The sequence below is a fragment of the Mauremys reevesii genome, linkage group 8 (assembly GCF_016161935.1).
Source record: "Mauremys reevesii isolate NIE-2019 linkage group 8, ASM1616193v1, whole genome shotgun sequence".
Classification (NCBI taxonomy): domain Eukaryota; kingdom Metazoa; phylum Chordata; order Testudines; family Geoemydidae; genus Mauremys; species Mauremys reevesii.
The window spans coordinates 15,503,916-15,576,004 of NC_052630.1; the positions used below are offsets into that span (position 1 = coordinate 15,503,916).

Consider the following 72,089-nt stretch of genomic DNA (forward strand, 5'->3'; position numbering starts at 1 on the left):
TCATTGCTTGGTTGGCCTGATACATTTTGAGGGAGGGATGTGAGCTTGTTTTGACACATCAAATATTGGCTGCTTGCATAGGAAGGAGAATAGAGTTGATGGACTAATGATCTGATCTGTTGTGGCAACTGCTGTGCTTTCCTCTATGTTAAGAAAGTCTGTCAACGCTGAAGATTCTGCAAATTACATGAATTGTATAAGTAGTTATGAAGTAGGGGGAGGTAGCTCTTTAGTTGACCACACTTTCTCAAACTTATCAGTTTAGTTCAGGGGTAGGCAACCTATGGCACGGGTGCCAAAGGCGGCACACGAGCTGATTTTCAGTGGCACTCACACTGCCTGCGTCCTGGCCACCGGTCTGGGGGGACTCTGCATTTTAATTTAATTTTAAATGACGCTTCTTAAACATTTAAAAAACCTTATTTACTTTACATACAACAATAGTTTAATTATATATTATAGACATAGAAAGAGGCCTTCTAAAAACGTTAAAATGTATTACTGGCAAGTGAAACCTTAAATTAGAGTGAATGAATGAAGACTCGGCACTCCACTTCTGAAAGGTTGCCGACCCTTGGTTTAGTTCATCTTGATCTGACCATATAGAACTTCACATTTGATGTTTCTTCCCATTCTTTTTTTCTTTTTCTGCTTGTGGAAAAATTCTTTTGTCCTGCAGCACCTGGAGAATGAAATGTGAACTGAAATTGTATATGGAATGTCTTGCTTAGGGATATATCCTTGACCGGTTAATTCTTGTTCTGCATTGCGCTCAAAGAAGAAGGGAAGAGGGAAAGTATGAGCAATTCTAGCTGTCTGACAGGCTATGTGAAAACCGAAAAGTTAAAAATATGTAAATCAACTATTTCAAAGATGGAGGAAGGACGAGTATCATGTGAGACGAGAGTAAAAAGCCTGGAAATCAGAAAGACTCATGTACAGATGAAGTATATAAAAATGTGGGCCAGATTCACAACTAGCTCCATGCAATTAAACGGAGCCACAACAGTTTCGACTAGCTGAAAATTTGGCCCTTATTTTTATTGGAACACTAAGACATTAGTGACTCAGATTAACACATTTTGTACTAAGCCCCTGCATAAATACAGGGAGAAATACAGAGTAAAGGTTTATGCTGACAAGTGGAAATGAAGGGGGAAAATGAAAATCTAGAATATGACGGGTAGTAGGTACAAACGGGGTGACCAGTTATTCAGGACATCAGTGCCCACCGGTCTTTCTTCTTACACTTTAAAGATGCCTCTATTTGCTTCCGTCAAATACTATTGCACATATTAGCTTTAATGGGACACAATGTCCTAACTCTGTTCCTGCCCAGAAATTGTCAGTTACCTGCACTTAACAGCACTATTCAAACACAGTCTTCAGTGTGCTTCATGGAAACAACAAAACCCACAAAAGAGTCAGGTTTGCTCGCTCATCCGTGAGTGTGGAAGGAAAATGATAAACTCAGCAGTCACCAGAGCTGCACGGAACCGAGTCTCTCTCTCCAGAGAGCATTTGGAGTCTGCTGGAGACCGTGCTTGAATAACGTGGTTACTATGTCTCATTCCCAAAGGCACACTTGAATGAGTGTCGTGTGCGGAGGCCTGAGTTCAGATACGCCCAGTGAGCATTTGTCCTCCACGTCATGGGACACTACCAAGCTGGCTGGCTCCTTTCAGGAAAGGCCTGGGTTTTTTTAATTGTCATGGGGCAGTTGTCTACATATGGACAGATCTGCATGTGGGAAGCTTGCGGAGTATTGTAAAGACTATGAATTGAGCAGGAGGGAGGGTGTCAAGTACATGCCTCAGGGTGCTCCTGGGAGCCCAGGCAAAGTGAGGAAGGAGGAAAAAGGTGTTACAATTTGCTACATTACAAACTTCTGCTGGCATAGCTATGTTGGTTAGGGGTGTGCTGACGTACAATCTCAGACCAACGCGGATATGCCAACAAAAGGCCCTAGTGTAGTCAGTGAGACCAGAAAAGCTGGGCTTTTGCAGCTATAGTTTATTTTGCTTGGGGGAATTGATCAAGCTATGATTTCAAAAGTACAATTTTGCTAGTATAAGCTGCATTTACACTAGGAGCAATTCAATGGAATTACTCATGGTAGTAAGCACTACATGGGGTAGCAAGTTTCTTATGCCCCACTCTTGCATTTGGATCTGCGTGGGCGGCTCCTTCCGGCTGCAGAGTCCCACTGACATCAGGGAGGCTCCAAGTATGGGGTCCACCCAGGGGCGGCTCTAGGGATTTTGCTGCCCCAAGCACGGCAGAGCGCTTGGCGTGCTGGGGCCTGGAGCTGCCCCTGGGTCCACCCATAAGGATCCCTCTATGAGATCTGCCTTTAGTTCTGTGGGTTTTCTGCAGCACTGCACGCGCGCATACACACAATTGGCCTTTAACTTGTCGTGGATATTAAAGTCTACCCAGATTTATTTTTAATCAGTTTTTAAGAATAACGGTAGCTATTGAAAGACATTAATGAAATGAAAAAGTTTTAATACTTAGCTCTCATATAGAACTGTACTTCCAAAGAGTTTTACAATTTGATCTACTCCAAACACCTGCTGGAGGGTGGTCGATACAAAAGGAAATGGAAGCAGAGAAGTCAAGAGACTTGCCAAAGATCATACAGGGAGTCAGTTTCAGAGCTGGAATTATCTAGCACTGATTGGGGTGGGGGGCGAAGAAGAGGAAGGAGCAAAATGCCAAAGGCCTGATTCTCCATTACCTTGCACCTGGTGTTGTCATTCCACTTGCAGAACTTTATCAGCACAGAATTATAGTTCTTTCACACTCTTTGTCCAGGCTTAAATGGTGGCAACAGGCACTGGAGAATAGGATGTCACTTTTCCTGCTGCCCCCAAACCTATGCTTACCTGCTGATCTATCAGTGAACTGCTGTTTCTGACAACACTGCAGCTGAGGAGTTGCTAGAAGTGCTGCTCAGTCTGGTAGGGACCAGGAATTTGCTTTGCACTAGCAATTAGTTGGATGAAGAGCAAAAGAAAAAAAACAATCACCCTCCCTGCAGCTGGGCAATATCCGTCATATTTGGAGGCTCATGGATCTTCATACGCTTGTTAAGGAACCTGGAAAAAAAAATCCTGCACTAAAACTGAAGTCTTTTTCTTCTCAGTATTTTTAGCTGCTGGGTGAACCCTAGTCAGTAACAAGGTCCCTGCAATTATTACGACCTGTCATCTGTCATTTAGCCATCTGCCTCAGAGCTCTGGGCTGTGCTTCCTGCATTGATAGCTGTTCCATGCATGGAAAGCGAGTGAGATGTTATTGGTGTTGAAAGTTGCTGCTGAAGCGTGTCCTTTCGTTAGTGCAAACATAAAATTATCTCACTTCTGGTTGACATTTCAGGTTTTTCAACTCCCTTGTTTCCACCAAAATATGTAATTTTTGGGGTAGCCCTTTTTTGGTATTGTCATTATTATAGCATTTTTTGTTTCCAGCACTTGTGGCATGAAAACCAAGAAACCTGGAGGAAGCAGGAAAACTATTTTCTGAACTGACAGAATGAGTCATGCTAGATGAATGGGAATGTTAAACAGAGGTGCGTTGTTGAACAGAGCCAGTATTGATTGCCCCTGAATCACACTATCTCCTTCAGATTGAAAAAGCAGCACATCCTGTGGGGTTTTAATGGAAAGACAGGCAATCCATAGAAGTTACCTAACTGGCCAATGGATGTTGGCGTTTTCCCAGAAAAATTCAGCTGGGGAGTCTGACAGTGGAAAGAGAAGATGAGGTACTTTGGCAGTAGCACAAGGATATGTTGCTTAAGTATAAGGACTCAGTTTATACTGCCAGTTTTGATCATTGTGCTCAGATACTACATACAGCGATGAGAGCCATATAAGTCCCTGGACAGATTGATAGTTGCACAGAATGAATCAGGCCTTGGCTACACTGGCGCTTTACACCGCTGCAACTTTCTCGCTCAGGGGTGTGAAAAAACACCCCCCTGAGCGCAGCAAGTTACAGCGCTGCAAAGCGCCAGTGTAAACGGTGCCCCAGCGCTGGGAGTGCAGCTCCCAGCGCTGTAAGCTAATCCCCACGGGGAGGTGGAGTACGTGCAGCGCTGGGAGAGCTCTCTCCCAGCGCTGGCGCCACAACCACACTCGCACTTCAAAGTGCTGTACACTTGCAAGTGTAGCCATACCCTAAGTGTGCTTAAGTAGGTGCTTGTGTCCTGCTACCTTTTGCATCCTCATTTAGGTTTTGTGCACTTCTGCTACCTGTAGAAAATGTTCTACTCCTGAGGGCATTCTGTGCCAAAAAATTAAAATTCTGTGCACAATATTTTAAAATTCTGCAAATGTTATTTGTCAAATAAATGTGGAGGCTCCAGCCTGGGATTGGGGAGCACAGGCCACGGGCTGCACAGAGGTGGGAGATCACTATACAGGCCCCCCACCTCCCGGGACACAGACTCAGCAGTGAGACCGCACCCAATCCTGACACAGCGCAAGGACCATGTCTGTCTCAGAAACACACCAGGGCCCCGGCCTTCATGCCAGGTGCACCAGGTGTGGGGCAGGCAGGCTCAGCAAGAGAGGATCCAAGTGTGGAGGGGGTCAGTGTGAGGGATCCAGGTGTTGGTTGAGAGGCTTCTGTGTGGGGCAATCTGGGTGCAGGCAACTCAGTGGGGGATCTGGGTGTGGGGGGGGATCTGGCTTCACAGGGGCTTGTTGGGAGGTTCTGGGTGCAACGGTAATGGGACTCTGCGGGGGGGTCCAGGTGAAGGTGGTTTGGGCTCAGTGGGGGGTCTGGGTGTGGGGGAGATAGAACTTGGTGGAGGTTCTGGGTGTGTGGGAGTCAGTTGGGGTCCCGATGCTGAGGGAGTGGGGCTCAGTAGGTGGGGACCAAGGTGCAGCTGGTTGGGGTTCAATGGGGTGGGGATCTGAGTGCGGGTAGTTTGTCAGAGTGGTCCAGGTGCAGAAGGAGGGGGACTTATGAGGGGTGGTGAGGCTTGGTGAGGTATGAGGGGGTCGGGATGCACGGGAGTTGGGTGGATGGGGGAGTAGCTCCATGTACAGGGATCCCTCCCCCTGCAGCTGAGGAGTGATTGGTGCAGGAAGAGAATGTGTGTGGGGGAGTTTGCAGAACTTTCTGCAGCTGGGGGAGAAATCTGGGGATGGGTCTGACCCAGCCCCGGATGCCGTGCAGAGGAAGAGGAAGTCCCGTCCTCCCCATCCAGGCTGGGACTAGCAGCCGATCCCAGCACAGAAGCTTCCCCAGTCCTGCCCCTGGCCCTACAGTGATTTACTTCTCTGCCAGCTACCCTTGCCACCTGAAACATACCGCTGTGAGAAGTCACATGACTGCTCTTGTGGCTTCCCTTTGCTTCCCATTCAGAAAGTCATTTTTCTGCAGGAAAGCAAAGAAATCTGCGGGTGACATAAATTCTGCGCATGCACAGTCATGCAGAATTCACCCAGGATTAATGTTCATATTTGGATGCTTACCCAAACTACAAATCTTTTGTGCCTTGCCTGCCACTAAGTCCTATGGCATCTTTCTTTCCAACTCCCTTGGAAAATGTGGAAATATTGAGGTGTAGGATTAAAAAGGGAAGAACCCAGCACAAATTAGACTTTTGAAAACTAGAAAAGCTAACAGCAGACACAAATACAAAGAACATGCAAGAAAACACTGTAAGTAAAAAGAGGAACAGTGGTGGAAAGAGTTACAACTCTGAAAACAACACATGCCAATAAACACATCTCTTCTTACTACTCTTTGTTCTTGGGTTCATAGGGATTATGGGTCTGATCCTGAGATGCTGACTAGCTGCAATTAATATTGTAGTCTCATCAGATTTGAGGATGCTCAGCACTTCACTGCATCAGGTCCTATATTTATTCCAAGGAGGTATAGTCCTGTTTGATGGGATGCTGATAATAGCTAGTATTAGAAAACTAACTCTGTTAGAGAAGAAATCAAGCTGCCAAAGTCACACTCAGATCTTGAAACCATCCTCTAACCTCAAGAATGTTAGATTCTGGGGTTTTAAATTCACCCCACTAAACATGAGGGTGAGCTTTGAAATTTGGATCCAGGTGAAATTCACGTTTCATTTAATCTCTCTCAAATTTTTCCATAGTGCTCATTACTGTAGTATGAGTCCTGAACCCCTCTCCAACAAGCCTGGGTATTTGGTTCCATTATTTTATTTTTAGCATGTAGTCTAACCAGGGGCAGCTCCAGGCACCAGCGCAGCAAGTGCGTGCCTGGGTCAGCAAGCTGCAGGGGGCGGCCGGTAGGCGGCTTTCGGTGGCACGCCTGTGAGAGGTCTGCCAGTCCCGCGGCTTCAGCGGCAATTCGGCAGCGGGGACGCCGATGGCGTGGCACCGGCGGACCTCCGGCAGGCATGCTGCCGAATCTGCATGACCAGCGGACCACCCACAGGCAAGCCACCGAAAGCCGCCTGCCTGCCATGCTTGGGGTGGCAAAAAACATAGAGCCGCCACTCAGTCTAACTTTTAGTTATAACTTTATCTGTGCACATTATTGGTATGGAAAGCCCTAACTATAAAAACATACTTGTTTTGGGGTTTTAGGAGAAACTCAGACCAAACTCTCAAAACTGGGCCTGGCTTTGAGCTTACTGGGGTGATGTATGACGTTTCCCTTGAAACCACCTGAAATTCTGTCTTGTGAAGCTTTGCCATGAAAGTGGGTGAACGTTACTGGTTTTTCCCTAGTTCCACTTTGTGTATTTGAATTTGTTCAGAGACAAACTGAAAACTCCCAGCAAAATGTATCTGGGAAGGAAGCGGTTGGGAATCCACAGGGATCAAAGCTAAAGAAATTATTTGCACAAGACTCATAGAAACAAACCATTCAGTACTGTCTCAGCTCTACAATCACACACGGGTTCTCAGACAGTACTCATCGTGATAGTATTGTAGAGGTTCTGAACACCTCGCCAAAAGCCTTGGGGGGCGAAATCCTGGTACTAGAAGTCGGTGGATAAATTCCAATTGACTTCAGTGGGGCCAGGATTTCACCCTGGGTGTCTGGATCCAGGGGTCAGCTTCCCAACATTCTGGTGATAGGCATGACATAAGAACCTGAATAGAACAGAACAATCTTATTGTGATCTGTTGTTAATTCTAGTTTGGTGTTTTGGGGATAAAATATCCAATAATGAAACAAAATCTTTATCAATGGTGCGGGGGGGAAAGAGGGAGCAGAGGAGGAATCATTTGTTTATAATAAGGAATTTATGTCCCAAGCTCTAAGGTTTCCTGGCATTTCATATCCATTCTGTTGTTAAGTCCTTTGTCGCTGGAAAAGAGCGCCAGGCCAGAATAGTTAATGATTCCATCAAGATGGCTTGTGCAGTTGCCTTTGTTTACATGCCTTGAAGCATTTGCTCTTCCGATTTGGTTTGACACACAAAAAAAAAAAAACTTTAATTTTTGCAAAGGGCTCTGTCCCCCACCCCTCACCCCAGTCGCTTGGTATGTGAGGAAAATAGCGCCTCAGTTGTTTAAGGGGAGGACATACCACTGCAGATTCCCACAATTTATAAGACAAGGCAGGAAGGTCTTGGTGACTCATAAACACTAACAGATTCTGTGAATGTGTTCCTCTTTGTTGTTTGTTATCCTTATTTTCATGGTTTTCCTTCTTTTGAGCATGTTTGTGTATTTTAGACCATGCCATCGTTTTGTGAGGACAACTTTGTGTGTGGTTCCCACAGAAGAGAAATGTTGTTGACTGCCTTATGGCTCTCCCTTGTGCACTCAGAAATACAAAAAAGCAGCAGATGTAGGTTTCCGAATTGCATCACTTTTGGGACACGCTGATTATGGGATAATGAACAGGAACAAGAGAAATGCTTTCAGGTTACAGGACAGTAGTTATATTACTTGCACCTATGGGACCGGCTCCTCAGCTGGTGTCAACCTGAGTAGCTCCATTGAAATCAGTGGTATTATTCTGACTTATCTGACTCCACATCTGGCCCACAATCCTTTCCATCCAAGGATTTCAGAGTGATTCACAAGTATCAACAAATTTAGCTTTGGGACCCCCTGTGAGTTAGTTATCCCCATTTTAGAGATGGGGTAACCAAGGACTGAAAGAGTGTGACCTAACCACGGTCACACAGGATATCAAAGTATCTAGATTTCCTATTTCTTGCTTCAGGCTTTTCCACGACTCCATTCTTCCTCCTGAATGCTCTTCTATATCACAGTTGTTTCCCAGTGCCCAAGCTGTGAAAGACTTGGGATATGTCTACAATACAGCGCTTTTCTGTTGGTGTAGGAATACCACCTCCCCAAACAAAGTTTGCTATCTTGACAGAAGCCCTCTTCAGCTGACATGGATGTATCTACACTAGGGGTTTTGTTGGCATAAACTACATCAGCCAGTGGTGTGTTTTTTTTTTCACAAACCTGACTGATACCAGCATAGCTACATAACTTTTCAGTGTAGACCAAGATTTGGATGGTGTTTCTACCTGATGACGAAGTCTTCTCTATTAACTGTTCTCCCCATGAGAATGGAGGAGAGTGTTCCTTTAAAAGATATATAATTCCAGGCCACTTGTGGGTAGATGGGATAAGAGAGACTGTAAGCAAGGAGATCCTGTTGTTTCTGTATGGACATCAAAGACACGATGACGTTTTCTGCAAGCCTATGAATTCTTCAATTGTACCTCCGGCCAAAAATTATCCTAAAGAACTTTGCACCAGCTGACACCTACCCTCTACCCCAAAGATGACTACACTTTAATTGTGCTGGAAGTATAGTGTATAGAAAGCACTTTACATCCAGAAAGGTCGCAAAATGCATTATACAGGTAAAACATTGTTCCACTAAATAACCCCATGCCAACCATGTGGACTGTCGACCTGTAGGTGGCAAAATACTTGCATGTCAGGAGTTGTCAGTTGTCCAAGAACATACTTGCTTTACAGAATTACATATTGAAAGACCTTTTGTTCCCCGTCGGTAGACACAGGGACAACATATAGCAGCTGTTTCAAACAAGACGCATTAGCATTTGTCTGTCTCTCGCTGTAACCACATGAATCTTAAAACTTTCCCAAAGGTTGTTGAGCAATTCTGTTTGCTTTAGAATTTTAGTCCCCAATTACCTAAGAAGGATATTACTTCTTTAAACAGAGTTCAAAAACCCCAAGAATTTTTATAAATAGCTCACATCCTCTTGATAACAACTAGGCTGCTATTTATTGCCCACTTCCCCTCAGACAGACAGGTTGGAGTGGTTAAAACTGTACTTCCCATGGAATCCACAGGAACTTGGTTTTGTCAGGTTCCTGCAATTGTTTGTGACTCTGGGCTTCCTTCTGCAGTTTACAACATCCAGCCAAGCTAATTCTGAAAAGGAGGTGGCCAGGGGATTGTTAAAGTACATTCCTGCCTTGCTGGAATCTTACCCAGCATTTTGTGCTCACTTCATTGGGACATGAAGCAAAATTCCATCATTTGCCAGCTCCATTTCCTAGGGGCATTTCTTTCTTTTTTTTTCCTCTTGGGGGATGAGGGGTAAGAAGCTGAGATCCTTCTTTATCCTTGTTTTACTCCCTCCAACTTTTTCATTCAAAGGTCACATGTCAATGAACCTTCCCCCTAACTTTGGGTGGGTTGGATACTGTTTTTTAGGGACGTTCTTGTATTGGTCAGAGGGTAAAATACTAGTAAAAGTTGAAGTTCAATTTATCAAGAGAGCATGGCTGTGCGGTAATAACTCTAGCCTATCAAAACAGTAGCTGTGGGTGGAGACAGTGTTTTGCTGGCATTTGGGGATTCAAAACTCACAAGACTTCAGTGCTAGTTCCATATCCTTAAACCAAGCCATCCCTACAGTCCATATATTTAAAAATCTTCCTGGTGCAACAACTGAACCTACAACCCTTTGACAGGGCAGCTCTATGAGTTAAGCCATAATCAATGTAACATGGAAGAGGCATGGGCAAGTGCTTGTCTGACTGAAGAGTTTGCATATTGGCTACTGACTGGGGGAAGCCTCTTTTGCTATAGGTGTCAAATACTATTCTTTACCAAACTACTCTGTATAAGCACAGGCTAGATTTAGGTAAAATAGGCACCTAAATAAAAGTACCCTGATTAATGGGAGCTGTGGGAAGTCAGGAGCTCTAGCTATTGAGCACCAAAGTTTGGAAATTTTGTCTGTTACACATTTATGGTTTTGACTCATTCAGGGTTTTATCACTGCTCCTCTATCTTCTAGTAATTCTAAAACCTACTGGTTTATCTACAGTTAAAGACCTCTGTAGACCTCTTTATAACAGACTGCAAAGGTGCATCCTCACCTGTAAGGCCACCACACCTGGACACAGCACTGCCGGAGACTTCACATTTTATACCACTAAGTCCTGCACCCAAGTGGCCACTTCCTTGGCCATGATGACCAGTCCTAGCTGATGTCTTCTTCTGACACCCTCTTTGGGTTTTCTGTGGCTTGGCCCTCCAGCCAGGTCACATAACAGTTCACTCCCCTTCCGGGGTACTCTGAGTCTCAGCTGAACTCCTTTGTCCCTCCTGGGCTTCTCTGTTTTTCCTCATTCTTGGTAGAGTGCTGACTGCCCAGAGTTTTCCCTGCTGGGAGTCCACATACCACACACAAATGGATCTTCTGCCCCTCCTGGGCTTCCCTTCTATTCCCTTATCCTCCTAGGCCTTGATCAGGGCTCCCACGCAGGAACCTACTCTGCTTCCTTTGGGTCTCGTTCTCCTGTTACAGACCCTAACTCAGGGCTCCCTCCGGAACCCTACCCAGCTCCCTGTGGGTGCCTCACCCTGACTCCCTCAGGCTCTTCCTGAGGAGAATGCCCCTTGTTCCTCCCTCCAGGGTCTTCATTCTTTAATCAGCTCCCAGCTATATTTCAGTAGTGCCCTCCCTGCTTCACTACCACAGCTGGGGTCCGTCTTCCTAAGGAAGCCCCATTACACCCAACTAGGATCACAGATTAACCCTAATGTTGCCAACTCCTCATTGAGGTTGAGGGAGAACTGCTAAGTCATGGGCAAGCCTGAGTCCAGCTTGCCTCAAAGGGCCAGCCCGCTAGCCCATGATATGGACGCTCTTCCAAGAAGCATCAGGACAGATTGGAAAGATTCATGACAAATTGCCACTGTAGGATGGTGCTTAGCTACACCCACCCCCCCCAAAAAAGAGGTAAAACAGAACCATAGTTGCTCTTACTCAAACCTGGAAACCTCTATCAGATTTCATAGAAGCATATCCTATGAATTCTCCATCTCCTAGCACAGCTTCTCCTTCTCAGGAACAATATGATGTAGGGTGGAATTTTCAAAAGCAATTACTATTGACCTAACTATGGATCTTTTGGAGTTAATGGGTTTTATCATTCACTTTAACGGGAGCAAAGTTAGGTCACCGCTAGGCACATTTAAAATTCCCACTCATAAGCCTGATCCAGAGCTCAACCAAGTCAATTAAATGGCTTCTGTTGGCTTTGGATCAGGCTCCTGTAACCTGAAGTGTAAGATCAGTGGTAATATTATTGCAACCTCTTTAAGGAAAAAAAAATACAACAACAAAAATAGTGGATTTTTGTAGGCACCTATCTGAAGAAGAGGGCTCTCTTGTAAAGATTAAATTAACCATGTGCTTTATAGCACTGAGTAGGTCCAAGTGTACCTTGGACTAGACTAGAGGACTTGAGAATATTGTTTTTCTAAACATAATCATCCACTCAAGTGGGACGATTAAAATGGAGGGCTGTGGTGCAGAACGTCTGAGTTTCATGCTCCAAGAAGAATAGATGTTTCTGATTAGGAAAAAGCAGTTATATAATGGTATAACATAATCACAAACATACCTAGAGCTGAGTGGAACTTGGTTTTATGGTTTATTTGGTGTTTCGTCACACACAAATTTCTGTTCATTCTCTGTAAGAAAGAAACAAGTCAGTGAAAACTGCAATATTTAAGAACAATCAAAGCCAAAGAAATATTAACTTTGCCACGTCTCTAATACAATGTGAATAATGTGTGTGTGTTTTCAGAAGAGATCATACACTGTGTGAGCTCATTTGAGTATTCTAGGCCAGTGGTTCTCAACCAGTTTTCAGTTGCTTATAACTTTGTCAAACTCAAACCATTTGGGCTGAAATATTCTCCACTGGTGTCTGCCTTGGGCTGAATTTTTTTAGAAACTTTCAGCTAAAATGGAGGATAGAGAGACTTGCCCTGATGTCAAGGATGTGCCTTTTCCCACTCCCTTGAAAAAATTACCAAAATTCGGCCAAGTTACAATGCTCTGAAAAAATGTGTTTGCAAATGCTCAGAGGATTATACTGTGGGTTTTAAGATCACAGCCCTGATCATGACCAATTGGGAAGGTGGGTTGTCAATGTGGTTTTACATTGGGCAACCTAAATTCCAGCATTTCCTAATGCTGCAGTGGCTGACTTTGGAATCTTACTGTTTTTTCAACATAGGTTTTTTGTGTGTAATAATCTTATGTGCAAAGTGGGCATCATTAACACAATATTAAATATGCCACAGAATTTGATTTTTGTACTGCAATATTTGTTGTATTTCCTATTCTTAGACTAGGATATTGCAAACCCTGGTATTGTGTTTTTTTTTTTAATTCCACCCAGTGTATTAAGTTAGGTGATCATCAAACTAGAATTCGTACTTACTGAAAATGGGCCATATCCTCAGCAGGTGTAAATTGACATAGCTTCAATGAAGGCAATGGAGATATACCAGTTGAGGATCTGGCTCAATACTTCTAGTTATTGTAATCATATTTAATGGAAGAACTGTTGTCCTGTGGTTAGAGCCGGGGCTGAGAATCAGGATTTTTGTGCTCTACTTGTTTTTTACACTGTCCATGTGCAACCCTGGGTAGGTTGCTTAAGCTTCTGTCTACAGTTTCCCCATCTGTAGAACTGGGATAAAGAGGAATGCTGTGAGACTGAGCTTATGAATATTTCTAACGTGCTTTCCAATGGAAGAACCTCTGGAGGTGCTAGGGGAAGGCAGAGTGAAGGATCAGCTGTGAGTGAGTGAGAACAGTTGTTCCATGAGATTGCTCAGCTAATGATTAAACTGAGTGTTCTCCAGGGGTGGAGAAGAACTTGGTGCATGCACATGTGCACGGCCAGAATCTTTTTGGCTTGTGGACAATGCCGAGCCCAGCATTGCTTTGAACCCAGCGAGTATTCAGGGCTTCTTCTCCAGCTAGGACCTCCTGAATAAGAGAAACTTCCAAAAACTTTCCGCCGCCTCTGTTGGGGGCGGCATTTTGGGGGCGGGACCTTCCACCGCCTAGGGCGGCAAAAAAGCTGGTGGCGCTCCTGCCGTGCAGTGGCACAGGGCCCCCAATGACAAGGGGGCCCCAAAATGCAGGACAAATATCTGACAACCTGTCCCTGAGTCCCGGCCAGTGGCGCAACAGGGCTCAGGCAGGCAGGCTGCCTGCATGCTGAGGCTGGTGGCCCCACGCCAGTCCCAGAAGCGGCCGGCTCCTGGGATGTCTCTGCGTGACCCTGGCGGGGGGGAGGCAGCTCTGTGTGGTGCCCCTGCCCTGAGCACAGACTCTGCAGCTCCCATTGGCTGGGAACTGTGGCCAATGGGAGCTGTGGGGGAGGTGCCTGTGGGCAGTGGCACATGGAGGCCCCCTGTGCTCCCCCAGAAGCCGCTGCCGGAGCGGTGCGTGTGTGCTGGTTGCTTTGGGAGCTGCGCCACCTGAGGTAAGTGCTGCCCCCCTGCCTCACTCCTGCCCCCCTGACCCAGCCCAGAGCCCTCACCCAGCACCCAAACTTCCTCCCAGAGCCCACCTCCCCCACCTTGGACCCTAACCCCCTGCCCCAGTCAAGGTACCTCACTTTATTTTCATTTGCTTCCCATTACTTATTGGAGGAGGATGAAGGAAAAACAGAATGAAAAGGGGGTGGGGTGGGGAGAGTTAAGATAAAATGTTCTTTTTCTTGGCTGGGTCCTGAGAGTGGCCCCCAAAAAATAAAGCTGCGCACAGGGCCCCACTAACTCTAAATCCGCCACTGGTACCAGGCAATCATTGCCCTCTGCCAGAAATTCTGCTGCCTTGGTGCATCACACCCCAGGAAGTGGCCCTTTAAGAGGAGAAGAGCAGGAGTTTCGGGCCTTCCAGATTGCCTAGAAAGGCCTCCCTGATGGAACAAGACTTGGTCCTCCAGAGCTAGAAGTGTTGGGAGCAGCCAATCAGGGCCCAGCAGGCCAAATAAAAAGGGCTGGTTGCTTTTATTAAATGGCAGTTCTTGGGTGAAACTAGAATGTGGGTGGGTGGAAGGACGGATCGACTGACTGACTAGTTAGTCTCTCCTCTCCCCCCACAAGAAGCCAGGCCTGGTCAGGACCTATTGCTGGCCACACTTTGTGTTTAGGTCACTGAGGGAGATTTTTAATTTACTTTGTACAGCCTGTGTACAGCCCAGGTGGGACAACTTGATTTAGACATTGGTGGGATTATTGAGCTCACTTGACAAGAGCACCCTTATTCAGTCAACCCAGCACCTTTCACCAGCCCAAATTCACACACACAATCCTGTGAAAATGCTTTGTTAAAAAAAAAATCAATCAGTATTGTAGTGAACATCTTCCCTCCCCACATTTTTTTGGAACATTTAATACTTTTCAATTTTCTGATATCTGAAATCTAAGATATTAAAGCCAAAATCTTTCAAAAGTGGCTGCCAGCTTTGGATGCCTCAACTCAAGTGCACCCCATGGGAGACCCTGAAGGCTTGATTTTTTTCAGAAGTGTGGAGCACACACACCTCTAGTTGAATTTAGTAAAAGCAGCAGCTGCTCAGCAGCTTTCACAAATCAGGCCCAAGCTATTTTTTATTGGACACCCAGAAAGTGAGGCAATCAAAAATCAATGTCCAGTTTTGGAAAAGTTGGGCCCTAAAATCTATTCAGAATATTTTCTTTAGCAAAATAAAATGTATATATTTGAATCCTGCTTTCTGCTCTGATGCCATTTTGACGTGTTCATGGTACTATCCCCGGGGTAATTTTGCTCTTCTATTCAAATGAGATGCACTAAGCGACAGAGTATTTAACTTTCCCAGGATCACTTTTCCCCAGACCTTGCATGGAAATAGTAGCTACAGAAAACAAATCTTTAAAACTGAGTTTCCACTTTTGAAATACTTTGCCTTGACCTTTTAATTTATTTTCTGAATAGGAAGCATTTGCTCTGTCTGCAGACATAGGTGCCCCCTGAACGGTAGCTGTTGCTCTCAACTCTTTGATGGAGATCTTTAAAGTTTTATTGCTCTCAAGGGAAGAGCCTAGTGATTCACTGTGTCACACAGGAGTTATCATGAAGTAAAACAAAATGCAAAGGCAATTTATCTTTATCTAAACCATTTGTCTGACTCTCACAAAAAGCCAGGCTTTTTATATGTGTGATGTATATTGGCCTTCAAATTATCTGAGTGTAGCCAAACTCTCATCATTACATGGGATTTCCCCCTCTCGTTACCCCAGATTTAACTCCATCCCACACCACTTTGGCATTTGCTGGCTCCATTAGGAATTATTTACAAGGGAAAGGCTGACTCAGGAAACTAAAGTTATAGAAACTGGTATGTCTGTTATGGAACTAAAGCCAAACTAATTTAAAGTTTCCTGTGCCGCAGTTCTGTTCGTGGTCCTCTTTCGAGTATTTGGGACCTGGCAACTTGAGAGGTGAATGAGCGAAAGTTCTCAGTATCAGCACTACATTATGAATGTCAATTTGCAGCCTGTAAAAATAACTTTCCCAAGGCACAGGAGGACCAGGCCTTGAATTTCTTATCAGGTTTCAATATAAACAGAGTAGAAACTGTTCACTAAGTGGACTAGCAGCAAGTTATGCCTCCTTACACAAAATTAATGTGTGTGCCTAATTACATATGTATAACGTAATGTGTATGTGTCTATATATGGCGGGGTGGAGAATATTTGTATCCTATTTACAAAGAGCAATAGATTAACCGTATGCTGGAACGAGCTAAATTTGAAAGGGCTGGTTTTGCTAGAGCCAATAAAATTAGGATTGCCAACTTTGGTTGGATGTATTCCTGGAGGTTTCATCAGATGACATAATCTTTTATTAAAGAGTAATCTTTAATTCCTGGAGACTCCAGGAAAATCCAGAGGGTTGGCAACGCTAAATAAAATCCATGTTTGTAGGACCAGATCTGGCAACATTTGTAAGCCTGAGAGCTATGCTGAATCTGAGCCTATAAAGTACTCAACACCTATTGCGAATGCTCAGCATTTTGCAGAATTGGGCCAAATGTGACGCTAGATTTTAATAGGGCCTGCTGAATTATATCTTTGACTTTGTGCTGGGCATATTGTACCCAGCCTGGATGATCATATCTGATCATGAATTATGCTTATACCTTTATTTTTGTTCTTGTTCTTTACCTTGACAATTCCATTCTTTCTTTCCGGGCACTAGCCTCTCATTTTCAACTGTAAATATTCGCATCACTTCCTATTAAATAAAAATCCCACATTTTTTTTCCCAAGCCATAGCAGTTTTCTAATATAAAGTTATAGCATTGTAATGTATATGTCCCCTTGTTTTATAATCACCCTGCACTGATGGTTTGGGGGGGCACAGAGGGGGTTGCTCAGTTATTGAAAATGTAATAAAAATGTTTTAAAAACAGATACTAATTTGGAGTGAAACATTATCACCCTAACATCTCCCGCATAAAATCAGCAAGATTCCTTTGGCCAACTTCCAGCCGGGGAAATATAAATGTTCAATTAACATTTCAAAAGCCCTATGAACAAGACATCAATATGCCAAACTCTACCAGGGTTCAGATTTATATGTTCTGGCCGGGCTGGTAACTTTCAAGAAAAGTTTGGTGTGTTTTCTTCTCAGCATTACTTGTATTTGCAAAGTGTTCTCATATCCTCGACCAACGAATCCACTCTAGTTTTGGTCCAGTTTCATATGATTTAAAGGTCAAGTCCTTCACCCTCTACAAGTGCTGCGAAAACTTGAATTAAAGAAAGTAAATTTATACAGCTCATGTCCCAACTCTTGGCATAATCTCTTTAACCATTATACATTACTGTCACTGTCTTATGTTCTCATTGGTCTATATTCTTACATGTGATTGGACTCGTGAGCGATTGAGGTTTCACTGGCCAATGCCTGTGGAACACTCCCCACACCATTCAACTAAGTAGTAAGCCAGAAGGTGGATCGGGATTGACTGTGTTGCCATTCTGGGTGCTTCCCGCCTTTGGGGAGTGGCTTATCCCCACTACTGAGCTAACTGGCACCCCAAGGTCAGTGAGAGGTAGATGCTGCTTCCAAAAACGAGGCACTGATGGGAGCAGGGCTGCAGCTGCAGCTAATAGATCAGTAGCAATGGAAAGAGGTTTTCCACTGATTTATTCCCCTTCTCCATATGACCATAATCACCTGTATGACTGGGCTGGATCTGTTGCAGATCTGGATGGGGTTTGTTACACAGAGAACAGCTGCAGCGAGCCTGGTTGTCTCTCAGGTGGTTAAACAATAATATAGCAACCCTTAGCACGTCTCATCTGGTTTCATAGTACATTACAAACACCGTACCCCTGACAGGGAAATCCGTTTTTGTTCCTGTTTTATAACTGGGGATCCTCAGGTGCAAAAAGTTTAAGTGATAGAGGCAAGACTGGACTCTAGGATTCCTTGTGTAACACCGACAGACTCTGGTCGGCGGCAGGCAGGCTTGAACCTGGGGCCTCTGGAGCTTAGTACATGAGCCTCTGCTGCATGAACTAAAACCCAACGGGCTCATAGCTAAGGCTGTGGATGCTGCAGACTTATTTAACTCCCTATAGGTGGTCTCGGTGCCACTAGATGGGACAGAACACCACACCCAGGAGGTGTGTGGGTTACACTTGCTCCCACTCATCTCCATGCTCCAGCTTCTAGAGACTCTACTCCCTCCTCTGATATTTATAGTGCAGCTGGTTAGTCATTTTCTACCACTAAACTGTCATTAGAGGAAACCCTGTTGTGAAGACCTGGTTATTTCACCTAGCAGTTCTTGCACTTAGCAGAGGAATTTGTGCTCCTTTACATTTTTTTCTTTGAAAACAATTAATAAATAAAATCATAGGAAACAATGCACCACTTTTTGGAGACAGTGGTATAAACTAGTAACACTGCTTCTGTGATCAACAACATGTTATGTTTGGCAAGTTGCTGGTTCACAATATGTTCCTTTTAGGCTACTGCATTCTGACCTATGGTGTATTTCAAGTGGCACTGTAAGGTCTTTACAGCTCTTTTTGAAAGAGTACCATAGTACCCCCTGGGGGTTTCTAAATGCCCAGGAAGGTTCAACATGCAGGATCTTCTTGGGCTCAGGGACCCAGTGACTGACTGAGCTATTTCACCTATGAACAGGGCTGGCTCCAAGCGGCAAAGAAAAAACAAAGCCGCGATCGGCAGCACTTCGGCGGCAGCTCTACTGTGCCGCTTTATTCTTCGGCAATTTGGTGGCAGGTCCTTTCCTCCGAGAGGGACTGAGGGACCCACTGCCAAAGACCCAGACATGCCACCCCTTGGCCATCCCAAGCACCTGCTTCCTGCACTAGTGCCTGGAGCCGGCCCTACCTATGAAGATCTGGGTTTGAATCCTGGTTCAGTTGGTAACAGTTTGGTGAATTATTCTTAATCCAAACTGACCTTTGTCCACAGCACAAAATCCATAACATGAGAGGAAACCTTTACTTGTGTGGCCGAATGAGTGTCACAGCATTAACCTTGATGCCGATGCCATTGCCATATCAATGTGTGGGAAGCTTGCATAGTATCTGCCATATTTGTGCCCCGTTAACCTGGTGCTATTACACTAATGCAATAATAATAATTTAAAGCTCAGCTTTTCCCCCAGAGAACTGATTCTCACTGTCCTTTGTTCATGGTGCAGAGATCTCCCCTAACGCTTGGAGTCTAGACAAATTAGATTCAAAGGCCAAATCTGCAACCTACTAGAGACTGGGACAAACTGGCTGCAAAATAGGTCAGGGGGCTGTGCGTCTTCTGCAGATCTCTGCAGACACCCAGCCACTTCAGTGCCAACTGCCTCTGACCAGTACTTTTGCCTGGCTGGCTATGTGCCAGACAGGCCAGGTTCCTTACAGGTCCCTGGTCCCATGGGTTGTGTGCCTATGTGTGTTAAAAGAGCAAGGGACGGCCATTCTTCTGTCTCTGCAGCCAGTGCCTTGCTGCAACAAGTGTACATGTATCCACATGAAAGGCATCTGTGCAGAGAGGGAGGGGAAAGTATAAAAAGGGAAGCGTTTTAAGGGGGTGGGGTGGGAAGGGGAGTTTATTTCAAGCCTGTAGCTGTTGAGTGTTAATATACATGTCAATACAGGAAGTGTCTGCTAATGACATGGGGAAATGGGGAGAGTTTTTCAATCATCTCCTGCTTAACACTTACAGATGTATTCATAATTATCCTGTGCCTGAGGGTGGCAGGCACAGGTGGGTTCCGAAAGGACTTGTGTTCCTGCCAGACAGCGCAGCCTGAAAGAATAACACGCAGACAATTGGAATGCCATTTATCGTGCAAAACACAATAAAACCTGGAGCTTTCTTCCTGTCTCAGAGACCCATAAATTATGAAAATTACACCTGCCTCAGGCCACGGCCATATTGTTGTATTAAAGTTTGGCTGAATAAACTTTAAAACTGGTGGGGGAGGGGTAGTCCTGCTGGCTTTTCCTCCGGCCTCCATCCTTCTGTCACACAGTTGTCTGCTTATGTTAATCCAGTTAGTCATGACTGTACATTTAAAGTCAACTTACTTTGCAATTGTTTGGTGCAAAAACACTCTGTGAAATGAAAACAGCACACCGGAGCGGGGAGGAGGAGGACTGGATGTTAAGAGGAGCCCTTGTGTCTCAGCAAAGTTTCTCTGCAGCTGAGGTGATTTAAGCCTGCATTCAGCCTCGTTATACTAAAGACCAAGCTGTAGCTTTTTTAACATGGCTTGATTTGTATTTGTCCCTAACCTTTTTAAAGAAGAAAATGAATCCTTCCTGTCCAAAAGCCTTTTCCTACTGACAGCGCAGGACACACCCCAGCACCTATGAATTTGCTGTCTCTTCACTGTAATATCCTAAATCAACCAAATTTTTAAATGCGCACAGGAGCGGGAATTAACTAAACTTCATCTGGTTGCACCACAACATGTGTCCCCCAAATGCCTCTTTTGATGTGCTCAGCGTATCTGTAACTTCACTGAAATAAAAATCAGAGGTTAAAATGCATCAATGCTGCTGGAGGCTTCCTGTGTCTCATGGGGGTAGTGCTATGCAACTGGACTGTTCTTGCTGTCTGTCCCCAGAGAGCAGAGCTCTTGGGGATGGACAGCAGGGTCTAATCACTGGAGGATCCCTGTGGTCAGGGCCGGCTCCAGGCACCAGCAAAGGAAGCAGAGTCCTGGGGCGGCCAATAGAAAGGGGCGGCACTCCGTCCCTTGTCGGAGCAGCATGTCCGGGTCTGCGGCAGCACTTCGGCGGTGGGTCCTTCAGTGCCTCGCTGCATCTTTGGTGGCCGCTCAATCGGGTTTTCCTTTTTTTTTCTTCTTCTTCTTCTTTGCCACTTGGGGCGGCAAAAAAGATGGAGCCGGCCCAGCCTGTGGTATTTTATTCCTCTCATGGCATCCCATTCCATGTGCCACATGTTGTCAGTGGTTGCCTTTCCATTAACAGGAGTTAGGGTACATGGTCTGCCAAAGCCACAGTGGGGTAGTGTTGAAGATGGGATATGGTTTGACATCTAATGATGGGTATGGGTAACAGAGGAAACGTGGAGCAGGATTCCTATTTGCCCTTGAATTGGTGCTTAGGAGTTAGCAACCAGAGAGCCCAGGCTGAGGCCTGCAGGTGAGCCAGAAAGCAGAGTATGCTTCAACTTCCATCTGGCGAATGGACCCGTAGCCACGGTGGAAAGGTTTGCCATTCGTGCATTGGGCTCTTTTCCCCTACTGTTGCTAAGCACCACTGAGGGACTGACCTTGTCCATCTTGACCTTTCCTCTGTCAAGGTGTTAGATGGTCACGTAACGTATCATTGTAATAAGAACAGCCATAGTGGGTCAGACAAAGGTCCATCTAGCCCAGTATCCTGTCTACCAACAGTGGCCAATGCCAGGTGCTCCAGAGGGAATGAACAGAACAGGTAATCAAGTGCCTATCGCCCATTCCCTGCTTCTTGCAAACAGAGGCTAGGGACACCATCCCTGCCCATCCTGGCTAATAGCCATTGATGGACCTATCCTCCATGAATTCATCTAGTTATTTTTTGAACCCTGTTATAGTCTTGACCATCACAACATCCTTTGGCAAGGAGTTCCACAGGTTGACTGTGCATTGTGTGAAGAAATACTTTCTTTTGTTTGTTTTAAACATGCTGCTTATTAATTTCAGTGGGTGACTCCTTGTTCTTATGTTATGTGAAGGAGTAAATAACACATTTACTTTTTCCACACACGTCATGATTTTATAGACCTCTATCATATTCCCCCTTAATCATCTTTTTTCCAAGTTGAAACGTCCCAATCTTATTAATCTCTCCTCATATGGCAGCTATTCCATACCCCTAATACTTTTTTGTTGCCCTTTTCTGAACCTTTTCCAATATATCTTTTTTGAGATGGGGTGACCACATCTGCACGCAGTATTCAAGAGGTGGGCATATCATGGATTTATATAGAAGCAATATGATATTTTCTGTCTTATTATCTATCCCTTTCTTAATCATTCCCGACGTTGTTTGCTTTTTTTGACTGCCGCTGCACATTGAGTGGATGTTTTCAGAGAACTATCCACAATGACTCAAAGATCTCTTTCTTGCCTAGTAACAGCTAATTTAGACCCCATCATTTTATGTGTGTAGTTGGGATTGTTTTCCGATGTGCATTACTTTGCATTTATCAAGACTGAATTTCATCTGCCATTGTGTTGCCCAGTCACCCAGTTTTGAGAGATCCTTTTGTAGCTCTTCACAGTCTGCCTGGGTCTTAACTCTCAAAGTTTTAGAAGGATGATGAGGCATAAATTGAACACAACTTATTCACTTGTCTTCTCAACTTAGACATAGCAATGTCAATACTAAAAAGTAGTCTGCCAGAGGATTGTCTTATCATTGTAGAACATTGCCTCAGCTTCATTTGTGTGTAAAAATGAGGCAGGGTTGAACAAAGCCATCAGCTAAGCTAAATAAACAAAAAGGGGAGACCAGAGGAAGTCGAATACAAAAAAGTTTGGATTGTCCACTCGCTGTCACTCATAACTGTTTTAAGCCTTCAGAATTCTCTTCTGAGATCTTTGTGGTGACATAGTGATCAAATATAGAAGCGTGTTGTGTGTTCATTCATGTGGCTGGGTTTGTTTGGGGTTTTTTGGGGGCTAGAGTGGGGGGGGGGGAAAAGGCTTGGCGGCTTTAACTTTATTTCAGCCTCTGGTTACTTTTGGATCAGGATTCTACTTGAGCTTTGCACCGTCACAGTTTCAGGCTCCCAGCCAGAAAGCAAGATCATTAACTGTAGTAGATTCTGATCTAAATATTCAGTCTGCTGCTTACCTCCTAAAGACTTTGCTGAGTCTATGAACTGGTGCCCATGAGGGAGATGTGAGCTGTCATGATTGATGCAATTCAGGTTCTAGAAGTACTTTGACATTCCAGTCCTACATGGTATCAAACTGCTGGGCTTAACCCATCCGTGCTCATATTTCTAGAGTAAATGCTAAAAAAAAAACCCCAAATGCTTTTTAAAGAAACCACAAACAGTCACTTGTATATTTAACAATATATATTTTTATATATATATTTCTAAATCAGTACATTCAGTTTTAACTTGTTTTTCTTCACAAACAGAAGAACTCTTACAATAGTAGACTTTCTAAAATAAATACTATTAAAATAGAGCTTCAAAATAAATATTCTATACAAAGGAAACCTTCTGTAGTAACTTTCGGGGTGGGTGTGGGTGTGTGTGTGTGTCTATGGAGGTGATTGGTTGGTAGGGGAGGGAATCCTTGAACAGTTTTTCATACCATGAAAGAAAAAAAATTCCCAGTGCTGCAAGAGACAGAAACTGAGGAAATAAACTAGAGATTTTAGTTTACTAAAAGCAATGAGAAAGCGCTTCCAAAACACAGTAAAACTTAAGTGTTGTGCCAAATCCTGTCCCCTCCCTCCTTTTAGAGCACTGTTCTGTTCACACCATAGTGTGCCTCTGAGGGAAAACCTTTGCTTCCCCTGCAGTGGGTACATAGTTTTTAATTTGCCTCTTCTAGGATGCACAAAATGGGCAAGTCCTCTCAGCAGGTGCCTTACTCCCACTTGTGTTCATGAGGATAGGAACCAGCTCCCTCTGGCACTGTGCCAACATGGCCAGCGAGTAGCCCGAGGGATTGTTAAATAGAGTTCATACTTATATGGCCTAGGCAGCAGTCATTCTCCTGGTCTATACTTCGGTTGATATAGCGATGGTGCTCAAGGGTGTGTAGAACAGCCATGCCTGAGTGCTGTAACTATGCTGACCTAATCCCCCTATGCAGACAGGGGAGGTAGAAGAATGCTTCTCTCAACCTAGCTACCATCACTTGGAGAGGTGATGTTCCTAAACCAATGGGGAAAAAATCCCTTCCCTCACTATAGGCTGCATCTACACTAGGGGGTTATGCTGGCATAGCAGTGGTGCTATAGCTATGCTGCTGGAGTCCCTGTAGCATAGACATGGCCTAAGAGAGAGGGGTAGCTTACAGGGACGACAGACCATGTTGCATGTCAGGATCGGTTGTCTCTGCGTGAGAGGAAGGCAGCTTATTTTATGCAAACTAGGTGTGGCTCTAGCCTAGACCAAATTTAGATGGTGTATTAGAATGTCCCTGGATGCTTTATGTCTCTGGAGTGGCATGAGATCAAAGTGGGAGTATGTCCCTTAAAAGTGAAGGTGGGGGGGGAATTGGAGGAAAAAGGGGAAACTTAGTTGTTGGCTGGAAAAATACCCTCCTTCAGCACAGCAACCAAAGGCATCTAAAAGGAATAGTGTCATATTGTCAAGGCTCCTCTCGCCTGGTCTAACCCAGAATCTTTTGAATGCTATGCAAGAAGCTCAACAACTTTGTTGCTATGCCTCAGGCAAAGAGCTGGTGAAACATGCCGACTGATTGCTACACCAAAGGGACTCGAAGAATACAAGGAGCTTCATTCTGCTACATTTACCACTGCACTAACACATCCACTAATGCTTTAGAGTCTTCCAGCATGGGATCGGCTTACATTATAGCTGAATTTATATATTAAAAGAAACCAACAAAGAAATAGGTTACAACTATGTACAATGAAAGTAAAAGTTGCCGGAGGTCCTCTTCATTAGAGGAGGATGTAAGAATATGGAATCGCTGTGTGTGTGTGTGTGTGTGTGTGTGTGTGTGTTTACATGTGCACACAAGTGTGGAGTGGCACAGTGGAGACCATTCAAATGTTATGTTTGCTTGCAGTAACATACAGCCAGCCAACAGAATTTCTATTGCAAATTTGCACTAGGATACCCTGCTGCACTAAGCTCGGGCCTGGGGTAAACAGAAAATGTATATATGGTGGCCATTTGGACGCTGCATATGTTCAAGGTGGAAGATATCTGATATAGATCTCTGTGCTTGTTGCTGCGTCTTTTAGCCCGTTTATACTTTAAATGATATATCATTCCATTAAATAGCAATGCCTTATACATTCAACCAGCAGTTCAACCAGTTTGGGGTTCTTTTCTTTTTTCTCTGCAAGGTTCCCTCTGATTTGTGCAAGATTAAACATACAAACCGCTTCACTGCACACACAGTATCTTCCTGGGGAGGGTAAGCTACAGGAATCAGTATCTGGTAACATAGATGCAGTATCCCTTTTCTATGATTTACCATAAACAAGCCAGCTAATGCTATAAATATAAAAAGGAAGTTTTTTTTTTTTTAAAAATCCCCCACTTAATAAATATCTACAATTAAACTTAACAAAAAAAGTCACCCGCTCGTAAATAAATTCTTAAGTAAAAAATAAAAAAAAGCTCCAATCAGTACATTTTGAAAAAACAAAACAGCAATTGTATCACAACTAAGCAAATGTAATTTCTGGAAAATGCTACATAAGCTTTGCCTATTGCTTATCTAATTAAAGATGGCATTTCTCTGTCATTGCTGTGCATTTACGGAGTACATTTTCTCTAATTAAAAAAAATACACACACAGATTAGATCAGCTTTCAGCATGCAACAAGTACCTATCTATTTGATTTGTTGCATGTTAGGACAACGGTTTTTTGTTTAGCACCTTGCAGTTGTCAAGTGAAAGGGGTTACTGCAGCATAAGGAAGTGCAGACTTGGCTCTTGTACGAGTGCACAGACAAAGCCTATGATCATCAGCTACTGAAAACCAAGGGCAAGGTTCCATAAATATGCACCCTTGACTTCCCCCCAGTACTCATTAACACTAAAATAAACACTTTTTAATTTCTCTATTTACACTTTACAAAAAGACACACTATTATACAGAAAAGGCAAAAGATGAGCAGCAGCAATAGAAATGAAGGGGAAAAAAAATACTTCAAGCAAATGTCATTCTGCCAAAAAAAGTGTCCTTAATATTATCAGCAAAGTAGATCCGAAGAGCCTTGTTCCATGAGAACAGGTATTGGATTGATATTCATTAAAAAAAATATGTACATGTGTATTGTGCTCAGTTTTTCTTGACCTTGCTACTACAGTTTGAGAAGGGAGGGGGGATTAAATTTCTCAGCTTAGTGGGACTTCTACATCAGCATTTGCTGAGCAAGAAATAACACTACAGAAGTCACATTCATTCAAAGCCCCTTGGAAAAAGTTTTACTATTGATGTAATAATACATTTTTAAAATCTACTAAATGTGACATCTGAGGCTACAGACTTAGGCTCACTAGCAAAGTGACAAAGTAAAATTTCAAAAGAAATTGACATGGGGGGGAGGGGAGTCGGGAAGAACACATTATGCCCATAGTCCTCTTATTGAGGCGAGGTGAGGGGGAGAGATTCCATCACTACCTCGGTCAGAAAATAAAATCGGCATCAAAAGGGGAACGTGACGGGTGGGGTAGGAATAGAAATATATCTAAATAGCAATGACAGTTATAGAAAGTGATTTGAAAAACGTTATTTCTGCTTCAAAATCTGTTCTGGAAGGGGGAAGGAAAACGCTTTGGGAAAACATTTACTTTGTACTCAACTGGCGCTTTTAATAGTCAAGTGGAGAGAAAAAGGTTAACCCTTTACCTTCAACAGCTGCTGGTCACCAATCAGAGTTGAAAAAGGAAGAAAACCCACCCTACTCTGAATCCACTATTCTTTTGTGAATGAAAATGAATATTGCTTCTGCTGATGTGCCTGCCAAGCTAATAGTTAATTATTCTTGCTGGATGTAGGCACAGCGAGCAGCCAGCACTATGAACCAGATGGTGAAAAGACTTTTTAAGCAGCTGTACTCTGTGGTCTATGTTGGTTTTCGGCCTGGGCTCTGTAAAGTATTAAGAATCCTCCTCCATTGGCCCCCCTCTGTTTAACTTTAGATAATCAATTCCAAAACCCTGAATAACCCAAAGTGCTTCAGTTTATGGAAATAGTGACTTCGGCTTTCTCTGTTGATGGCAAAAGGCTAACACATGTTATCCTCAGAACACAGGTTATAACCTTCCCTTTGGTGTCTCTTCCACCTTTCGCATATCCCCCTGCTCCCTCCACCCCCACCCCCCAAAATGGTCAGAAAGGCTTTTCTGGCCTGCTTGCTTTGCCATCCAGCGCCACCTTGCAGATGACACTGTTTGTGTTTTTACATCTACATCCGGGCCGGCTCACTTGGTCATAGCATCTCTGGGATAGTTTCACGCAGCCGGTGGCTGGCAAGTAGCACAGCAAGCAAGGCAGGACCAGAGAGAGGGCACCCATGAAAGACCAGCGGGCACAGCAGTTCGAATGGGAGCAGGAGCAGGGGTGGTCTGCACAGGAACCCTCGTCATCCTCGTTAGTGCAGTGGTAGAAGACTCCCTTCACCAGGCACATGCACGTGGAGTAATTGACCAGGTTCTGTGCAGAGCAGAGACACTCCTGGTTGCACACCCAGCAAGAAGGCAAAGTCCTCGGCAGGGCACACTCCTTGCACTTGCATTTCCCACAGGCTTCACACAGTAAAAAGTGCTTGTCAAGCTCCTGAGACATGGGTCCCTTCAGATCCATGGGTTTGCAATTAATCACCTTGGGCTGTATCCGGACCGCTCTCGGGGAGGACTGATCCACCACGGGAGCCGGCACCATGTGATCCAAGAGCCTTTGGTCAGAAGACGTGCTGCTGCTGCTGCTGATGGAGCTGGGCCGCCCACTGAAAGAGATCCAGGGGTGGGTGACATCCTGCTCACATCTCTGCAGGTGCTGGCTGATCAGCGCGGGTTCATGGTGGCCTCGGGGGCGCTTCTGTGCTGCCAGCTGGGCAAGGCTGGGATTGTCGGTGTAGTCATTCTCAACGTGAGTAATCTTCATCTGGTCAATAGGCAGGATGGTGAGCGGATGCTGCAGCCTCCCATATGGGATCCGACTGTCCAGTAACGGCTGTACCATGACGGAGTTTGGGACCACAGTTATGTTGTGGGGAATCCGGGGCTCCATTGGTCAGAGTGTCCTTCACCACTCGGGGGACAAAACTGCTTTAAGTGTCCTGAAAAAGAGAAGGGAAAAGGGGAATGGTTCCCAAATTAACTCACATTGGACTGGGAATAGTGGCAAGGAGGGCTCATTGCTCTAGCAGCTATTGCGCTGAAGTGATTATGAGCCAAACACACCTCACGTGGAGATAAAGCATCTGCTCTTGTGCAAAGCCAGTGTTCATACTAGCACTGTTCTGCTCTCACTAACCTAGGCCTGGCATAACGCTCCCCATCATTGCTACATGCAATGAGATCTTAGGCCTTCGTAGCCCTCTCTCTCTGTGACTGCTGGGGAGGCAATGCAGGAGGAAGGAAGGAAGTTGAGCTTGAGGGCTTAGAGTGATCAGCCTGTGTTAAAATATTCTTTGGCTCCTCAGAATGTTACCTTGTCACCTCCCTGGGTCTCCAACAGACATGGCTATGAGCGAGGGCTACAGTCTGGGAAGTATGGGTTTAGTACACTCACGCCAAGTAGCACAAAGTCTCAGGCCCGAATTAAGCCCCGCTGTGGATGGCGTAAGTGAGGCAGCGCAGCGTTTGTCTCCCCATGCGCTCAGAGGGGTAGCATTTGACCATCAGGGGAGTTGTTATGGGGGGGGCCTGTCATCCTAATCCACAGACCTCCCCATCCCTCCTCACTCATGACATCCTGGAAGGGCTGAGGCATCCATACAGAGTCCCAGACCCTGCTTGGTATACCCCTGCCTTCCTCGGCCCATGCCTGGTCTAAGCCCTCTTCCCTCCCCGGTGCAGAGAGCAGAAGTTCATTCAAGTTAACAGTGACCGTGGCAGACCATTCTTCTCACGGAACGTCGCTGTGGGTTTCTAGGGGATAATGCCACTGAAAGTCTCGCCCCTAGCCCACCGCACCTCAAACCCAAGGAAGTCCAACCGTGCAGAGTTCACTTGGGAGGCCTTACACAGACTTGAAGGATAATGCTATAGCCAGTTCCGACAATCCTGCTAAACTGGTAGACACTCATGTGTTGCAGGCCCTGGGGACCTCACCCTACTAAGTGTAAGATGAAATGCCAGAGTGCTCTTTATTGTTCATGTTCCTGTGCTTCATGGCTTGGAGTATGAGCTGCTTCTTCCTGGCTGAAAGCCCTCCCAGAGAACCCGGTGCCCTAGAGGGTTCAAATTACCCCCTTCCCATCCTGGCCCCAGTTGGGGCATCTTACAATTCCTCACCGACTCCTCAGTTCAACAGGACATCTCAAACACCCACAGCAGCTGTTCCGAACATAATAATCAATCTTCCTCCCCTGTGAACTTGAACCATTCCTGCCCCTTTCCCTCCCCCTCCCAACTCTTCTGCTCCCTTGGGGAACTTGAATGGCGGGAATTTGGAGCAGGGGAGTGGGAAAAGGTGGGACCCATACACTTAGGTTCTGCAACCTGGGTATCCTTTGCAAAGCTCCCCAATGTCTGTCTCAAACTGCCCTCCTTCAGGCAGATATTGGCCTAAAATACAGGTTTTCTACTTCTTTCATCCCCATTGTGGGAAATATAAATAAGGAGGATATATAGCGTCTCTAGCAGCACAGCCATCTAAGAGAGCAACAAGAAAGGGATCGGTGCAAATTACAGGTATAGCTCACTTCAGTGAGACTACTGAAAATCTGATCAGAGATCACATCACCCAACTAATTAGGTTATCTCCATCAAACATGAAGCAGAATAATATTTAGCCTAAATGCTGTTTACTAGCTAGACCAGCTCAACCATCTATTGCTATAGTTTCTAATTTCATTGAAAGAGTGCAATTTATACTGGAGCCAATCCAAAGATTCAACTGCAGTGTAGGACATGAAACCACAGGAAGTAACTAAACTTAAATCAAAGAACGGAAACTACTTGCTTCAAATTTGGAAAATACACATTGTTTTCTAGTTGATGGGCCATTTCCTCGCTGAGTGACCTTTATATTTATGAAGTATGTTCAGGATCAGTTTAAAGCAGCAGCAAGTAAAACTTCAGAGTAAGCTAAGGGAGAAGGGGCCTTTTGGAATCTAAAAGGAAGTAGTGAGCTGGTCAAGATTTTTTTTTTTTTTTTTTTTTAAGTTTTAGAAATGTGTGAAAAGACTTGGATTTTACAACAGGGGGTCTGGCAGTTGGGACTGATTTATCCATAAAAGTTGTACGTATGGAAAGAGTGCATTAAACTGGAACCAAACTCCTGTCCTAGAACTTTGTGTGTGTATATATATGTAACATACAAGCACTCTCCTGTATAGCTTGGCTGTTAAATCATTTTCCACTAGTTTGTTTAATTGAATGAAAAATACTGTACAAAAAAACAAACCCAAAACAAAACAACCCTGCCACCTCCCTGCATCAACCTAGTATTTTTTTATTTTTATTTATTGGGGTTTTTTAAAATATTTTTTTGGGGGGAGGGGTATCTGCTTTAAAATGATGACTAGAGCCCATTATTAGAATAATTTATTTGCTTGATTGAGCACTTGGGATCTGATCCTGAGAGGTGTTGAACACCCTCAAATCATAGTAAAATCAATAGGAGGTGAAGTAGCTCAGCACCTCACAAAAGGCGCTCAGCATCTTGCAGGATAGGGCTCATGCAGTGAAACTGGACTCTGGAATATCCATCTGTGGTCAGTACAGTATATGCCTTTTTTGCTGCATTAGCATAGTGCGGGTTGCTGTGCTTGAGAGAGTCTGCACACAAGACAAGAAATGGGACAAATGCTTTATCTAGAAGGAATAATGAAGCTACTTATGATGGCTTAGTCTTTAAGCCAGTGTCATTTGCCATTTAATAGTTCTCTAGTTACTCTTCCTCCTCAGTCAGTCATTCACCAAAAACAAAAACATTCCGTTAGAAATCAATTGAGAATTTGTTCCTTAAAAATCAGAACTATTCACTGCTCTCAGCTCTCACATTGTGGAACTACAAGCAGAAAAGGTTTTGAAAGCACTTATTTCCTAACTGCATGAGATGCTTTGATGAAATATTGTCTTTGAAAAAAAATTAGGCAATGATTTCCAATAAGTGGGGCTTATGGGGGGAAGGGAGGGATGTATATTTCATCTGCCTAGAGTTCAGTGCCACAGTATAGAAAGTACTTACTAAAGCTCAGAGTTCAGTATTCTACAAAGTGTTAACCACTGAATTTGTCAGCCAGAGATTATGCATTTAAGGAAGACAGTTGTATTTCACAAGAACCTAGTGTTTTAAAGCTTAGAGGATAGAGATGCAGCTATTTCAGCGGGAAAGGTGTGCGCTCAACATGACTAATGTTGGTATGGATGTAGCTGGAGCTGTATAAAATGGTGGAATACTGCACCATATTAAAACAGTCCTGTCTTTTGCCCTTTATCTCTGTACCAATGATTTTTTCATTACAGATTTTTTTATTATTATTAAAATAGAGCACATCTACCTGTAGCTTCCAAATATCAGTTGGGGTCTAACTGAACCCCAGCAGTACTCTAATGAAATCAGTGGAGTTGTGCTCATTGGGAGCAGGTCTAATTTGGGCTGAAAAATCATCATTTAAGGCATATTATGTACCAATATATGATGGACAGAACATTTGTCCTGTAGGGTAGTGTCTAACGTACCTGCCTGGGCTAACAGCATTTAGTTTAACGTTACAAATTACAGGTCTGCTCCTGCATCACTGAATTTAATGCATGTGTGTACATACTGCATCAATGAACAGCAGCCATCTCTGTGATAAAAGGCAGCTGTCAGGCAAACACCACAATGTTTACAAGGGAAATTGAGACTGTACTACATCTTTTTATTTATCTGAAGGGCCATGCAAATACAGAGTTAGCTGCATGGAATTAGTAGGAATACCTTGCATATTCAACATATTCCACTGAGTTAGACGCAGATCATACAGAGATTGTAGCCATGTCCAGCAACTGTTATACTCTCTGTGATAGTTCATATGCAGACAGACATTAGCAGGTGGTTTTAATTGGGATAATTAATGCTGGTCAGAACACCAGCTTTATTTCATTTCCTGGACTTAAACTCTCCCAACCCCCAACAAAACCCCCACCCAAATGGACTTTGAGACAGTTAAGATTGAAAATCAAATCTTTGCACTTTTCATGAAATTATCTCAATTGCTTGGCCAAAGGTAGGGAAGTATCATTACTCCCATTTTACAGGCGGGGAAACTGAGACATGGAGAAGTGAAAGTGAAAAACCCAGATTTCCCAACTCCTAATACAGTGCTTTAGACACAGTGCCTCTCTTTAGACTAGAGTATCCTTTAAAAGGATATATATCCACATACTACTATTTTTGCTGTTTGAATTAAATTTCCTTTCCCTATTCCGCACCAAGGTTTAGTAGCAATATGAGACCCCGGTTTGGCTAAGACTTTATTACTCTTGCAAAAATAGCCTGAAGCATAAGTACAGTGTATGATGCAACAACTTGTCTTTTTTGTGATTGCTCACTCAGCCTTTCTCCAGGATACACCCTGAGCAGCTGGGCTGAGCACTGGGAACTGACACTCCCCACCAAGCTTCATCCTCTTTTATCTTTAGATCTTGGGTCCCATGATAGAAATGGACCTCGGAATGATCATCTGAAGTGCACTGCTGATGACAAGCTTCTTGCAGGCTGGATGTTTAGAAGAAGGGGAGACGCACTGGACACTCAAGTTCTATTACGTATTTAGTGACTGGATTCTGACAGCCACAGGAGAGGGGTAGAAGGATTTTACATTAATATTTCATCCAAACTACCTGTAAGGTAGCAGCAATGCCTTAGCACAGCAAATCAGCATTGGGTTGTGAGCCCAAGCTCAGATACAGGACTTGACCCAGCAGGAAAGGGGTCACTGTATCTAAAGTAGCTCTCAACAGAGGAAGAGGCTGAGTTGGACAGCTCAGCCTGTGCTTTTCTGAACTGATGTGTCTGGTTTTGGCTCCCAAAGCCGTCCTGGTTAAAGAAAGGTGGGAAATAAGAGTTGCTAGAATCAGCTGGAAGATGATCTTTTGAGGAGAAAGGAAACTCTTCTGATGGCCAGGATAGACCAGTTGAAGCACAGTGGGAAGGAACTGACAGATGTTCGTGCTACCACTGGATTGTGAACAGAGATTTCAGTTTCCAGGGTTGTCATGGGGACATCACTCAGAAATACCCCAAATACCGAATTCACTTAAATTCCTTCATTCTGTATATACAAATGCATTCTAACATGATGTGTTGTTTGAAGACCACTGCAGAGAATGATATGCAGTTTAACAGGTGCCCTGCATTTCATCTGCAAGGAAGGGATTAATGAGGTCATAAAAAGGAGAGGGAGGAATCTTTTAGTTGTTTAGAAGGATGAAACAACTTGCAGGTTTCATAGGTCTCTCACAGATAACAGTCAAACCAATATTCAGGCAAGAATGCATAATCAAGTTTATTGGTTTGTGGAAAAGAATTAGTACAAAAACAGGCCATAGATTTTAGAAACCAGTTTTCTTTCAACTCTTTACATAAATAAGTAAACCAGAAAATAAAATCCACCAAAAGGTACAAACTTGAATTTAAGAACTGTAAGGTAAGGCCCATCAGACATCAAGATGCTTGATGATGAGCCACTTATCAACTAGCAGTCAAATAATTTAATCAAAAATTTACAGTACCAACTAAAATTTAGCTCACTATATAGACTACCTACTGTATAGTCAGCTCCCAGAGAGAGTGGTACCTTAACGGGGCCTACTGACTCTCTTTTTTTAAGTTAAGGGTGCTGCCTTTCAGGCCTGATTCATGCAAGGTATTTAAGCACATGCATACCTTTAAGCACATGTGATGTATGGGTGTATGCAACAAATACCATCTCTCAAAGCACTGATATAATTCTGGATGCTAATTTTGTTTTAATATGGATTAAAGAATAGCCTATCCACAACATGCACATAAAATAAATAGTTAACACTTAAAACATTAGTAAATTCAGACATGCTATTGGTAAGCCAGGCACAAATTCACAAGGTCTGACTATACAGGCAGTTTTCTGAAACCAGACAATAGAAGGGAAATCTCACAGATGTTCTCAAATTGGTCTTATGTTTAATTTTAAAGTTAATTTCAGTAGGTCAATTGAAACTCTTTTGAAACCGAGAAGTCAAGAATAAACATCCATTTAGAGACAATTTGTCTTCTCCCCCCGCCCCCATTCAAGAACTAGGAGTGACCATATCACAGGTCTGCAACATTTGATATAAAAAGAATATAGAACCCTTTTATAGGAATTCACTTGGTGGTCAATTCCATTAAACTGACTGCAGTTGTTGTGATCCCTTTTCACCACTTCCTCTTTTAAATATCCAAACTACTATTTTGCTGCATAATAGTTTTCTAAAACTTTAGGGTTTGCAAATAATTTTTTTTAAAAAGGTACAAAGTGGTTGTTATGGTACCATTTCAAACTTGGAAGTTTTGTAGGATTCACTTTATGGGGAAAAAAAAAACTTACAGAATTTAATGGGAAATATTTTTAATAAAGTTTTTGGACTATCCTACAGAATTTAATAGAAAAGTATATACTTACTATAGAACTCTATGGAATGGTTTCTATAAACAGAAAGGCTCATTCTCTATTAAATTTTATAAGTTTTAAAATAATGTCTTTAGAATCCCACTGGTTTATCTATTAAATTCTTTTGGATTTTCATAATAGCTGGGCAACTTTTAGTTACTGAAAACCAGAACAGACTTTGAATGACCTATTTAACTTAGCAGAGAGGTATGCATCTTCATACAATTAAATACCTAACTGTTTAATAATTGTGTTTTTGCAATCTATTCAATGCTCTATAACCATGTAGTAATAGCAAGATACTGAAAATGAGGGATTAACAAAGGGCCTGATTCTGCACCACTTATGGGGGAAAATGGTCCCACTGATATCACTGGAGGAAGGGCTGCAAGATCAGGCCTTAAAGTGGCATCAGATGTATTTTGAGAGACATAAGTGTCTTGATTCTGAAAGATGCAATTCCCATTAAAGTCAAAAGAACTTGCAGATGCTCCATACTCACCCCTCACCTACCTAGGACCAGGGCCGAGATATCTTTGTTTTGCCCAAGCAGCTTTTGCAAGGTACAATTAAAATGCAAGCATCAGAGCTTATGCTTAAATAGATGCCATCTAAAAGAAAAGCCCCCAGAATATTGCTTGGAGTTTATTCAGTAATAAATATCACTAGCTGGATCAAAGGAGTAACGCAATATAGAGTTAGAGTTCTATGCTTGTTCATATCAAGTATTGATTTGTGGGTCACATTTACCCCTTTTTAATTAAGATTATGCTTCATAAAGGCAAATTTTTCAGGGACAGCTTTTGGCCTTCAGCCTCATGCCTTTCAACGGCATCTTGGTACTCACCTCACCTTGTCACATGGAGAGCTCTGTCGGTGCCTCTCAGGCAAATTGATTATTTCCCATAAAACTGGGGCTGTTTTGTGGCACTAGAATGTGGTGCTATCATGGTTTGCTCCACCCTCACTGCCAACTGAAGTACTGTATGCTGTTTATATCAAATACCTGGAACTAAATTCCACAACACTGGAGAGTTACTGAACCGCATCAGAGGGTTCCTTTTGAACTAGCAAAAAATCAGACCCTGTTGAACTTTGCTCTGGTACAGATACTTAGCCCTGAAGTTTCACTACATGAAAGTAACAGGATGGGTGGAAAACAATGCAACCCCAGGTTCTTTCCTTAACCTCAGAGCATAACCTATACAAACATCTCTAGCATAACAAATACTAATTTTTGATTTGCTATAGTGTCATCCATCCAAAGATTTCATAGTGTTTCACAAGTATTAATAAAGCATCACAAACCCATGTGAGGTAGGTATGTGGAAACAGGCACACAGAGGTGAAGGGAAAATCCTGAACTGATTGAAGGCAATGGGAGTTTTCCCATTGACTTCAGTGGGGCCAGGATGCCACGTAAAGTGACTTGCCAAAATCATACAGTGGGTCAGTAAAGAGCTTGGAATAGAATCCAGATCTTTTGACTCACAATCCTGTCATCTAACCACTAGATCATGCTAGAAAGAACACCAGTCATATCTACCTGCAGAATTTCCACCGATGCAAAGTGAATTCTGATTTGGGCAGGGCAACACAGAACTCTGACAAATCCCAGCAACTCCTTATATCCAAAAATTATCCAGAAAAGATAACACATCCCCAGATATTTCTAAGAATGAAGCCAGGACATCTGCCATGACAGGCATGCCATTGGCCAGCTGGAGGAACACATTAAAGGGGCTAACTGAAATAATCCTTCCATAGAACAGTACTTGAGAGGGAAAATTTATGGACTTAATGTGGGAGACATGCAAAGAGCAGCCCAAGGTAGACAGGAATGGCAAAGCCTTGTTGATACTCTAAATCACATTTGAGAGCACAGGAAAGATTCAGAATGGTGAATCAGGTTTGCTGTGTAATTGCAAGGACGCCAAAGTAAGACTGCGTAATAGGCAAGAATGGACCATAAAAAACTGAACTCATTCTGAATCACAGAGATAAACAGCTGAATGAAATCTGAAGAAATTCTAACCTTGCCTTTGGTTAGACTCTCTTAACTGGAGACACCAACCGTAGTAAATGATGCGCTATTACCAGCGGGAATCTAAAGGTCCTATGAAGTCTTCTGAAGATTTAGTTGGAAGGAAAGAAGACAGAGAGGGCTTATAGATGGAAGAGAAAACTTGGTTTCTTGCTGCAGAAAATCCTTTACAAGGATAAAGCTTAGTGTCATAGAAAGCTAGACACTACTCAAAGGGGACACTCCCTACCAAAAAGTATGTGTGTGAGAAGGAGAAGATATGTGGGTATGAGTAGAATGTCTATAGTTTCAAACTTCATTAAGTCTGATTTGATTTAACCTCTAAGCTCTTTAGCAAAGAAAAATTGTGCCTTATTTTTTCTGTAGTACATATACAAATGAATAAGATGGTTGAATTCCCTTTCCTGCCTAATGGCCTTACCTATGTGAATATACTATAGTTACAGTTTTTCCACTGAGAAGAATAAGGGGTGGGAGGGGTTGGGGTGGGGTGGGGAAATAAAAAAAGCTTAGTAAAGGAAATCTGACTTTTTAAGATGAGGCATTAAATCCATGCCAATGGCTCTGAAATAGAGAAGCTGAAAAAAAATAGACCTCTAAACTTTCCAAGAAGCATCCTGACAAGTCTCTTTCTTGCAGTGTGAGTGAGGATTTGGACTGAGAATTTTCAGATCTCTGAGGATTACAGTTCATCTGCAATAGAGTCTCTTATTTTTATTGTTTAAATAAAATAAATTTTGACATACAAAAGTAAGTCACAGATTTTAAAGAACACAATTAGAGTTTTATAAGTTAACGATACTAAATGATGAATACTACCAGAGGGCTCTCTAGTAAATGGAGGGAATTATACTGCATTAGATCTTAAATTTAAGAAAAACAAAAACCACCCCCCCTTCCACAGTATTTGGCCAGTTATTTACCTAAAAAGAGAGACAACTTTAGACACCAGAGATGAACTTGGAAAGCTGTATAGTCAACATGTTTGATTAGCTTTCTGCTCTTTTATGATAAGGTGGGGAAAACTGTAGATATTATGAACTATACATTGCTGCAGTGCTAGAAAAGGGTTGTTAGGGCCATTTTATTGCAGCCTGATGACCATTTTCCCACCATGGTTTGGGAAAGATAAAACAACTTTTATTTTGCTCTTTTAGGAGATGAACAAATCTTTACATATCTCACAGGGGATTTCAAAAGCACTGCAGGATTTCAAAATGTTTCCTTAATTGTGCAATAGCAGTAGAATCCCTTCTATCAACAGAACAAAATAGGCTATGGAATATGGCACATTTATCAAGGAGACATTTCCAATAGGGTTCCAATAACTGAAAGCAACCTCTCCTTCCTCTGTCATTCATTTTTATATTAAGAAGGGGGAGAGCAAGTCATGAAGATAATTGTGATTCAGTGCACAAATTACAGCTTTATTTTTTAACCCCCCAAATCAGAGGTGGCTGACTTAATATTGAATGTGCGGGTTTCAATTTATTTATTTTTTAAGCTGAACTGAGATTTCTGTAAACTGACTGTTAGCATATCGTGCTTTAGGATGATTTGGAACAAGAATAAAAGACAGATTATTCTCTACTCTGGATAATTCAGTAGTGTTTTCCCCTCTGCCCTTCTTAAAAAGGAAAAGAAAAGTGTGGCAATATGATATTTTAAATTGAGAAATCAGACCCTTTTGGAAAGATTATATTGCAGAAAAGTCATCCCCTGTAATAAATTACTTCTGATCATTTGAGGAGAAAGAATGAAGTCCATTCCCCTGGTGATTAATGCTGATTCCTGTTTGCACTCCCATTTCCAAGGTCTGCATTTCCAATCCTGCTCTTCTCTTGGACTTCTGTGCCTTGCATATGTCCCTCTCTGTTTTTTCCATTTCCTTTCTGATAATGAATTTTCAGACTCTATCGTTTCTAGTCTTGTCTTTCCACTCTCTTGTCTTTCCACTGGTACCAGAAAATATAACCCTAGCTTGTCTCCGTCTGCTACGCAATTGGTGGAGAAGGGCATTCAAGACATTTTTCTCCATGAGATATACATACATATATATGGAGAAAATATATGTGCAAATATAAATGACTATAAGCACAAATCTTCATTAATTAACTACAATCTGGAACAGCCCCATGCAAAGTTATAACTGTAGCAACAAAACCACACAGCAATACAGAGAAGATTGTGGGGAATAGAGCAAAGATGGAGTAAGAAAATAAGGAAAACGGAATTGCAGGACAGTTGCATGAAATAAAATGCTAAAGAGCAAAGGTCATCCGGTAAAGATCTGACACTCCAGAGGCTGAGCGCTAAAGTGTCCTATTATGGAGACAGCTCCGGAGCCACTTGATACTAGCAAGATAGAGGGCATGGAGAGAAGAAATACATAAAAGCCAGTTTTCGTACTCCACGGAAAGACCAGGTACAGTTTTTATTTGTAAATCTAGGGGATCGTGCATGGATACCCGTTAGAGGAAGGGGGTGGGCACGAAGGAAAAAAGAGTCTCCATCAATAGAAGAGAAACCTAATGCGATTCTTAAAAAAAAAAACCCAAATAATCCCAACCCAAATCTGGTAAAAGCCGCCTGCCGTGTCCGTACGCCAAATGCAGATGTTAACAGGAGAGTAGGAAAAGGAGTTTCAATACGAATCATGGGAACACATGCGAATTGTGCAGGAACCGGGATATTTCTTTTCTTAGAAGAATGCAAATTTCCCTTTAGGTCAGGAGACACCAGATAGCTATATATAAAGCATAATATATGTGTTACTTTTAGAAAAAAATCGTAATATACACATTTATGTTTGTGTTCAGTGTCATGGAAAGGGAACAGACAAATACACCTAGAAAGGCAGCAAACATTTTCTTGGGGGGGAGAGGGATGGGATTTATTTTGCTATTTTATATATAGATAATCTCCACAAATATGAATCGCCCACTTACTTTAAACAGTTCAGGCAAGACCATCTCTCAGCAGGCGAGTTAATCCTAAATCCGAGACAGATCAAGGGGCTGGACCTGCAAATCCCTGGCACGAAACACCATGGGTCTCTGAGAAGGACCTGCAAGTGCTGTGCTGTCAGCAGCAGTAGCTTCCCCCTGCTTCGCTTCGATGTTGCAACAACTGCTGCCTGGGAAAATGGCTATTTTATGAATGGGAGGAAAGGGACCCCCCTCTGCGCATGCGTGTCCTCCCAACTCTATGAATGGGTGGGCACTGAAGCCCCAAGGCGCATGCTCTGCTCTCTTTTATGAATGGGGGGCCGGAAGGGAACTTGTTGCAAGTTGCGAAGGCTAGATGTGGATTGGTTTTTTTTTTTTTTTATGAATGGAGGGCAGGCGGCAGCTGCGCATGCACCACACCCCCCAGTCTTAGGCTGAAGGTAAAGCAAACTGCAGCAAACGCGGGGTGCATGTGCAAGGCGGAGAAATGGGGGGGGGGAGATGGGCTTATGGGGGGGGCGGGGTTGGAAGAGGGGATGTTGGTGTTTGATACCCAAGCAGGAGACTTGGTGTGTCCCTCCACTGTTCAAGGCGCGAGGTGGAGCATGGCAGAGGCTGGGAGAGTTGTTCTTGCTACATGTCTGGCCGTTGCTCCTTATCGCTGCTGCTCAGATGTAAAACTGCAGAGGTCCCCGTTTCTCCTCACCCCCGCTCGAAGTGCTGTAATGACAGCAGGCAATTTCCCCTTCCGTCCCCATGCAGCTTTCCTCCCGGCGGGACAATCGCCGGGCTAGCGCTGTCCTGTCTCTGCCATTTCCAGCGCGGACAGGGGAGCTCTGCTGAGCTGCAGCGGGCAATTGTTGTGACCTTCTGCAAAGCAAAACACGCCAACCATGGGGAAGCGTTGGGCCACCATGAGTCAGTTATTTCTACGGTGATTATTTTCTTCTCCACCCCTTGTCTCCCCTCCCAAGGAAAATAGGGATTTGCATAAGGAAAACGGGATTCACACGATGTACTAGCATTCATTTTATTTCGCCTTTTCAATTAAAATCGGGAGTTTGATCTTTTAAGCATTTGGGAATCTCAGCCAGGACTGGATTTTCGAAATAACGGGGAGTTTTATATTATTCTTGTATTTATTCATTCTTGGTTGAACCCCACTGGAGTGCATGACACGTCCCAGACAAGAGAAAAGGAGCTCCCTGTCTTACTGACGGACAATGAGAACTTGCATCATGCTATGGAGAGGGAGAAACAGGGTACAGGGAAAACCGATCTCAGGGAAGCCTTTATTTACGAGGAAATCTGATCATTTATTTCGGCACACAGGCCCGGTGTACTTGCTTGTTTATATAGTGTATCTGTACATGAACGTGATTAGATGGGAAAAGGAGGGGAAATAGCCTGGAGCTGATGTTAGCGACCAGAATCCAGCATTTTGTATGGACGAGGGAGAGTGAAATAGAATGTGAAATAAGCCATTGGGAAAATTAGCTTGCTTTGTATTGTACATCATTTACCAGTAGTTAGACTTGCAGTGCAATCATTTTAGTGCAGCACAGCTATACAACGTCATCCCAATAATACATCACGACTGATGTTTACTGTTAGGTTCAACACTCAAATGCAAGTAAACGCGGGTAGGGGACAATATGTCTGATATGCAACATATGTAGATTTAGTTTAACTTCAGTGTAATTCACCAGGGTCACCTTCTTCACTGATTTATTTCTCCACACCCCCAAAATTTTTAATGAAAGCATCCAGAGGAGAAGGGCTGTCTTGTGGCTAAAACTAGGACTGTGGTGAGAATTCAGATTTGGGTTCTATTCTCAACTCTGTTGTTGGCTTCCTGTGTGGCTTTGTGCAAGTCATGTAAACTCAGATCCAATCATTTAAAGCCCCTTGAAGTCAATGGGAGACAGGCCCTTAGGCTCAGGAAGTGCTCAACACCCAACAGCTACTATTGTCCTGCTTCTGGCTCCCTTGCAAATCTTCTGGCTCCCTTGAAAATCTTGTCCTAACTGTGGATGCTGAGCATTCTGAAATTAAAACCTCCTTCAGTGCTTCCAGTTCTCATCTGTAACCAGAAACATTTTCCTGCCTTGCTGAGGGGCTACCGATATAAAACTGGTTACTGTTTGTGCAAAGATCCTGAAGAATGTTGCAGACAGTGCTAGAAAAGTAGAAAATATTATAAATAACAATTTGTTGTTTAATGCATTATAGTCATTGAAGTGGACACTTACAAAATGCTGAGCAGATCTTTTTTTTTTTTTAACATTTCCCACTACAGTCAGTGGAACATATCATTAGGACCTGGCATAGCACTTTGAAAATGTAATATTATTTATTATTCATCTATTACTAATGATGAATGCAGTGTTGTACATTAGGTTAAATATGCCACATAAATAAAATGCTTCATCTCAAAGAAGGTAAGCCCTGTAGATTGCAATTGGTATTCAGTCATGTGTTCGTATGTTTCTGAGGACAGGGAACCTTTCCAATTATGCACGGATGTTGTTATTGGACCATCTGCAAATGAAAAGGGTGGGGGGAAGAGGGGAGAGAAACAGAAATGAGCAGGTCATTTATGTTCTCATAAAAATGCTTAATAATAATACATTTGAAAATCAGGGGCATATAAGACAAAACTGACCTGAGGTATCCTTTTACCTTTTAATGTATGCATTGAAAGAGCTACTTTCCCTGCACTGGGTTAACAGTGTTATCAGTATCAGAGGGGTAGCCGTGTTAGTCTGGATCTGTAAAAGCAACAAAGAATCCTGTGGCACCTTATAGACTAACAGATGTTCTGCAGCATGAGCTTACGTGGGTGCAAGTCTTGCATCTGAAGAAGTGGGTATTCACCCACGTAAACTCATGCTGCAGAACATCTGTTAGTCTATAAGGTGCCACAGGATTCTTAGTGTTATCAGTATTCATGTTAAGAGCAGTGATGTGTGCATGGAGATGCAAATATACCCCTGAGCCTGGGCCCAACATGTATTTTCTCTAAAACAAAGTCCTACAACAAAAATAATGCATGTAGGGTACAATCAATATTGCATTCTGTTTATGTAATGTTATGCAGTTCCATCACCACCAGCTGCTGTTGGCCTCCACCCCAGAAGTAGCTGCAGTTGTGGTTCAGCCATTTGTAAAATACTGTGAGATCTTTTGGATGAATGGTGTTACATAAAATATTATTACTAGATCTTAGTAGATTGACATATTTTTAAAAAATTACCCCAAAATAATGGAAAATGTTGCCAAAAAGGGTTTTATTTGCTGCTATTGCTCACATAGAATTAAATATAATGTTATATAAAAAAGGCAGAAAAACCGAAAGATTTTCTTTGCATTTCCCTATTCAGTAGATTAGTAAATATATGGACAAAAGAAGAAAATGTTAACGTAACTTTAACTGAAGAAGGAAATGTACAGGGCTACCCTGTTGTTATTTGTATTGCCGAAGAGCAACTAGAAGTCGAGAGGTTTAACTGCCCAAGCAAAGAACTCTGGCTCTGATCACTCTCAGGCACAAATTCTGAACCTTGATCTGAATTTTGCAAATGTGCTGTAACTTTATACTGTTTGCTGTGGTGTTGTAGCTGTGCTGGTCCCAGGATATTAGAGAGACAAGATGGGTGAGGTAATATCTTTTATTGGAACAACTTCTGTTGGTGAAAGAGACAGGCTGTCAAGCTTACACAAAGCTTTCCTTCAGGTCTGGCTCTTTCACCAACCAAAGTTGGTACAATAAAAGATATTACCTCACCCACCTTGTCTCTCTGTAACTTTATAACAACATGAGATCCAAATGTACCCCCTCCCCCAAATTAGAGATGTTCAAAACTAGGTTCTGAATTATGTGATCAAGCACATATGTATAGCAAACATAACGGAAGTCCTTTGCTACCGTACAATACGTTTTGCTCCATGAATCCCCAACTGCCTATGTGGCATCTGGTAAACCGCTATGTTGTATCAAAGAAGGCTGATGCCATAATTAAACCGTATAACTATAGGCACAGCACAACAAGAGCCTATAATCTTTGATATAGGCACTAACAATGGAACATGGAAGAGGGGAGTCCACCAGGGATAACCTACTGCACCTAACAAAGGAAGCAAAAGATTAGTCCCCAAGTGCTAGGAAGAGGACAGTTAGAAATGGTTTACAGTATTCTTGGTATCCATACAATTTGCATCAGGAATAAGATTTTTTTAAAGTATATTTTTGGGAAAATGAGAAGACTTCCTCCTTTGTTTCCCTTTCCCTCCCCCAAATCCCACTCATGCCTGTGCATGACTGGAAGGTGACTTACTTAGGAGCTCATTGTCTTTGCTCTGAACTTTGGCCAGAAGGGATTGCTCAGGAGCTACATCAAGTTCTCCATTCACTCCAGGGTTGAATATGGCTTATTCTTCAATGCTATCAACCCCTGTGGAACCAGCTCACCTTTGGGCTTGTGGCCTAGCATTGCAAACCCCAAGCACACACATCAGGAGTCAGGCCTTCAGAGATCATGAGATTGACCTAATAATAATGAAATTAAAATAATACATTTTTGGGTTCTTTTTATTTGTCCTCTCTTTTTTAACCCTTTAGGGTTTTTTTAAACTTTTCTGTGCAACCATGAGTAACTGAAGCTTACTACTCTATTTTTATTTAAATGAAAGCTGAGTTTCTCACCTAATCACATGACTGCAGGAGCTGGGGCTTTAAGAAAATCACCAACTGTCATGAGGCTTGTGATAAACTTGCAAGAGTTGGAAATACTAGTGGCACAAAGCTCCTCATTGCACACCTTTCTTATGCCATAAATTAATCACTTACATAAAACTCAATGCATCACTTAATCCCTATTTAAACATCCATCTTAAATGGGCACAGATTCTCATTCGAGCCCCTACAGTGGGCGAATTTTGCCATATGTGCATTGCACACAAATTAGCATCCCTTAGACTATTCTGGCATATTCTTGGAAATATTGTAAGACCAGCTCTACTGCTGTGAGGGAGACAAGATCATTGTGAGGCATCGTGCTGCTTCTAGACTACCAGTCCCCAAGTCATTAATTCTTTTATTGGGGGAATTTTATTTATAGTGAATGTTTGTGCAGCCAATGCAGCTCATTCCCCAAACCCCCAATACTTCTGTCTTTGGTTTGACAGGATCACCATTCCCTGAGTCTGAATATGTCCTGGAGGAAGCTTCCAATTAAATGACAGCTGAAAGAAGCCATTCTGAGTCATGACTCAAATTGCAAATGAAGGCCCTATAACTGAGGAACTCATGTATTTTAAAAACACTGTATTTATCTGATCCGTCTTCTATTGCGTTCCGTCCTCTTGATGCATTGAGAGTTTGGCTATGGAGACATTTGTACTTCTGCATGTTGCATGTGCTGGTTTGGTGCGTGGGACATGTTTCTGAAGGAAGCTTTGTTTCAGAAGGTTCCTCTGTAGTAGAAGGAATGGAACTTGACGTTTGATATGAACTTGCTTATTTTCAGCTTGGAAAACCTTGTCACCTGGAGAAGAAAAATGAGTGAATAAGGTTAGAATTTAGGGCAAGTGACTTCAAAATCAAACTTAAAGTGTGTGTGAGAGAGAGAGAGAATTACAAAACATCCAGGGCAAAACTCTGTGCTCACAACCCACGCAGTTCCATTAAGAGAGAAAATACTGCACAGGTTCTGTACATTTTGATGGTGGTACATTACCCGCTGTTCCGCAGTCCAAAGAGATAAAGGGGGTTTGGTCTTTGTGGGCATTTCAACCCATAACCAACTGGCCTTATGTTACAAAGCAGAGGTTAGAAATTTATATTTGGTCATTTGGGGCCAAACCCTGAGAGGTGCTGTGACGTGCATCTCCCGTTGACTTCAGCAGATGCGCAGGATGTAAAAGAGGAAATCCTGATGAGTGGCAGACATATGACTCTGTTTCTGCTCTACTGTCTCTATTCTGTACTTGAATTATTCCTGCTGGTGCTTCGGATGACAACACAGTTTCAGGTTGTGGTATTGTTCACAGGATTAATTTAGCAATGGACTACAAGTGACATCTGAAATGGACATTTTGTGCTCTGCATTAAGTTCCCATTCACTTTATTTATGCGGCTACCAGCGGTCTATATAATAATATTCCATGAATGTCACTCTGTAGTGTATTATATCTGTTGAGTGAGCGTGAGGCGATGGAAACAGCTATATGCATGGCTGAGGGCTCTTTTTGTTCATTTGAATATCACCAGGTTGAATCATCAGTGGGTTTCATGGTCTGTTACCATCCAGTTTTTAAGTTCTCAGCCATCTTGACTTTCTGAATTACATTCATGCAGTGTACAGCTACAGTAAGGCAAGCATCTATGCCATGTCAACCCCCCAGCCCATTGTGATAGCAGAGGTAACTCAACCAATCACCACCCTTTTACTCTACAGCTAATTTGCATGCAACAGTTTAATTGGTTATATGAGGAAGACTGCACAGATGGTACATTACTTGGCCCAACTGCTCCTCACACATACCGACACAAATCTCCCAGCAGAACACAACCCACAGACAAATCTCCCATGCAAATCCACACATCTCTCCCAGCACAACTCCTCCAGGCACAAATTAACACAACCACTCTCACAATACTACCAGTGCATACATTAACCCCAAACGCACCTCAGCCTCTCACCGCAGCCCAAACCCCTTACTCGCCATCCACACAACTCTCCCAGCACAACACAACCCCCACACAACAATACAACCAGCGCACACACTAATCCCAAACACACACACACAGCCTCTCACTGCAGCATAACCCTTAATTCGCCACTCATGCAAATCCACACAACTCTCCCAGCATAACACAGTCACCAACAACACACCCAGCATATGCAATAACCTCAAACATCACTCTGAAGCCTAGAATGTCTATTGACTATGGAAACAGTGACTAGCATGGCTGAAAGCTCTTTTTGTTTAGGATATCCCCAGGTTCGGTGATCACTGGGATTCACGGTCTCTTACTGTCCAATTTTTTAATTCTCAGTATCTTTTGGCTTTTTTACATGTATGACTTTATGAATTACACCTGTGCGACAGCACAGACTTTCAGCCATTAGTGATTAGTTATTGGGTGTAAAGGAAACTTTGAGATCCTCAGGTGAGTGCTAAGTACTCCTGGAACTAAATGGCAGAGGGATGACGAGGGAGCGCATTTCTGACAGCTTTGCCACTTATCAAGCAGAAAGTTCCTGAGCACTAACATTTGATTCTGTAAAAACCACGAGGAGTCCTTGTGGCACCTTAGAGACTAACACATTTATTTGGGCATAAGCTTTCGTGGTCTAGAACTCACTTCATCAGATGCATGGAGTGGAAAATACAGGAGCAGGTATAAATACATGAAAAGATGTGAGTTGCCTTACCAAGTGTGAGGTCAGTCTAACGAGACAATTCTTCAAGCTGAGTGAGGGAGTGGGTGTGGGTGTGGGTGTGGGTGTGTTCAAATGCCAAACGCCCACATAATGAAACCCTTTCTGCGCGTTGCACGTTTGATCACTGTAGACAATGGAAGGTCAGAATTCACCTCTCAAGCTGGATGGACATAGGCCGAGTTACAGGCACAAATTTCCAAAAAGAGTGGAATAGTGGGCCCTAGCTAGTGCATTTTCAGAGAGCTGTGTTTCCCAATGTCTTATGGTTGCTGTCATTAGAGTGTAGCCTTTCTTCACAGTTACATAGATACATATATTCAAAGGCCAGAAGGGACCACTGTGATCAATTAGTCTGACCTTCTGTATAACGCAGGCCGTAAAACTCCCCCCCCCCCCCCTCCAAATTCCTAGAGCAGATCTTTTAGAAAAACACCCAATCTTGATTTTAAAATTGCCAGTGATGGAGAATCCACCAGGACCCTTGGTAAATTGTTCTAATGGAGATTGCAATAAAAGTCATAGAATGAAGAAACCACCAATGGGCAATAACTAGATAACTGCAGAAGGCTTAAGGGAGTTTCATAATTACCCCATGTACCCTGCTATATCAAGTGCACTGCTAAGAACTGTTTTGTTTTGTTTTTTAAAGGTGTTTATATTTAAAAAGGACACTTGGGTTTTTAAAAACTCAGAAGTTAAAGTTCCATACAAGCTCCACCCCACACCACCCCAACCCCCCACGTTTTTTAAAGGTTACATTCCAGTTTACCATGCTGTGGCTAATTTTATAAAGAATCAGTTTTACAGCCGGGAATGAGAAACTAAACAAAATAATAAATACACAACTTGAGTTAGTTCCTTTACAGAAAAACAAAAAACAATTTGCAAGTGTGTTTGTGCTCCCAGAGGCACTGCCCATGCACGGTCTTTCATGATTTAGAACTACAACTTCATTTGTGTTAGACCTACTGAAAAAAAGCCAAGCACCCTTCCAAAGCAGCTCCAGTGTTGGCCCCCAGATGCCTCTCTTTCCACTTGGGCTGATACAGGCTTCCATTTTTTAGTGCTCCAGAACAGTCTGTAATAGACCCTCAGCATGGAGTTCAGTTACCATTGACTGATGTCTGTTTGGTGGAGCAGATTAGCCGCCCCCAGTTAAAATCACATTAAAATCAATAATCACTTCTGAATTTGCCATCTTTCAGTCTGACAGTCTATTAAAATGAAAAGTGGCAACTTCAGAATTGTCCAAAGGAAATACTTTATTCACACAATCCACATTTAGCCTGTGGAACCAAATGCCACAAGGTATCACTGAGGTCAAGAGTGTAGTAGGGTTCAGAATGGGATTATCCATTCATATGGCTAACAAGAGTAGCCAGAGTTGTTATAGTACATAGGAAAGAATTTTGGAAGGGATATAAAACTTCCTGCTTCATGCAGCAGTGGTTGGCTTTTGTCCTGGAGTCCAGGAGGAAACTTTCCCTGGGGGTAGATTATCCTAGAGATATCTACTGTGAGGTTTCTTGCACCTTTGTGTAAAATAGCTGATACTGGCCACTGTCAGTGACAGGCTATTGCATTAGATAGATGGTTCTGATCTAGTGTGGGCAGTTCCTATCCTTTTGTATACGAAATGAGTTTAATGATCTCAGCTCAGTGAACAAGTGTGATGTTGCAATGCCACCAGCTCCACCATGCCATAACATGGCTGAGGTACGTTGACTAGACGGGGGGGGAGGACCCTTATACTGCCATTGCCTGGTATTGGGTCATTACACCAATTGAATCTATTTCCCTATGTTAAGTTCTCCTCACACCTTCTATGGGCCATCTAATTATCACTTCAAAAAGTTTTTTTCCTCCTGCTAACGATAGCTCATCTCAATTGATTAGACTCTGCCTGTTGGTATGCATACTTCCACCTTTTCATGTTCTCTGTATGTATAAATATCCCCTGTCTGTGTGTTCCATTCTATGCATCCGAAGAAGTGAGCTGTAGCTCACGAAAGCTCATGCTTAAATAAATTTGTTAGTCTTTAAGGTGCCACAAGTACTCCTGTTTTTTATTGCCTGGTATGTGGCTAGAGAGAGCATTTGAGCCTGCACTTTACACAAGAACAAAACAAATGTAAACATTTTAGCAGATACAGGTAAAAGGAAGCAAAGTTGTGGGCTTGTTAATATTCAGAGAGGTCAGAATGTCTTGCCTTTCCTCCCCACTCCCTTCTGTAGCTAGAATCCGTCTGGGCCAGGAGAACTTGGATTAAGTGAAGTGTTTAACTAGCAGACAGCAATCTCCTTCCCAGTTCACCTTGGAGCGGCTGGTTTTCTGATATGGGTCTCCAGATCTGCATGTTCAGAGATGGTGGGCTGGCAGGTCTCCAAAAAGGGGTATTTGCATGTTGGCCCATAGTGGGCAGTTCTAGGAAATGCCTGGTTCCTAATGGACCATCTGAGAAAGGCAAATGTGAAGGCAATCTAGTAAATGAAATTGCAACTCCCCAGGGAATGCATAATTCAGGGGTTCAATAGATGGACCGTGGGCCAAATCCGGACGGTCAGATGCTTTTGAACGGACCCTGAAATCTTTTTATTTACTTATTATTATTTTTTTAATTAGTATTTTCTCTGGAGTCTGGACCTTGACTATACCCTGAGAAAAAATAATTGACTACCTCTGGCATAATTTATGCTGTCGAGACATTTCAAATGTGTAGCCGACAGGGAAATCTTTGTCTACTTGCGTTTTATCATCTTTAAGCTAACTCCAAGACATGCATACAGAATTTAGCCCTTTGGGGTCCTCCATGAAGATTTGGGACCCCTCCTGGCAGGTATATAGCATTATGGTGATTCAGCATGCATATGGGATACTTGTGTGCTGCAATGGCCAGTTCAACTTCTAAGTAGTAAATTGCACATGCAGTACCTCATTTACATGCATAATCACAGTGAGTGTGAATGCAAACAACTGTGCAAGAAAGCAGCTACTTAAAAATTTGGTCTTCATTTTGGAAAGCAAAGAACGCCCATAGAGGCAGTTTTGCCATCTGTGGCAGATATAATACTGAGAACATTTTTCTTTTTTATTATTTGCTAACCATTTCCAAATACAATACCTAAAGGGAAACTGCAGAATGGAAACCTCCTGTTAAAAATGGGAGGGGGGAAGGGTGGAAAGGGGGTTGCTGTGTTTTATGGCTTGACTCCTAGAGGCATCTCATATCCTGGCTTTTAGCCTGCAACGTGCAATCTCTGTCAGTGAGAGGCCATGCCACATGCTTGGAAATAGCTTTAACTCTGCTGCAAAATATTGCAGTCTATGTTCCTCAAGCATAATATGTTTCTGTGCTGGGTGCATCTTGTGATTCTGATAGTAAATGAGCTAGGTGAAATTGGGGGTGCTAATCTTCAGTGTATAATATCAAATGTATTGGTCAGATCTATGTTGGAGAAATTGTTTGACTCTACTAGTCTATCAGACTATTCCATCTCCCACACCCCCGTTCTTTTATGTTTTGTTAACAATTTTTAGCATATTGGTCTGTTATGGCTGGGAAATAAATTAGCAGGAAGTCTGTTTTGAATTGGCAGTGTAGTAGATACAGGTGAAACACGGCCCCAGGTTGGCAGAAGTATAGATCTGCAACCTTCAGCCACAGCCAGATCTAGGCTAACATACGGAAGCCAGTCAGAAGGCCAGCCATCGTAGAAATGTTGCTGCATAGAAATGAGAGCCAGATGAAACTCTTAACGGCTCACACAAACATTTCATGAGTTATGCATGAGTCCCAGAGGGTCAGGGACAGCTAACGGCTCTCTCTCTCCCCTCATCTAGCCTCCCCCAGTGCCACAATAGATACCACTTTCCTTTTCTACTGCATCTTGTGCCATCCTCTTTAGATCAGAGAGCTTGATGATCTAGAACCGAACCTCCTCAGGCTCTCTGTTCTAGGAGGCAAACCTCCACCTGCTCTCACTTTAGAGAGGAGATGTTGGTAGTAGCAGCATCCTACTGGAGGTGGTAGGTTGCTAGCCCTCTCAGTTCTGCAACAGTAGGACCCCAAAGCCTCCACTAGACCTTAGGGGGTCTGAAATGTCCCAGCATGCAGCACAGAATTGATAAGGAGTCTGGCATCAATGGAAGAGTCACCTGTTGTCAGGGTAATACCAAATAGTACTAGCCCAGCTTTCTCCCAACTAAGGTTCTCAAGTGACTTGGCAAACATTTCTGCATTGAAGCCTGGCAGCCCTATGTACCGTTATCCCCATTTTACAAATGGAGAAATGACATTTGTCCACCTCTGCTGTGCAGATGAAAGCTCTGGGTTTTCCTCTTCCCTCATCGGGCACCTGTTGCTTGTATCCTGGCATTACTCACATCCGATAAGTCACATCTTGTTTTGCATAATAAACACCAACTCTTTTGTTTCCTTCCTTCCCTTGCTGTTTTGTTCTGTTGCCTTACCTGACTATAGGCACATGCTCCATTTCATTCTTGAGTCTTAATCAAAAAGCGAATGTGAGTCTGGCTGCCTGGGTATCCCTTCAGGGGTGGAGAAGGAGAAGATGGCGTTTCTGCCCCTAGACCGAGGGTTATGGGATGATGCATTAGAACAGAATGGGCTCATGGTGCTATTCTGTTGTGTGATACTACACCAGTTTCTTAGATTTTTTTTTTTAAACAAAACCAAGCTTGGTTGTACATAATGCTGTGCAGTTGGGAAGCTGTGCCAAGCACATGACATGTTCCCTGCCTCAAAGAGCTTACATTTTATAGGCTCAAACTGGTACTCTACAGAGCAGAGTATCTGAGTAAGCTCGGATCCTTTGAGATGACAGGTGCTTATATCAATGGGAAATACTGGTTTCCAAAGCATGTGTTATATTTGCTTAGTTCCCTGTGATTCCTATTACAGGCACCTGTCTCATGCTAATATCCCCCCAAATGAAGTCTTTGAGGATAAACCGTATAAGACAGCGCTATTCCTTTTTGCAGTCACAGTGTACCTGATTCTGCAGGCACTTAAGCATGTGAGCAATTTTCTGTATGTGAGGAGTCCCCATTGACTCTTCATGTGTGTAAGTGTTTATGAGATTGGGCTGTATTATTGTAGATGATAGTGGCTATAATATTTGGCTTGTGTGGAAGCCTAGTAATTCTAGATGCACATGCTCACTTCCTGATTTTTGCTTTTCAAAATGTTGCCAGTATTAGGAGGAGAACACCTGAGGTTCAGCACTCCTGTGAAATATTGCTCTCCTTTTTTCAAGTTGGTGTATAGCTGCTGTGTTCTGGTTGTGTCTCAATATGAAAATCTGAGCTGGGCTAAAAATATTGTCAACATAGTTTGCAATTGACTTAAGGCAAAAATCCACTGAGTTCAATGGAAGTTCTGCAACTGGAACCCAGCAAGAGAAAGACCTTAGACATAGCATTACAAACCCATGTATTGTACTTAGGTAGTGCCTCATGTAGTAGAGAAGAGACATGGCTCGGTTGTAATGATTAAAGGGGATTCTTTTTTTGAGGCTGCTGGACATAGAGAAGACCTGTGGGTCTTTTTGGCTCACAAGTTGGCAGAATAACCCATCTCATCCCCAGACAGAGTCCCTCTTCTGATATGGGCATTGTAGCCATAGACCCCAAGACTGAAACTGAACCCACTCAGCATCCATAGATGGGACTGTTGATTACTGAACAATTTACAGATGTCAGCTGTTGCACAATAGAACAACCAGTGACCTATGAGAAATAGATTTCTGTTTCTTAAATTGATTAGATCATCTCAATTACCTTATTTTATTTTTTTCTGAATATTTATTTGCTGCTCAAGTCAATAATCTCCAGAAACACAATTCTGCTTATAAATGTAATTAGTGGGCTGAATTCCCAGGCATCCCCATGTGACTTAGACATTTCTAGCAACTAAATGAACAAATGCAAATACATGGATATGGGGAGGTGGAAATAGTTATTTTTTTTGGTTGTGTTACCATCACATATAGGATCCCTGGTCATGGACCAGGACCCATTGTGCTAGGTGTTGTACAAACATGGAACAAAATTAAGTTCTTACCCCAGAATTTACACTCTACATAATGAAATCTATAGCGTGGTTGTATTGCTCATTTTCTGCTTAACTTGGTCACATCTGGAACAAATCGGTTGTTTGTTATGGATTCACAAGACGTTTTGATAGTTATATTTTCCTTTTTTAAAAATGCAGTGAAAAAGAGAAAATGCAAAAGCAGAATATGATACTGTAAACTGGTGTCCATTATCACCTGTTACTTAAATGTATATAATTCTATTTGGGATTTAGGAAAGAAAACACCCCACATTTCCATATGGAGAAAGCCTCTTCTCTGACAAATGCGGCACCATTGGGTAAAAATATTATTATAAAACGTCAGAACAAGCATAAAGCAGCATTTTACTAGCCTCTAGGCATTCATAAATAAATTGCAGGCCTGTGTGTTCCTGAAAAGTTACAAGTGCTATCTTGATTGCTTTTGTTACCCATCCCTGCATTAGTTCATAAAGATAACTGCAGACTATCAACAGCAATCTGGAAAAATAGTGCATCCTTCGTTAAAAGACATAGCCTATTAAATTTTAAACAAAAGTGGCGTAACTTTTTCCAAATGTGAAAGAATTTTTCACTGCAAAACCAGATTTGCAGTGATCTAATTAGTTAACAGTAAAGCAGACACTAAAAAAAAAAAAAAAGCCAGGCAGAACCCACCCGGTTCTAATCAGATTACATTTCGGTACTACATGGCTGACACGGGATAACAAGAGAAAACTCAAAAGTTTTCTGTGCTATGGATGCTGAGATCAGAGCAGAGGACAATACATGTTTGTTACAGCATGATTAAGCTATTGAAGTATAGGTGACCTTATTATAGATAGGTCAACATCTACAGTAAATGTAATAGCACAATATAAAACTCAAACATAAGTGACTCAATTTCAATTCCTTTATCCAATATTTTTTTCTTTAGAATTGGGTTTGATCGCCCAAACCCTATTTTCTGCTGCTTCTTTTTTAAATCCCTCCAATAAAAAATTGTTTCCTGCTTTAGAAATACTTTGCTGTGGAAAATCCGCTTGGGGCTGTTAGGTAAGATGTTAGGGCTGTTGCTTTAAATAATTTTTTTTTTCATGCACATGTACAAATCATTTTAGCTTGCGACCATTTGCTGACTACCAAAGCACCTTGAATTTTCCTTTCCTGTTGCATTTCAGGACCTAACCTATGGCAATGGAGTAATGTACAAATTGAAACAGAAGGGTATATATTTAGTTACAAAACAGCTAGTGGTGGCAGCTAACTGTATATCCGAGGAAGGTTTAAAATACCAGCATTTTGGTGAGACTAAGCTTCCACTGCTTTGCAATTAGCCAAGTGGTTGTACTCATGTAAAACTACTGATTTTTTTTCAATTGTAAATTCATTTTATGAGCTAGATCTTTGATATTCTCAGAGGGCTGGCTGTGAATAGCTGCATGTTTTAACCCAACCTCCTCTATGGGCTGTAATAATGTGACTTTAAGTATTTTCTTCTGAGTTTAACTGTTTCAATTAAAATGTAAAAAATGTGTGCGTGAGAGAGAGATTTGGGGCAAAAGACGATAACGTGTATTGATGAAGGATTCATTTATTTCTGGGGTTAGAAAGAAAGGGCTACAATATTCTGGAGACAAAACAATACATTTCCATTAGGGAACAACGGGGGAGGGAGTGCGTTCCGAATTAACATCGACAGGGTTTAAACAGATCGAGGCGCGTTTACACTCCGCCCTGGTGATCCGGGGTGTGTGATTTTAATTTGAGGCGGAATATTACACCCTGGTGATGGAAAGCGTCAGGCAACACCATAAACCCAAACCCCTCCTCGCACAGAGGTGACAATTGCTCGGCTTCCTTTCCCTGCCCCCCGTGTAAACAGCCGGAGGGGCGTGTGTTTGTGTGTGTAACCTTGTGTGAAAACTCCTCTCCCTCCCTCCTGCACGCTGTAATTTACTGCCTGATTGTTCTGTCCAGAAAGCTCCCTCCAGGCTGATCTCCCCCAGCTGGAGGTTAAAGCGCTGGGCAGCGGAGGGCACGTTGCACGGAGCACATTCGAGCGCTACGGATGGTTTCTTCATTTGGAAAGTGTTGCATTTCCATCTCCCAGCGCCCGTGCAGGAGCACAACGTGCCTGTCCCTCCAGAGCGCCTGTTCACCCCTTCCCCAGGGGGGCACCGCGCAGAGAGAGGCGGGGGGAGGGCGGCTGCTGCTCTGTGGCTTTAAGGGACTCCAGCGATCAGCCTGGCAGGCGCCCCTGAGCCTCACAAAAGAACAGGATGTTGTTGATTTGTAACCAAACCACAGAGAGGAAATGATTGTAAATTTCCTCTAAACATCCCCACTGTCTGCCTGCCTCCCTCCCTTCCGCCTCCTCCCCCCCGCGGTAGAGGAGCAATTTCCAAAGGGGATTTCTGCTGGCAAATGGATCCCACCTCGTTTTACAGCTTTCACCCCCCCCCCCCGTTAAATTAATCTGCTTTTAGTTAGCACATTGCTGACACCTTTTGTGTGTGGGTGGGTGTGGGAGGAGACCTCGCCTGCAAAGCCAGTCCCGCACCTAGAGGGGGAGAAGGGAGTGAGGGGTGTTGATGGATTGTGTGTCTGTCTCTCTTGACAGAATGAGTTGCATTATCTGTATTTGCTTATCCTAATTCGTTTACTCTTCAGGATGCTGCAGTGGAATAAATGTTTAACTCAGCCCTTCCTCCTTCAAAGCAGCGCTGGACTATTACAGCACTGCCTAGTTTGATATAATTACCAAGTCTTAACACCTTAATATTTTGCTGACTAATTTCCTTCCCATCCCCTCCTCCAAGTACCCAGACTATATACATAGAAAAAACAGAAACCTTACAGGCTGGAAAATTTATGATTTCAAAGGAATCTCCTACGTGCACAGGATCTACGTCTTTTTTTTTTTTAATTTAAAGCCAGCTGTATATCAGTATTTAATTCAAGTATTCATGGGCCCAATCCAGAAGGCTTTACTGTGGAACCATTCCTATTGACTTAAGTAGGAGTTTTGCCTTAGTCAGGAACACAGGAGCAGGAGAGTAGTTTGGGAAGTTACAACAGGATAAGGAAGAAAAGTAAATTCTCAATTATTTTGCCTTCAACATTTTTTTTTTTTGTAGAATTGATTTTGAACTGACAAGATCTTACTTGTGTTGCCTTAGAAGACCTGAAGAAGAGTGTGTAAGCTTCAAAGCTTGTCTCTCACTAAAAGAAGTTGGTCCAATAAAAGATATTACCTCATCTACCTTGTCTCTCTAAGATCTTGGTAGAGGTCTCTAAGCACCACTCTTCTACTAAACCTCTTTGTAGTTTTCCTTTTTTTACTGACCGTCAGGGAATTTACTGATGTTAGTGACCTGCAGTCTATAGGAAGATAAGTCTGGGCATCTAAAGTTTTGGTGGCACATTTGCACAGTAGTAGTGAGTGGTATGGTGAAATTTGTAAAGGGAAAGTATTGGTTACTGACAAACAAAACCTTATAGTAGTTCAAGAAAGCTGATCTAGGGGCTGTGCTGTAAAATATCTGATACTGAGGCTGTCTCATAGTAATGATCAGAAAAATATGAAGCTTGGTTACCACCACAAAGAAGACACCCCCATTTACAGTTTGATGCAGGTCAATTCCTACCTTTGTATTTAAAGAATTCCAGGTAGTAAGATGGGTGTTAAATCATTATACAAACCTGTACCATTTGGAGGATAGGAAACGTGTAGGTCAACGTCTCATCTCCAGTTAAAATTGCTGGATAATTGGCTGCAACACTGAGATTAAGGTTAAAAGGAAAATGTGAATAAGGGGAAACCACCACCCTGTACATGAAGCAAGGGAAGCAATGAAATATACATACAATTTCAGGCTTATTTAGGTTGGATGTTTCTCTAGAGACCATAAAGCCCATCCCTCTGCATTGTGGCAGGACTGATTTAATTATTCCTAAACCATCATTAATGGATGGGTTTCTCGGCTAGCCTTGAATGTCCTCAGCACTGGTGGGTGAGTCCACAACTTCCCTTGACAGCTGGCTTCATTGCTAATCTCTGCTTAGAAAGGTTTTTCTGACTCTTCAAAGTCTATTTTCCCTGTTGCAGCTTAAACTCATTACTATCTGTACCGTCCTCGCTGGCTGATGAGAATAGTTGAGTCCTGTCGATACCATCCCTTTGTAGCTGGCCCTGCTGCTCCTCAATTTTCTGTTCTCTAGACAGAATATGCCTAGTTCCTGGAAACTTTCCTCATCATAAGCCTTATTTTCTCAAAATGATTGAGAGTCTAAATGAGGGTACAATAATCCCTCCCCGGATAAACCAGATATGCTGGGGCAGACCCAGTGAGGCTTCTGCAAGGAAAGTGGGGACTCTCCAAATTGATTTTTTTTTAAATGGAAAGTTAATGAAATAGTAGACACTGAATGTGACCCAGTTAATTTTCAAACAAAGTTCTGATTCAGCTTGGTATTTTAATCATGTGAGCTGTCCCATTGACTTCAATGCACTATTAATGTGCTTCCAATTAGAATGTGCTTAAGTGTTGTGCTGAACTGTGGACATAAAGAACTCCGAAGAAAAATAAATAACAATATTCTCTTTTGCACTATACACTGTTTGGGAAGGACTGGCTGACACCACAATGTTAGGATCCAGAATTCCACACCCTCCTCTAAAATTCGGGGGGTTGTTGACTAGTGTTTTGGTTGGTATCCCTCTTTTGTTTGATGTCCGGAAACAGAGTTTGATGAGCAGCTGCTCATCAGAATGGGAAGAAGCTAATAGTGAAGTGGTCCAGTATTTAGTTACTATATTGATGCTTTGCAAGAGGAAGTACAGAGTGAGCTGGTGAAATTTGCCAATTGCACTTTAGATTATTTACTTTGGTTATTTTTTTTTTTAGGATTGCAAGAAACTCCTGATGGATTTAAATGCTTTTGGGATGGGCAGGGAAGGAGATTAGCCATCCTAATGGCAGATTAAATGCAATGTGGAGAAATACAGAGTAATGCACATTGACAAAAATAGTCTAAAATTCAAATTTAGTGGGCTCTGATTGCAGATTACTCCGAGGAAAGACTCTGAAGTCACTGTGCAAACCTTAGTGGACGTATCTGCCCATGCTGCATGTTAGAGGGGCTGACATTGCATAATCAGTTCAAAAAACAAAAGAGAATGCTTGGGTGAATTTAAAAAAAATAGAGGAACTAATAGGCTGTGCTGTCTACAAAAACACAACAATGTCACTGTCTCACTTTTGGAGGGAACAGGTGTGGGGGTTAATGGGCTAGGGGGTAGGGGACTGTCAGGCTGCTGGTGGCTCCTCAGCCCCTGAATATAAGTAATAAACAATAGTACAGAGAACACTGTAACAGCGTATCATCGTGCAGACTCTGTAGTAAAGGTAATGCTGAGATTTGCGCTCCAAGCAGGTCTAAAATCCCATTTCTCCAGTTTAAAGATTGAATTCAGTCTCTCCGTTAGGCACAGTGACTCTTCCTGGGACGATTTAATTTTCATGTAACTAAAAGCATGTGCAAATTTTAGAAGGGGAAACATTTAGAAATGCTCCCTTTTAAAAGTTTGGCCTGCTAGTCTCATGTTTCTTTGGCTTCCTCTTACTTAAAAACGTAAATGTTCCAAAAGACTTCGAATTTCACTCAGTAACTCATCTTTACTGTCTCTTGGACACAGGCTAGGTATCAGAACTCGAGCTATTAAAATGTAGGAGTTACTGCTCTAGATTTTCATGACCAGTTTTGGAGTAGAAAAGTGATGGAAATGAGAAGTGTTGCCAAATGTTTCCATTCTCCAGTGCCACTCAACCCAAGGTTAATAGCTGGGGTGCGGTGCTTTTTGGGGGGGCGGAGGGGCAGCGTTGCAAAGGGAAATGGAATGAAAAGGGCTAGGCATTAGGTAATGAGGGTGAGGCACAGAGGTTGGCAGTGGGACTAGGAAGCAGCACTGGAGAAAGTTTATGGCTCCCACTGCCTGTAGCTCCCCAATCATGCTGAAGATCCCGATTTCCCAGATCTAATGGCCCAGCTCCCTAGTTCCATGAGCCCTCACTGCTCTCTCGTAACCCCATTCTATATAGAAAATGACCACTTTCCTTGCTGCTTAGGGTTGTTTATTTCAATCAGTACTCGTTAACAATGAAAACAAATACCCAGATTTGGTTACTTATAGTAAATTAGTGGCTGAGATAGAAAAGATACAGAGAAGGTCAATAAAGGTGGTTGAGGTGTGGAAGGATTTATATATAACAAGTAATGACAGAGACTGTGGTTGTGCGTTGGAAAGAAGGGCTAAAGGGTAGATAATGGAGGTATTCAGAATTTGTGCAGGGTAGAATCAATCAACCCTTCCTTGTCGTTCTGTCTTACAATACAACAAAAAATTGCTGCTTGATTAAAGTAGTGACTGATACCTTTAGAGCACATGGAAAAGAATATAGCTTCACACAATGTATAGTTAAGGCTACGATTTAGTCACAGGTATTTTTTTAGTAAAAGTCACGGACAGGTCATGGGCAATAAACAAAATTTCACAGCCTGTGACCTGTCCATGACTATATACCCCTGACTAAATCGTGGGTGGGGTGCCACTGCTGGGAGTGGGTGCTCCGGGAGGGGGCCACTGCTAGGGGGGGCACCCCGGGTGGCTGAGGATGCAGGGCCCACTGAGCAGCAGCTGCTCTGGCTGCCCAGGGACTGCTGCCGGGGGCCGCTGCTGGGAGCTGCTGAGCAGCGGCTGAGCTTCGGACGCCCCTGGGACCACTACTTGGGCGGTTCCCAAGGCCAGCTGCCTGGGGCCGCGCAAGCAGCAGCTGCCTGAGTAGCAACTGGTGTGGCTGTCCCCGGGGCCACCTAAGCAGCTGGCTGCCCGGAACTAGCTGCGTGGGCAGCCCTGGGGTCAGCCACACTGGCTGCCGCAGAAGTCACGGAGGTCACAGAAAGCCATTGAATCCATGACTTCTGCGACCACCGTGACAAACATGGAGCCCAATGTATAGTTAATCTGTGGAATTCATGGCTGCAGGAGATTATGCAATCAAATGTGAGGGCTGAATATCTTTATAACACTGTAGTAACATTTTGTAGTTATAGATTAGATAAGGACAATCAAGCTTCATGCTTGGCTATGTAGGTGAGTAATGCATTCCCCATTGCCCCACCATGTAGCTTTGCAAATTTGACTCCGTTTGTTATGAGGTGTGTATGTGTTCTGGAGGCAGTATATTCAGCTTGCTGGACTAAGAGTAGCATTCCTCAGAAAGGAAGCTGATTGGTATTTGTGCTTATAAGAAGGGCTTCTGTGCCAGTTTGTCTGATTGGAGTATATCTTTTCATTGACTTTGATTTCTCTCAGCCATCAATCTGTTGGTTGTGTATAGTAAGAGTAGTAAATATTTCTATTATGGTAGCATCCAATGGCCCCAGCTGGGGTTGGAGCTCTGTTATGCTGGGGTGCAGCACAGACATGGGAAAGAGACAAGGACTTAGTGTTGCTAGAGGAACAACTTTTATAGATCTCATGGCTCTGTTTATAAAAGTAGGAGCGTTGTTGCTAACTTCTGTATCCTGGTTAAATTCCATTGTGGATAATGAAATTCTGTTTGCTTAGAGCTTTCCCCACATTTGCAATTGGGTACAGTATTTTCTAACCTGGCTATGGCAGATATTCAGCCCAGAAACACATTCTCCTCTCCTGTGAATTGGGCAGGGGCTTTCTTGTGTGTTAAATGTGTTCCAGAATGAATCATTCTGTGACAATGCTTTTACAGTGGTACTTGCGTGACACCGGGTCGAATTTTTGCCAGGCAAACCTTGCATCTCAATATGTCTGTATAGATTTGTAGTTTCCTGGCATTGTATTTCTGTGACTAAGGCGTCTCTAGACTTGTGTCGTGTTGTATTCTTTTGAGTTATATTGTTTGAGAATGCATCCCATTTGTCTAACATCTGTATGTTGGACAGTGCCTAGCGCAATGGAGCCCTGCTGTTGTTTGGAGCCTCTGGTTAAATATCACAATATGGGCTTTTCAAATGAAGAGACAGGCCATTGATTAAATCGACTCTATGCTGGAGGCCGTGATCTTGTCCTTCCAGTGTCTGAGGGTTACGTGTTTTGCTGCAAAGCATTGCTACTATTGCTCATTAATGTAAAGGAAGTTTGTGATCAGGGATCTGAATGATCAATGAGAAGGCATTGGCATTGCTCTTCCTGGAATGATTTCTGGGGAGGACGGAGGGAAAGTAGAGGCTGAATTAAATCTATTATCCTAATTCCACCTCCACCCAGTTATGGACTTGACCAGGGGTAGGCAACCTATAGCACGGGTGCCGAAGGCAGCACATGAGCTGATTTTCAATGACACTCACACTGCCTGGGTCCTGGCCACTGGTCCAGGGGGCTCTGCATTTTAATTTAATTTTAAATGAAGCTTCTTAAATATTTTTAAAACCTTATTTACTTTACATACAACAATAGTTTAGTTATATATTATAGACTTATAGAAAGAGACCTTCTAAAAATGTTAATGTATGACTGGCACATGAAACCTTAAATTAGAGTGAATAACTCAAGACTCGGCACACCACTTCTGAAAGGTTGCTGACCCCTGGACTTGACACTGAATTAAATCCTTTCACACAGACATTTTCTAACCTTTTAGTAACATTTATTATGGCAGAAAAGGTCACTTCTGCAGCTCGCTTGCTCTCTTGTCTTTAGCTGATGGTTTCTAATGCTGTCTGGCAACAGTTCATGTCCACCCCTTCTCCCTAAGTCTTATGAAGAACGATATATAATAACCCAGTCACAATATAGGCAACATCACCCTTTGGAGGAGAGAGTACAGGATGCATTTTACACCAGCTTTAAGGAATGTTGTTTACTGCAGAAATTAACAAGAGGGCAATGAAAGTAGACGTTGTTTTGAACTTCTTTGGAGAACAGGTTTCTTCGCAGTACAGAACTCTCTAAATCTGCTCAAGTCAAACTGGTATCAATACAATAAACCACCCTCAAAATCTTCAGGAAAAATATCTTTAAAAAAACAGTGTGAAAGGTGATGTATTGATGGCCTTGCAGACAGCATCCTCTCCAATGAGAAGATACTCTGGGGCTGCCCAGGTTATAAGCTTCCCCATGCTGCCTTATCAGCATCCCTGAAAAAATGATCTGGGCTGAGGTGGATATTCATTCCTCATATCTCATGCAGTCATTGGCTTCACTGATGAGAATGTCAGGAAGGGTCCCATTCAGAATATCTTTTGTGAATGGGACATGTGCTTACTATGAACTGGACTGACAATTTCCCCTCCCCAGTCAACCAAACACATTTGGCACAGGTCTCTTTACTGCTGTCAGTTATAATAGTGTCTGGTCAGTACCCAGCTGGGGCCTGATTTGTGCTGGTGACTTAGAGACAGAAGGTATTCAAGCACCGATCCTGTCACTGATGTCAATGGGAGTTTTTGCTGTTGACTTTAATGGGAGCAAGAGCAGGGTCTGAGTCCCTTGGAGATCATAGAATCATGGAATATCAGGGTTGGAAAGGACCTCAGGAGGTCATCTAGTCCAACCCCTGCTCAAAGCAAGACCAATTCCCAGGCAGATTTTTGCCCCTGATTCCCTAAATGGCCCCCTCAAGGATTGAACTCACAACCCTGGGTTTAGCAGGCCAATGCTCAAACCACTGAGCTACCCCCCCCCCATTTAATTAATTAATTAATTATAATTAATTTTATATTAATTAAAATAACATTGTTGGGTTTGGGGTGAACGTCACATGTCTTTATTAGTTTCAGATCCTTTTATTAAACCTGATGTAACACACCAAAGGTGGTAATGTCACTTTTGCCTTTGGTATACAGGATTCCAATGGACTTGGCAGCTCTGTCTGTAAAATAACCACAATCCTCCTTGAATGTTGTCTTCCCTGTTAGGTACTTAGGTATGCTATTCCAGTTTTAAAAGTGCCAAACCCCTTCATTTTACAATTTCCTAAGCACTCCATGATCCCTTAACACTGTGTTATCAGAGCTTGTTATGTATCCTGAACCTTTTTCAAGCATTGGTTCCTGCAGCATATCACCCGTGTACTATGCTGACAGAGGTAGGACAGACATCAAGAGAAAACTGTTTTTGTACAATTTTGTATTTTTGTGCCCTCAAACTTTGCGTGGAATGTAAATGTTGTGATCCGCTCAAAAGTACTTATTATTCTGTACTTAGCATATTTACCATACACATTTTGTGTAATTGTTTTTACCCCCAGTGAAAGCTTTCATGACTTCTGAGACTCCGATGGATGACTATCCTCGTTACATCTTCTGTTACATTATTAATTTTACCAGAGAAAGTGTTTTGTTTTCAACATAAAACACAGCAAATTGTAGTCATGTAAAAATATGTGGCTTTTAAAAGCAAACCAATAACTATGGATGGCTCTCAGGACGGGGGAAGGAGACTTGGTAAATTTCTAGTAGGACTGCAGAAACCTTATTATCTGATAGAGGTTAGAATTGGATGAATTAAGAAGTTCTTTCTAGCTCTATTATCTTTTTGGGTTGGGAATGGGCATTTCCGGCTTCAGGCTGTACTGTAGTTTAGGGAAGGAAAAGACTTAAGGCCTTGGCTACACTTGCAAATTTGCAGCGCTGCAGCAGGGTGTGAAAACACACCCTCTCCAGCGCTGCAAATTGCGGCGCTACAAAGCGCCAGTGTGGTCAAAGCCCCAGCACTGGGAGCACGGCTCCCAGCGCTGTCCGTTATTCCCCACAGGGAGGTGGAGTACGGACAGCGCTGGGAGAGCTCTCTCCCAGCGCTGGCGCTTTGACTACACTTGCAAGTGTAGCCAAAGCCTTACAGTATTAAAATATTGACTCCATCTTCGAGCAAGAGCAGGTTAAAGTCTCCCAGTAAAGAACTTAGCGTTTGCTTTTCCCAAACACTTACAACTAGTGCCACTGACTACTTTTAGTAATTTCTACTCGGTAATATGTATTTGGAAGATCAGATTATCATACACTAAGCTGATTAATTTTTTTTATTAAAGTTAATGTTTAAAATTAAATATACACAAGTTAAGAGGGAAGGTACTGTACATCTGGGGTCAGGCTTGAGTCATGAGGGATTACAGGTATCGGTTGCAAGGACGAAGAGATACATACATATCACATAACCAGCATAGACCCAGATTGGGGTGGAAGAGTTTTTAAAGTGTCAGTGGATAAGTGGGCTCGGGTACGCCACCCATGGACTGTATAAGGAGTCCAAGTCAGTATCGGTGGAGCGAATAAGTACCTGGGTGGAGTGCATCCCTTGGTTCGTCAGGGAAGGAAGTGGGTTATTTCCCAGGTCGGCGGTCTCAATTACTCAATGTGGTATTGACGGTGTCCTGTGATGTGTTCTGTATAAATGTCTCTGGACCACCTGATAGTGTCGGACACCATGAGCTGGGCGTAGCTTTGACCAACTCCGCACAGTCTTAGAACCGGGCTCGTTGTGGGGGGTCCCACGAGCCCAGGGCTCCCACAATCAGGGTGTGTCTCTTGTCCTCGTAACCCTGGGCTCTCAGGGTATCGGTCAGTGGGGTGTACTTCAACACCTTCTGTGCTCGGGCCTCGTGGAAGGCCGGGTTAAGAACAGGTCTGTAGTCCTGGGCATTGAATCTGCACTGTTTTCTTAGGCTTTGTTGTGGATGAATTAAGATGTACCTGTATTATTGAGATGGATTAGTCTAGAGCAAGTGCAGCTAGACATGGATTCTTCATCAATTTCTTTCTGAAGGACACTCTGAAATGATTGACACTCCTGATTAAAACATTACCATTCACAGATGTGCAGGTAGTCACAGAGCATTCTCTACCAATCACCCCACCCCAATGGTCTGGACCAAATATTAGAATTGTCTTTAAGTTCATTTGTAATATTGAAGAGTGCAAGCAGCAGCTGCAACAAAACTGATTTCTTTAGGTGCCTTTACACCTTAATTTTGAAATCAAATGTTGATTCTGTAGCTATTTGAACCACAAATAGCTGTAAGCAGAACATTGTGTGTGACACTGGAAGTACTGTATAAACAGTGGGGTTTTTTTTTTTGTTTTTAATTTAAAAAAATTTGCAGCAAGGAATTTTTAGCACGTCATGCAGTACACTCTGTTTTCTGGCTTGTAAATTCAAGCTGTGTAATAATATTTATATACAAATGCTGACTGTGATTTTTCCATCTCGGAAAAAGGAGATCTAATTTAAAACCACTGTACGTGATGCAAAGCAGAGATTTTTTGACTTGCGTAGAGGTGCACGTATATGTTGTACTTTTTGTTTGAAAAGGGATGGCTTTTTTTTTTTAAATGACATTCTTACATGTGCACAGACTAGTGAAGGAAAGGTCATTTTGTTGCTTAAAAAAAGCAAATTGCGCTTAGAAGAAGAATGTTTCCTCCCCATGACTTCCTCCCCTGAATTTATTACTTTAAAATTCAAGTGACTAGCTGTCAGGCTATGGCAGACCTCTAGACCTTGTTCACATTGGGATCAGTAACATGATGGCTACATGATTAAACACACCGTGGCTTCTGTGGTCATTGTGAACAGGGACTTTTTATTTATTTATTTATTTATTTATTTTCAAAGAGCCACGCTATCTTTGGAAAAACCTTCTCCCCAGAACCGTGCTACAAACTAGCACCCCCAGTCCAGTGAACACTTGGTAGCTTTAGTCACGTGAGTGGTCACACCGACTTTATGTTTGCAAGATCAGGACCTAATCCCCTTTAGCTACTTGGTAGCAGGGATTGCAGCATAGATTTAAGACAAAAGCAATGCTTATCCGTTCTAGCCAAAAACACTGTTCTAGAAACTTAGTGGGTTTTTGATCCCGCTGTGCATAGGGCCTTTGGTTTTCATGATGAAAACTTGTGGCTGTAGGACTCCTTTTATAACGTGAAATAATTTACACAAGACTACAGATGTGTCTCTGAGCTCAGCTCCTGATCCAAACTTTCCCAGTGTGCATAGGGGTCTGGATCAGAATTTTGGTTTGGCCTGTTACAGAAGTAGGAGTCAGATGTGAAGTTCAGATCCGAACACCTGTAAGTTCTTGTTGTTCGGATTCCTTTGTAGGGTCTTTGAGGCAAAGATCATCTTTATATATGTACAGCTCCTAGCACAATGGAGGCCTGAACCTTAATTTGGGCCTCTAGATGCTATCATAATACACATTTTTATTATTTTTATTATTTTATTAATCCAAAATTTTGGATTGGGGCCATTTCTACACCAACTAGTTAAATTGCATTTGTAAACAATTGCTCAGAAGCAAGAGAGAGCCAGTTGTACAAATGCATGTAGCTGACGCTCCTGGTTGATCCTAAAACAGGGTTTCTGAGCCAAAGAGAATAATGAGGTACTGAAATAAATTACACTGTGGATAGCATAGAAATCAGGTAACTTGCCTACTGAGGGGCTCGGACAATATATGGTATAAAAATAAGTTAATGCAATTTGACATTGAAGTTTCCTGTTACTTTTTAAAATTACACTCTGGTAATCTGGATACTTTTGTAGTGTGTGTGTGTTTATATATATTTATAGAACAAAACACCCAGTTTTATCACGTTTTTAAAATAGCTTCCAGTATCAAATTAATGTGGACATTTTCAAGTGCTGCATATTTAATCCTAAAGCTCCTCACTGTTAAATCTCATAGTTGAATTACATAGATGGCAGTACTGAGTTGACAGAAACAGCAGGGGATTATATAGAAAAGACAGATGATTTAGATAAATCGGCTTTAGCCTTTGATCACCTTGAGACTGCCTGGAAAACTTCCTGGTCATTCCTAAATTCTGAATTGTTCGGATGCTGGTGCTATTCATTCAACTAGCACATTGTATCCTATCCTAGGTGCTCTGACATAACATCCCCCATCCTCAGGATGCAGAGTATTGTTAGTGTTGTAAAGAGTGGTTGTATTGAGAGGGATTAATGTGAGGTTTGGGTTCCAAATGCCAAAAACTTTAGGTGGGGCTATCAAAGAAAGCTTTATAATGAGTTTAGTCCTAGTATACACATTATACATTGCTGCAACAAATCTATTTCAGATGCTAATATATATTGTGTCGCACATGTTGGATGATATAAAGTACGCAGGGATCTCATTATTTCTCACTTAGTTCTCAAAAGAACCAAAATAAAATACACAATTAAAAGGGACACAAAGTTATTCGGGGCCCCACATTTGGCCTGTTTTAACAGAGGGGCCTGTACCTTGCATTTCTTCTTTAAATGTAATGCTTATATGTACTGGTAATTTATATTTTATAGATACTGTACATAGATGTACGACTTTGTCATTTTAACAATAAACTAGTTAGTGTTCTGGCAGGAAGCACATGCTTCACATGTGCATTGGTTTTGTTTGCCAACCCTCCAGGATTGTCCTGGAGTCTCCGGGAATTAAAGGTTAATCTTTAATTAAAGATTATATCATGTGATGAAACCTCCAGGAATACATCCAACCAAAACTAGCAATTCTATGTTACGGGAGTTTGCTTTTGTCAAGCAATACAGCGCCTTGTGCCTCTAGAACACTTTTTCATTCAATAATCTCATTGCTTTGCAATACAAATACTAACTGAACACAGCTGCATCATTCTGAGACTGACAAATTGTAGCATGCCCAATTTAATCCATCCAGTCACTTCGTTGGCACCAGTTTTCAGATGGCGAAAGCAAGGCACGGGGAGGTTCTGCAGCTTTGCCTAGGTCTGTGACAGAGCCAGGAATAGAAGGTCTGGCTTTTGACTTTCCTTCACATTCCCTAACCAGTAAACGACACTGTCTCTGAAAAGCGAGATTGTCCCATGAATCAGACGTTCTAAAATCAAAAGTTAATGTCTTCAGTGGTGAACTACCAACTCTGCTTGTTAGGTAAGATAAATTCATACGGGGGCTATTTTCCTGTGATAGGTGTTATTAATTCTGTTTGTTTTCCTTTCCATATGCTTCAAAATCTGCAGTCAACGCAACCCGTTCATTTGAAAAGAGCACAGTGGATAGAAACTGTTGAATTCTGGGTTGTCCTTTTTCCAAACATCCTTTAAGGAATGCATTAGGAATGATACAATGCAGACTCAGAGTTGCCATTTAGGGTGAATGAATAGGCTGTGCTATCTTGTTTTCTTAAGATCACATTTGTTTCCTTCACCAACTAGGAAAAGAAGATCTACAAACTATAATTTGATCACAGCTGTTTCTAGCAGTGGGCTCCAGAGGAAGTAAAGCTTCTAGGACAGTAGGTGTGAATTGGTTAATTTCAGTCCTTCCTGCTATGAAGTGTTACTTTGAAGCATCACCCCCTTCTGTTAACACCTGGGCTCCTTAAATGAAGACAGCCCAAAGTGTTTGAAAAAACCTTGAATTTAAAAAGAAAATTACAGCATGTTCTTAGTTCTTTTACATAAGGTGTTATACTTTGCATGCACGGTACATTTGTGTTTGGTTTTCGATATAATCTTCCATAGCTAATATGTAAAATATGTTCCTTAAAGATTTCAGTCTTGCCCATACCATTATTCCTACGACCCAATACACATGTGAATGTAAGCTCATACACCAAGCGTCCACGTATAGCGGTAGGCTTGTTGACAGTAATAAAGGAGTAGCGGGATTTTATACACCTGGCCAGTTTTACATTATTGTCCATTTCTGACTGTTGGCTGGCTGCCTCACTTTGAAAAGCTGTACGTTTCTTGCCTGTTGTTAAATCTTTCCTTACTAGTTTACTGCAGATGAGAATTTGGGTATTTGAGACTGAAACTGTTATCTACAAGCTAATTTACCAGTGATGATCTTAATGGGCCAGATATTGGCAATGCAAAAGGCTGCAAGAATTAAGAAATGGGATTCCTGAGAATGTGCTTTGATTTTATGTTCACATATGGCAGCAGAGCTGTTGACCTTTCCTTCGTCACCTGGCAATGTGCTGGAAAGAATAAGGGCATGGTGGGGGATGGGGGACGTGTTACCCAGGAGTCATTTGATAAACTTCTGCCACTCCCCCAGTAGGGGGGTTAGGATGACTTCCTCCTCAGTCGTTTTGTTGAATTAAGAGAAATAAAATGCAATGAGGTGGAGAGTTCGGTTAGATGAGCAAAGTTATTGGGCCTCAGCACCCAAGAATCAGTCCATTCACAACAGCTTTATCATCAGGGAGGCTGTCGGGGTCAAGCCAAACCTCTTGTTCAGAGCAGTAGTTGAGGGTGTTCTGCTTGTCTGTTTGGTAACATGATGCCTTCCTCAGCAGGAAAAGGACCCTGGAAAAAAAATGTGTTGACTGTCCGTTCTGAACAAGCTTTACCTCTGGGATGATTGTTCTTTGGCCTAAGCAATGGCCATGTGTGAATAGAATACCTGTCTTTGAAAACCAGAGTGACATGGCTTTAAAAACGCTGCTGGACAGGAGATCAGTAGCTGGCACTTCCTCTTCTAACCCATTCAAAAGCAGCTTTAAATCGGATTAGCATTTTAACAAATGCTTCATGGTTTACTCTCCACAGGGAGGATCAAAGGACAAGGGGGGCTTTTCAGCTGTTTGCTTTTCCTTTATGTAGAAACTTTACCAGGGCCGCATTTTTTTTTTTTAAACCCAACAAACCATATGACCACAGGCTAAAATAAAATGTTGATTATCTGTTGACATTTTTTAGTTTCCTTTCTGCTGAGTTCTCACTCAGGAGATCGGCGTGCAGGTACTAAGTACCACAACTGCAATTTAAATCAGCAGAAATTGAGGGTTCTCAGTAGATCTGAAAACTGGGCTCAGCACCTGCCAGGAAGTGCTGTTTTAATTTAACTGCAATAATGACCCACAGAAAAAAAAGTTAAGACTTGCTTGATAGCAAAACGCAATAAGAAAATGGTTTCTTGTCTGTGACTAGGACTGTTGTTCGAGTAGAATTATTGTAGTGATTCACACATTGCTTCCCCCCCCCCATTTGAATTTTGATACCGTCTGTGTTTGTATCTCTCTTACACTGTCTGCTCAAAATAAGCAGCAACTTGGTCTTTTTCTCCTGGCAGGATCTAGGTCCCAGAAGCAAAACAACAAAAACCAAAGTTATTAAAATTAATAAGAGAGTAAGTGTGGTCTTGTGTCTAAAGAAAAGTACGGTACTAGGAGTCTGGAGTTCTGGATTCTATTTCTGGCCCTCTCACAAAATTTCTGTGTAACCTTGAAGTCACCAAGGTCCTTTCTGCTTCACAGTTTCACCAGAGTCAAGGGACTGAGGCCTTGTCTACATCAAGGAAATTGCACTGGAATGACTACCTCAATGGAGTTATATCATTGCAGACCCTGGATGCAGATGTGCTGTGCCAGTGTAAGGCTTGATCTGACTTTAACAGTAGGCTGGTTGTCACAGGGCAGCTTCTTTCCCACTCCTTATATTTTTCTTCTCAACTCAGCTACACAGATGCTCCCTGTAGGATCCATAAGCTCCTCACATCATTACTTCTCTGTAGATGGGAATTTGCTGTGAAGCACCCTTATTATTTTTGGTTGAAAGACCTAGTATTTGCTAAACAAACTGGTTTTGGATGGAAGCCTATTGTATCTCAGGGGATCAACATCTAACACAGCCATTACTAGACACTGGCCTGAAATAAAACCCCAGATCTGAATACCTCCAAAACTTGGGGTGAGTTTGGATCTGAAAGCAAACTTTGCAACTGACCCCTGTTTTCGTATGAGCAGAGCCAAATGCCCCAAAACTGTGGGAAAGTTTAGATTCAGATGCCAGCATTGCAATTTAGACCCATCTCTACCTCAACCCAAGAGTTGGCCTAGGCTCACTTGTAATTCACCTAGCTTCATAAAAAGGCACATGAGCTCAATTTTGCATTGATAACAAAACCTGAACCCAGGGTGATCATGAGGCTGTTTGAAGACATTCATAACTTTTTATTTTTAGGGCATTATCTATTTCTTTTTCCCCTGTCTAACTTAATTTGGATAGGAATACATAAATTAAATACAGAATTAACATGAATCCATATAATGAATAATCTGTATTTCATAGGCGAGGGGCTGTTTAATTGTTTAAATGTTGGAACAGCAAAGAACATTTTCTGGCGGTTCAGACACAACATGTTGTGTGAGGAAACGTGGAACAGATGCACTCTTGTAGCTTGCTCTATTTGTCTTCTTAAAAATAATAAAGATGACAATTTCAGCTCATTTAATGCTTTGTTAGTTCAAATAAACCATTTGGCTAATCAATATTTATGGCAAACTGATAATACTTTTGTGGCAGTGAAAGTTCCCAAAACAAATGAGACCACTTCCAATTTTTTGTTGCTGATCGATCTGGTAATGAAATCAGATGGTGACTAGACACATTCTAATCCTACATGCTGTTCTTTCATATCCATTTAAGTACTGGAAAAAACAAAACTGTCTTAAAACATTTTAGAATTTATAGAGTTTTTTGCATCCAGTTTAGAGAAAGCTTAACCAGAAAGGAAGGGTTGTACAGAAATCACTCACAATTGCAGGCATCATAACAAAATCTGATGTTTTGGGGTTTTTTTGCTTGTAGTTAGTTAACAATTTCCCCCCTCCCCCCGCCCCTTTCAATATTGACTTAATTTATGCAGTGATATGAGAGTCTCAGAGAGTTATTTTACCAATTAAAGTGTGATGTTGCCTCATAATTGCCCAGGAAGGAATAAGGAAAAGGCCTGTTGCTCTAGCCCTCCAGATGTTTCTCATCTGGAATATGGACCATTTTGTCTGCTTTTTTGATTGTAGCATAATAAAGAATGAAAATAAACAATAATTACTAAAGAGAAAAAAATGCACAAGAATCCAAGCAGATGAGTTGAAAATGTGTAGATTAGTTATAATTATTCAGTTACTGGTATTTTAACCCTTTTTCTTCCCTTTCCAGTTCTGAGACTTCAGTACTGTTTAGAAATGTGAGTGCTTATTTCCAGAGGGTAACTAATGGGGACCTGTTGGCCTTTTTTGCCACCTAGTGCCTCTGTCCCTGCATTACTGTGAAAGCACTGATCTATGGAAAGAGTGGGAATTCTTTTTCAGTAACCATCTCTGCTAAATGCCCGAATTTAATTTAACAGATTAAACCTAGGCATTCTCCACACTCTGTGGACTCATGTAACCCTTCAGTAACTAGAATGAAAAGGAATAGGTTTCAAAAGCACCTCTGGTTTTTTGG

At 42.5% G+C, this 72,089-nt stretch overlaps 1 protein-coding gene across 1 annotated transcript; it reads right to left on the reverse strand.

The window, feature by feature from the left end:
* Positions 1-25,104: 25,104 nt before the first annotated feature.
* SPRY4 (sprouty RTK signaling antagonist 4) lies at positions 25,105-39,557 on the reverse strand. Its single transcript, XM_039484863.1, has 2 exons — positions 39,308-39,557; positions 25,105-27,805 (listed from the first exon to the last, which is right to left on the reverse strand). The coding sequence occupies exon 2, from the start codon at positions 27,754-27,756 to the stop codon at positions 26,857-26,859; it is 900 nt and encodes a 299-aa protein (XP_039340797.1). The 5' UTR covers positions 27,757-27,805; positions 39,308-39,557; the 3' UTR covers positions 25,105-26,856.
* Positions 39,558-72,089: the final 32,532 nt, after the last annotated feature.

Bases quoted from the DNA above. Each gene is read 5' to 3' on its own strand.
- SPRY4 (XM_039484863.1), bottom strand. From the start codon at position 27,756: ATGGAGCCCCGGATTCCCCACAACATAACTGTGGTCCCAAACTCCGTC.